This window comes from Oryza sativa, chromosome 1 (assembly GCF_034140825.1).
Source record: "Oryza sativa Japonica Group chromosome 1, ASM3414082v1".
Lineage (NCBI taxonomy): Eukaryota > Viridiplantae > Streptophyta > Magnoliopsida > Poales > Poaceae > Oryza > Oryza sativa.
The window spans coordinates 16,062,391-16,121,615 of NC_089035.1; the positions used below are offsets into that span (position 1 = coordinate 16,062,391).

The window sequence follows — 59,225 nt, forward strand, 5'->3', positions numbered from 1 at the left end:
AAAGCCACCGCCGCTGAGGTACCCGCTGATGCCGACCGTCAGGCTGACACTTTCGGGGAACCCGAGGCGGGAGGTCTTGTTGGCGATGGCGTAGTACACCTCGTCGAGCATCGTGCCGGAGCCGACCCATGCTGTCTGGCCACGGACGTCGACCACCCGCTGCCGCCGCCGCTCGACCCGCGCCGACGGCCCGAGAGAGAGGGGGCGAGAGAGAGACAAGTGATAGAGTATATATGAATTTATATAAATATTTCCCATTGCAACGCATGGGTACCTAACTAGTAAATTTAATATGTCCAATGACCTTTTATAATTATAAGGATTATATGATGTTTCTTGATGTGGTTCTGGACGTCTTTCAACACACATTTTCTGTTCATATATGTCTATATGAACAGTAGAATATATCTAAAAAATACCATTTTAAAATAAGGTCGCTATATTACACCAATTTAATTGACTAATCAATTTAAACAAGTAATCTAAGTAAGAACTATTGGGCAGCTTGTCAATGACATTTATTAGATTTTTCTCTTAATTAATAATGTAAACAAGTAATCTAAGGAAGAAATATTGGGCAGCTAGCTAGCTGCTTTATTTTGCAGCTAATCCCATGACATTATATGCTAAACTGGTGGCTAATTACCCAGGGTGGGGTGGCATTGGGGTGCCATGCCAACCCAACACCCTCGATGGCTTCACCACTGTTTACAGGCTACTTGAACACTCTGATTTTTTTTTCTCACAAATCAGATGCTCTTCCCTGCAAGATATGCATACGCACGGTGAGTGCCCTTAGCGCTATTATGCTCATACAAACTCCCATACCATATATTGTTTAGTAGTTATACCCCTACGTGATATACTCCTATCTCTCTATCAACTTTCTAAACAAGCTTTTGAATCATTTTTTTTCTTCTAAAGTATTTATCTAATATATATTCTGATTGTACCCATTATATTTATTGTAAATAAATCTTTACAACAAAATATCACATGATTATATTTTGATAAAAAAATATCAAACATTATAAAATACTTACTAAAACATCAAAAACATCGAGTGCAACTTTTGTAAATGCATTAGTGAAACATCAGAAAGTGCTATTGAAACATCATCGAAACACATAGAGGGTTGTTGAAAGTTGAAACATTTCTCTCTAACGTATGAAACATCAAATTTTAACATATGAAGCATGTAATTTTCTTTGATTAGAATATAATAATGTGAGGTCTTGTTATAAAAATTTAATTATAATAAATATAATAATGTAATTCGATTGCACATCAGATAAATATTTTAAGAGAAAAAATTATATAAACCATACTAGCAAGTAGCAACTTACATGCATGTATGCAGAAAGAGAGAGTGGTTGTGGCTCTGTGCATGCAAAGAAAGAGAGGGAGAGGGATGGATGCATGGCTTTTAATGCTAACAGAAAGATGCTTCGTGACCTCGCTCCAAGGGCAGCACCCGATTTATTCTCCGGGAATCAGGCGTCCGATAGAAAGCATTGTCCTCGAGAAAAAGGGAGAAATAGTTAAAAACATACGATTGAATTCAAGCTCAAAACAGAAGATTGTTTGATTGGATTGGAAAAATGTAGCAATTGGATGGGACAGATAGAGTCATAGGAAACTTTCCGTGAGGTGGGACCTTATGTTAAAAATCTTATAAAACTTGTATGGATTGCGGTATTCCTGAGGAATTTTATAGGATTCAATAGTTTTCAAGTTTCAAAGGATCATATAGAAAAAAGATGAATCTTAAAAAGAATCCTATGTTTTCCGTTCAAATTAAAGGGGCACGTATTGTTTTGCTGGGGTAGTATCGTTCTGCAAGAACAATGATGGTGAGGAAGGAGAAGGATGACTCCGTTTTCAAGTAGTAGAAAAATAAAAAAAAATAGAAATAAAAAAAATCTCTCTCACATCAGATTTGGTGGTTGTAGCAATTTGGACTCATCCTTTCCCCTTGCCAAATTTTCGTAATTGGTTACTATACTTGTTTTTTAATATAGGACATTGTCAACTTTTATTCAAATTTGACTAATAATATTTATTCAATCACTTAATTAATAAGTAACTAAACTGGAAAAGTATCACTAAATTTGCCATCAAAAGTATTATAAATGTGCATTATATATTTGTTTATTTGCATAAATATTTCAAAGAGAATTAATCAAATGAATTAAAAAATCAACTTGCATTATATGTTAAAAACGGAGGTAGTATCATTTAGAGAAAAAAAATGTATAGTATTTCAATTACAAGTACAACCCTGGAAAGTAAGGAGGGGTAAATTTACGAATACTTGTTTGAGTAGTCTTACCTCTAAAACAAAATATTTACATTTTCCAATTAAGTAAACTAGTAGAGCATTAATCTAAGTCTTTCAAACAATAGTACTATCCAAGAAGTTCACCCACAACTTTTTACAGTAACACATCGTCCTAAATGTCTTTCATTTACTGCACAGACACATCTTTCATTTACCCCTCGAATATTTCCAGCAATCGAGCCTCAAGGTGCTCAACATTGAACCTCGCAGACTTTTGCTTCTTGTCCGAGTAGCTCTCCAAGTACATTCGGTACAATGGGATAACCTTCTGGGTGATCTTCTCACGCAGCTTCTGTCGAATCACAGGATCCGTGACCTTCCATGTCTTCTGCACATTGTAGGTCATCTCAAAACGAGAATTGAACTTATCGAACAATTGCTGGGGCCATAAAATTTTAGGAATTCGAGTTATTATGAATGATGACATCACAGGTGTCCAAGAAGCTTCGACATAGCTTGCCAAGAACTGATCAAGTTGGACATGGCGTTGCAAGCACCAGCTTTCTCCTAGAATCAGCTTCAGATCAGTATAATTGTTAGCTTGCTCAAGCACGAAGTTTATATTGTTCAGAAGGAACACCAGTTGCTGCCCTTGGAGTGCCAAACTCCTAGAGTTCATGTCCAACATAAACTCCAAGGATGAGATCAGTTGAGTCACTACTTGACCAAATTTATCTGGATTATCGTTTAGCATCATATGGACTTTGTCCTTTTGTTCAACCAGCAACCGCATAAGACCCATAATATGCTGTGTAACATGATGGACACCCGTGTTAGAAATGACCAAATGTTGTGACCTGAGCAAACCATTTAGTTCAACCAACAGCACAAGAAAAACTGCTGACAATCCATTTGTAAGCCTTTCAATTTCCATTAAAATGGGACCCTTAGTTTGACCCAAGAACAAATCTAAGATTTCCATCTTGGCATACTCCAATGCCTGGAACATAATCAACAGATTGACCATTTTGGATGGAAAATGCTTAACTGATGCATGAGTATCCCTGCAGGAAGGATCATTTGGACCCACCTGAATGCAGATTGCATTAGCATAGTTAAGCAGCTTCATGACTGATTCCTTAGCGATTGCAGAGAAGTAGTCCACCTTTAGTGAACTGAATGTTCCATGGTCTTTCTGATTCAACTGCGTTCGCATCTCATCTAGAACACTAAAGACAGTCCGCATTGTCGATGTCCAGACCTTCAATAGCAATTCTGTGGATTCCTCCATGTGGTTACCCAAAATTTTATCAATGTCAAGAATTTCAATGTACCTGTTCCATATTAGTCAAGATCACAAACGAAATAAAGTTTACAAAACGTATAAATAATCAAGTTAAAGAAATAGGTAGTACAATTTAATTACTGTATTTGCCTAGGTACAATTATTTGGGGCTGCAAGAACTTGTGCAGGACAAACGATTGCTGCAATCAATCAGCTAGCAGAAACAAAAAGATCAAGCAACCGATCAACAGAAATACTGAATCAATAAATATACGAACCTGACCAGATGCTCACTGTGTTGATCGAAAGCTCCTCGGAGCATCTGTTCGTGTCCGACCCCAATCATGAAATCAGCAATCTTGTTGAGGATGGACACTGACTTGAGGTCAATGTGACTGGCCGTAACTGACGAAGCTTGGCCACTTCGCACTGTTCTCTCCTCACTGAGTGCCATGTAATATCCGTCAAAGCTCACACCGTTTGGGCCGCTGCTACCGCCGGAGCAGGAGCGAGAGGTACTCATCCATGAGGCTGACGAGGCAGAGCCAGAACCGTCGCCGCCTCCGCGGCAGCTGGACCTCGCGAGCTCCCAGATAGATGTAGGTGTGCAACCGAGATAACTTGCCAGAGCGTCAGGTTTCCAGATCTTGAGGTGGCACAACTCCACTGCAAGGGAGCCCATGGCCGTGACGAGGAGGGATTTTGCGCGGTTGTGCAGATCACCGTACGCCAAGACGGGGTGCTCCAACATCTGCAGCAGGTTCTTGGCGGCGGCGAAGTAGTCGTCGAGCCGTCGCCGGTGGTCCCGGAAGAACTCCGTTGTTTCGGGGTTCTTGCAGATTCCGAAGACGATTGATCTCTCGATGTCTTGGAGGAATAAGCGCAGCGTCTGCTCCTGCTCGCGCGTCGCCGCCGCCGCAGACACCTCTTCGCTAAATTTTCACGCGCAGTTGATTTCAGTGTTTCTAGAACGTAGTAATCTGCAGTTTTGCACGTTGGAGTTAGGATCACGGGAAAACCTGCTGTGCTGCGGCGGCAGATGGGAGGAGGAGGAACCATGGAAGCATGGCGAGAAGGCGCCGAGAAGAGCGGCTCCATGGACGCGGCGCTCCAGATCGCAGCGGGGGGCCGCCGCGCCGAGCCCGCCAAGATCATCAGGGAATACATGGTAGTCGAGTCGTCGGTGGTCTTGCTGCGCTGGAGAACCGCGTGACGAGGCTCGTTCGGCTCCCCGGCGCCGGCTGGTCGCCGCGGCGAGGCCTCGCCTGGTTTTCGCGTCCGTTGACATGTCAATCTCTCATGATCTCATCGAGCCCAGCCTTGGTGATTTTTATTTCTGTTACTTGCACAAGCTGAATGCTTCCACCATAGTTTAGCCGTTTAGCACCTACTCCGTCCATTTCATATTATATAAGTCACTTTTATAGTCGGCCATATGGGCCGTCCGACACAGCATGGTCTAGGCCCGCCTGGGCCGAGGTTAATTGGGCTAGCACGGCCCAACCGACATGCCGGGCCATGCTGTGCCAGCCCACGTGCTGCACACATGGCCCAGTCACGGCCCAATACGACTCCAGCCGTGCTAGGCCGGCCCGAAGGCACGACAGTATATCGTGCTTCTCCATACAATAAGTCTAATTTTCATCCCTAAACTCTATGGGCTATGTTCATATAGCTGGAAAATAAGTTTATTTTGTATTCCTCTTTTATTTGGGCCATGCCTTCTATGGTTATTTAAGTATATTTTTCGTCCCTATACTATTTTCTTCTATCGTGCCATACCGGGCCGGCCCACCATGCTGAGGGTGTAGCCTAGGCACGCCCCGACTGTCGGGCCGGGTCAGCACGGGCGCGACCCCAGTCAGGCCGTGTCATGCTTGGGCCGGGCCAAAATGGCGTGCCTTGGGATAGGCCACGGATCTCGGGCCATATGGCCATCTATAGTCACTTTGATTTTTTTTTCCCAGTTAATTTTTTTAAGTTTAACTAATTTTGTAGAAAAAAACTAGTAACATCCACAATATAAAATTAGGTTCAATAAATGTAACATGAATATGTTTTAATAGTATATATATGGACCTGCACACCAGGAAGGGAGAGATGTTTTTTTGGCGAAAATGGGGGATGAAATTTCTCAATGATTGTACCCTTTCTTGATGGGAGGTGATTTTAACATATACATATATAGCTCAGATAAATCTAATGGGATTGTAGATGAGAGAAGGATGGAAATGTTTAATAAGTTCATCAATGATCATAGTCTTCAAGAGTTTCATAGGGTTGGTGGCAAGTTTACCTGGACAAATAAACAAAATTGTCCAGTTATGGTGGTCCTTGACAGAGTCTTTGCTTCTAATTCATGGGATAAAAAAAAATCCACTCACCTTAGTTTGTTCTTTATTAAGGGTGGGGTCTGATCACCGTCCCATTTTGCTGGACACCAGAGAGGAAGACAGATGCAAAAGCAATTCTTTTAGATATGATATGGGCTGGTTCCAACAATAGGGTTTTAGGGATCAGCTGAAGGGGTGCTGGCCTATGAGACTTCAGAAAGGGGTTTTAGATTACTGGCATCTCCTGATGCCTTGCATGAGGAGATGGTTAAGAGGGTGGGGTGCCAACATGTTGAGTGATACAAAAAAGAGAAGAAAAAAGATTGAGCAGAGACTGATTGAAATTGATTCAAAGGCTGATGAAAGGGATCTATTTGAACAGGAATGGATAGAAAGGTATGATCTGGAAAAAAGAAGTAGAGAAGATTTATTTCTAGGAGGAGATTTAGTGGCAGTTAAGATGGGGGAGAGAAATGGATCTTACAGGGGATGCTAACACACTGTTCTTTCATGGGGTGGCTAATGGGAGAAAAAAAGGAAGAAACATTTTTTTTTCACTTCAGAATGGGGAAGATATAATTTCTGAGTTCTCTCAAATTCAGAAACATATATGACTATTATAAGAATCTGTTTGGAAGGGAAGGATGCAGGAATGTGCATTTGAGTGAACATGTATGGGAGACGGGACTGAAACTTTCGGAGGAGGAGAAAACAAACATGATAAGACCTTTCACAATGCAGGAGGTTGATGAAGTGATTAAGGGAACTAGGGGCGAACGCGCGCGTTGCGCGCAGCACTTGTTTGGCAGTGCTGGACAGAACTGAATGTGCAGCCACTATGTTGTATAGTATGTTGCTAGCGAAAGGATGATGGCCTACCTGCGACTGCGCAGACAATTAGGAGAGAGGTGCATGGGCTTTATGGGCCTGCGAGTATGGACATAGAGGCTGTATATGGGCTTTTTAGGTTTCTGTTTTGGGATGCCCTATTTCTGCCTTTTTTGTACGGCTGATATTCATTCGTTCCATTGTTCTCATCGGAAGTTCCGCTGCCTTTGCTCCGCTGTTTGGTGGTGACTGGTGCGTGCACCGATGCGTGTAGATCCGAAGGATTTTTGTTGCTGGAGCGTGATCTAGGGCAGTTGAAGGTGGAGGTTAGGCTGCGATTTTGGGGAACGTACAGGGAGGAGTGGAATCTGGGGTGTCGCATCACCGCGTCAAGGTTTGTAAGGTTTTTCACTGCCAGTGAATGGGATGATAGGATCGTTTGGTGTTTTCATGTAGTTTATTTGCAACATAATGTCTCGGTATGTAGTATGGCTGATGTGTGTGTTTTTTTTAATTTATTTCATCGACTGTAGAGAGCAACTTGGATTCACATAGCTCTAGCGCTATGGTACTGACTGTAGCAACACTAGTGCGATGCGAGTATTAGAAAAATGTAAATGCATTTAACCAATCCTATATCCTTTTGTTTAAGTCACAAGATGGTGCGAAGTTGTTTGGTACTAAGGAGGGGTCAGTTCCATACACAAAAGATTGCCTTCTTAGATGTAGCAATGTTGAGTGATAAGTTTGCACTCAATAGCAGAGGAAAGATTGAAGGCATATGGTTTTAAAATGTAATCCGGAACTGTGGCTGGGTTATAAATGGCTAGATAGATGTTGGTATTTTATAAGAAGTGTTTGTTGATATGATTGGCTATGTCTTGTATGGGCTATTGAATTTTATTTATCTATGATATCATTGCCGGTAGAATGGAGAATGCTTCAGTTGTTAATGCTGATGTGGAGTGGCGCGATGAGTACGGCATAGACACTGAAGATTGGATGTCCCTGAGCATGCGAGCCACCCAACGAAAATGGAGAGTCTGGTGTCATCGTTCTGCGATGCACAAACCTATAGGTTTGATGCAGAGAAAAAAAAGAATATTGCATTTGTGGGTTTGCACGCAGCATAGAATCAATCCCAAGATATAAATATCTTAAGCTGAAGTATGAAACTGCTGATGGGGTTCGAATCAAATTGTTCATGCTGGAGCTAGAAGCATGTTTATATGCTGAACCACAGATGGGCCTTGGCAACGAAGGTTAGACTACCATCAAACTGTGAAGCTAATGCATATCTAAATCAATTGTTAATAGATCTGTTTATGCTTTTAGAAGTAATCTGTTGAAATTATAGGTGAAGACCATGAGCTATACGAAGATCCGGATGTTGTAAGAGAAGCCTTTGAAAGGCAAGCTAGACTGCAACATATTGCAAGTATTATTGATTTGTTCATTTGCCAGCTGATTTACATCTGAAATTTCGAAATGTGAATCTATATATGTATTTTTTTTAAATGGCTTGGAAGATGGCGACGAAAGCAGCAGTTCAGGAGGTAGTTCTTTCGTTGTCAGCGTTGATTCTGATTGGAGTTTGAAGTATGGTGGCCGTTGATGACAAAAAAACATCAGGTTGATGAGAAAGATGTATGGTGGAAGGTGTGGAAGAAGAAATGTAGAAATAACTTTTATTAGTTATATTGTATGGTGTGTAATATTAATGTGAGATGGTGGTACGTAGCAAGTAAAGGCTGTATAATAGCTGGATGTGTTAGACTGCAATATATCAGTGTTTAACTATGCCTCTTTGGCTGGAAATGAATGTAGTACATTTAAGAACCATAAAGGAGATTTAATGTCAGAGTTTGTATCAGTATGTGGAAGAGGAGTTTATTTCATGTGTGGAAAAGTAAGGAAGGACATAATACATGTGGCAATTTCTGAGAGGAAGTGTAAGGAATTTCTTTTTGTTTTTTTATCTGAGATTGTGGACATACTGGCTCTGCTTACAGTGTTGGATATTGGCATGTTGCTTCTCCTATCTACGGCTGGAAAGATTTGATAGAATAGTAGTTCATTGCCTGCTATATATGGATCTTATATTTATGCTTTGCAAGAAAAAAAACCAGTTATCTTATGGAAGGCATGATAGGACGATAGCTGAGGAAATATATATAGAAGATTACGATAGATCGTAGCTAAGGTATATAGAGCAGACAGTTTGCTCTGATTCAGTGTATAAACTTTAAATAGAGCAGTTATCTATCCTTGGATAATAGCGGATTACGTAGCCTTGTTTTATATGTGAAGTATGAAATGCATGATACAGAAATTGGTGGTGCTGAGACAATGCCATAGCAATGAATATATGGTCTTCAGAGAGCACTGCTACTGGTTCGCATGCAATAAAACATATAATTACACATAGAGGAGACAGCTCATGCATACATGAAAGCTGACTAGGAAGGCAGTTCAGAACATGAAGAAAGTAGCATATGTTCTAGAGCTGCCTTGCTTGCTGGTAGATTGAAAGTGCAGCTATATGTACATCATAGAGAATATAGCAAGAGTAGCTAGCATATATAGCAACAGCTATGTATAGCTGCCATCATGCGTAAGAGCCCCTAGACAAAAGTCATGCCTGTAAATATGAGTGCAGACATTGATACTATGGTGCATCATTAAGCAAAAGCGGTGCTAGCTGGCTGCATGCTGCCACTTCATTGTTCACTGCCTGCATAAATAGTAGAGGAAAACATAGGTCAGCAATATGTATTCGCTTATGCATGTTGCTTTGCATATGTTTCAGATGGCTGTTGATATGGTCACCTTTTCTCAATTTTGCTGGGAGCGTTGTCTCTGAACAGCTTCTTAGCGGCTGGAGCTGATGTTGCAGGCCTGTCTCTGTTTAGCAGACAGCGGTTACATTTTTCGTAAGGAAAGAATGACATTCTAGGCAGGAAATGATATGAAAATGTACCTTTTCTTCTGGATGTCTTTAGCAAGTAATGATGGGTCTGTAGATGGAAAATCTCGTAGGAGCTGGTGTGCTGCCTTTGCCTTGCACCACAATTTATTTTGTTAGTCTGTGAAGGCTGAATGGTAAGCAGGGATATCGATTGATACCTTATGCTCGACATCTGGAGGGGACAGTTCAACAGAGGATGCTGGCTGTGGAGCTTTTGCTTTGCCCTCTGCCTCAGTTGTTGCCTTATACACAACATGAAAATGTGAGTTTATATATGATGGGAAAAAAAAAGGCATGCAGAGGAATTACAGACCTTATTGTCAGATGAAATCTGCGTGGTATGGACTGGTATTGGAGAGACTGACAAAACATAGCTTTTCTTCCCTGATGATGGCACATTAAGCTTGCTAGTTGGTGTCTGCTCTGATCGAGGCCTAACAATATGCCTCACTGGTGTCACTAGAGTATGTAGCGCTAACAGAGTTTCCTTTGCCCTGGCCTTTATCTTTGATTCAGTGCTTTTTTTGCTTTCTGCTGATGCTCCCTCTACAGAGCTGCTTGAGCTTGCTGGGATAATAGCCAACGTTTGCTCTGAAGGTGGTGGTGAGTTAGACAGCATCAGCTGTATTGGACCAGCCGATGAAACAACGCTGTTTACTTGCAAGGATTCTTGGTTCTTCATGAAAGCATCCTGTGTGAAGCTGATATTCCAGACAAAGCTCTGGTTGATGAGGGCTGTGATTTCGTCTGGAATAAATTCCTTGTTTGGTGGATTTTGGTCAATAAGAGTCTCAACAGGTTTACGTATGACACGCTGTGCTGTTCTTCAAAAGAGAATAAACGTGGCCTTGCCAGTGTCATCAGCAGCGGTAAGTAGGATCTTGTTTCTGCATGTTAAATGAAAGTATTTTAAAGAGTTTCCCGAAGCCATGGATATAGCCTCTCAAGTATATTCTTTACCTTGGCACTGGTATGCCTACATATGAGCAGCTTGTACATCTATATGTTGAACCATATGGTTTGGAGGTCCTGTAGCAGAGATCACATGAATTATAATACCAGGAACTGTCGCCTGCTATGTCTTTGATAGTCACATTGACTATAAAACGTTCTTGCTGCAACAAGGATGGCTTCATTGAAAAGATAGATAGGCAGGATAAGAATGTATTCAGTAGTAAATGGGCAGAAAAGAAACCTGATGTTTATGTGGATTGAGAGCAAGGATCTGTTCTATGGTTTTTTCCTATGGAATGTCTTGGTTGAACCCCGCTGCAGCATTTTCGACCCATTTGATAGGCTGGAAATTTGCTTCAAAGCTAGAAGGAAAAAGACAAATTCATAAGTGGTGTACTACTCCTATATTTGTAAGCAGAGGATTGCATAGGCACTGGAGAAAGAATGAGGGCTGACAGTACTACCTTTGTTTTAGCTCAAGCGCTTCAACCATGTCAAGACCAATATACCATTTGCATGGTGAACTTCCAGTTAAGGTTAGCCCTGTGTATAATCATATAAATGGTTATAGATTGTAAATTTATTAGACGGATAGAATAGCAGTTTTATATGTTTGTAGACATATACCTATGCCTGTATAGTTTCTAACAAGTGTCCCAACAAAGACAGCAACCTGAGGCCTTGTCTGCCCAGCCTTATGCACTTCTTCTGCATTGAAGGCAGCAGCTGTCTTTCCCCAGAGCGTGATATGGAGTGTTGAATTGCTGTTTTTATAAGTGGCCAAAAAGTTCTTCAGCTTAGATACTGTGAGCTTGGCAGGATGACTACCGTGCATGTTATGAGGCTAGGACAGCTTATATCAAAAGGAAAGTAAGCGTATAGCGTAACTGACCTTGCTTCACAGATTTGAATTGTTCGTTTCAAGCTATTAGTGTTGCTTGATCTAGGGCGCACAGTAGCTGTGTCACTAATCTTAGTTATCACACCCATGACATCTGGTTTGAAAGCAAATAAGTTTAATAAAGGGACACAAGGATGTGAAAGAAACATAGCAAGAATACATGATGTAAAGTGAGCATACCAATGTAGAAAGTATTTTTGTCGATAAGAGATGGGATATCTTGAAAAGGTGTCAATGAAAATGTTATGCCAGGGTAGTCACCAAGAACATCAATGCATTCTTCTAAAGTTGTCCATTTGGTAAATAAGATCATTAAAAGATTGGTGACTGGTCTGTATGTCCTGTTTGCATATTTGACAGAGAAGGAGTCAATGTAGTAAACCTTTCCTTCATGTAGGACAGACTTAAACCTATTCATCACAGATGGATAAATCTGAACATGTATGCTGCTGCCCTGCATATTTTTAACCCAAAATACTTTGTTAGTGTGCCACAAGATATATACAAGAGTGAAAGTAAACCAAAGAAGCAGTAAGTAGACAACAACCATTTCATCCAGCAGGACAAGGTTGGTGTGGTAGATCTTTGTCTCATCATTCATATCATGGAAAATCCATAGCCTGGATACGCGAGCTTTTATTTGCTTGTTGGTGTCCCCACAGAAAAGGCTTGAAATATGCACATACGCCATTGGAAATCTGGAAGATGAAACACTAAAGATACTGAGTGTATATAAACAGGGAACATCAGTGGAATGAGACAGGAAGTCAAGATGAAGTGTACTTAAGTGTAACGGGCAGGCTATGCAGCCATAACATAGTATATGGTATATATGTGAGCAAAAAAGCTATTCCAAAATGTATATACAAGAGGAACAATGTTTTGCTTGCGAGGAAAAGCAGGCTACATCTGAAGCGGCATAGCCTGCAGCAAGAAAGAATGTCCACTATCACATGAACAGCACAAGACAAGTGGAGCAAAGACACAAGAAATGCACAAACATAGCGAGAGTATGACCGCTTGATGCACCGCTGCAAGTATCTCAACATAAACAACATTTCTTGTTTGGTTTCCACATGATCCATCATCATTCTGGATCAATATCTTGAGCCTTGATCGACTTGTTGCCCTTGAAACAGCAACATAAAGCTGGCCATGTGTGAAAACAGGTTTTGTAAGGTATATGCCAACCTGGTCGAGGGTTTGTCCCTGGCTTTTGTTGATAGTCATTGCATAACAAACCCGAACTGGAAATTGCCTTCTTTGCAGTGTAAAAGGCCATTTCAGTTTTGATGTGCTTAATGTGATTCTCGGTATGTAAACAGTTTCACCGATGTTTGATCCAGTCAGTATGATACACTGCAAGATTCTCTGACCTAAGCTAGTAACTAACAGCCTTGTTCCATTGCAGAGGCCAGCTGACTGGTTCAGGTTTCGGAGGAGCATAACGACAACACCTTCTTTCAAGACAAGTTTGTGTGTAGGAAAGTTTGTTGCGTTAATAGAATTAAGGAATTCAAGTGGGTATAACATGTCAAAGTCCGGTATTTGCTCAGAGCATTTTGATATTGTATCGCAGCTTAAGTACGTTGTTGAATTTCCTGGAACTAAACCAACAACATAATCATTTAACTCATCAACTACTGCATTGGTAGGGCAAACAATTGCACATGAAGCAAGGTATGTTGGGTCTCTATATGATGTAAGAAAGTTGGGGTATACCTCGGTCACAATAGCTGCAATTTTATCGTCGTTGGTCATAATGAGAAGATCATCAGGAATTGTTATCCACGTGGGCTGAGCATCATCCTCCCTCGCAGTCATAGGCAATGTTCCGTTCCCAACAGACAAAACCCACTGACTAAATTCATGCATTTCATCCTTTTTGTTCTGTGAAAGGGTAGGATTGAGCAACCTCATATTTATATTCAAGTTTAATAGCGTGACATGTTTCCATAGAGTTGAATTTGTAATTGATGCGTTTACAACAGCGGCACGTGAACCTTTAGGGACAACAGGTAATATCTGTCGGAAGTCACCACCTAAAACAACAGGCATTCCCCCAAAAGGTATGATCGAATTCGCTGGAGAAGTTTCAGAGAGAATGTCACGGAGTGTGCGATCTAATGCTTCAAAACAGCGCCTATGTGTCATTGGAGCTTCATCCCATATAATAAGCGCAGTTTCAATGAGGAGGTTAGCTAACATAGTTCCTCGTTTTATATTACAGATGCTAGTTTCATCAATGTCAATTGGAATCTTGAATCAAGAGTGAGCTGTTCTACCTCTTGGAAGCAGCAGTGATGCTACTCCTGATGAGGCAACAGCAAGCACAACTCTGTTCTGTGATCTAAGTTTTGCAATGATAGCATTCCATAGAAATGTCTTGCCAGTTCCACCATGACCGCTTACAAAATAACAGCTAGGCTGGTTTGCAGTCACTGAGGAGACTATAGCGTGAAAGATCTTTCTTTGGTCATCATTTAGCTGCGCTATCAGAGAGTCAGCATGCATGGACATCATAAGTGGATCAGCTGCAAGCTCTTCATCGATTAATCTATTACTGTCGGGCATGTGTGCGGTAGATGTAGGTACTGGCAAGTCAAAATCTTTTATATTACCGCCACTGTTTGCAAAAACAGTTGTAAGTTCACGCAGGAGGAGATTGAGCAAGTGCTCATGTGGAATGATGCATTGTGGATTATCTAGTGCTTTCTTTAGCCTGTTATGGATGTCATCAGTCATGTAAAGCCAATACTTATCAAACAATGATCGTACGTTACCAACAGAGCAATAAAGAATGACAGTCACACATTGCCATTATACGTGCGTACATCAGCATAATTTTGCGCGCCTTTAACGATCATTAATAACATTCTCAGATAATATAGCTCTCCACAGGTTGGGTGCACATAATATATCCTACCTATCTTCGCAGCTGGTGTTCGTGCACGCCATGTTTTAGATGATGAGTCCCATGACCATTCCTTTGGAAAGTCACAGTATGTTAATGAACGTGCACTTAGATATTTTGCATTAGCCTCAAACCATGCAGTTAGCATTGATTGTTTCGCACCAGGGCTATTCAGCACCGCTCGCAAATCAGAACCTGGCTCATATCTAACATAGTTTTTCCCAGGCAAATGCACAGCTAGACGCTCAACTGGTGGCACTCTAGAGTGTATGTCAAACTCAAATACTCGATGAAACGCCTCACATGTCGAAAGAAATCTACCATCCATGTATTCTAGTATTTCATTAGGAGGAGCGAGGTCATGATTTGGTGACATATTTCATGTCTTCGCAGTTGTCTCAAAGTATATTTTGCACGGTCTTGTCCCTTTGTAATATACTTGAATAAATATTTAATTAAGTTTGACTTGTTACACCATTCAACATTTATGTGTGCCTCGTATGTTTTAAGCAACTTCAGGTTGTATGGAACAACTGATCTATTGTCCAAAGGAATTCCATTTTTAATTATAAACCGTCCATTGTTTCGTCGTCTGTATATTGTGAAGCCAGATTCATCAATAATGGTCTCATCTTGAAAGTCTTTTGGATAATGTTTTGAGCATTTGTCGTTTTTCATGCAAGCACATTTTTTGTTTGCATCGCCACAAGGACCATGCATCATAAACTCGCTTACCAATTCATATCCTAGTCGATCGGTTTCAATGTCAGGAATCTCAGCAGAGATGAAGCCATCTATCACAGATGCTGAGATGTCAGCAGTTGATGCTGCAAGCCAAACCAAGCAGTGTATATGTGGCAGCTCGCGCTTCTGGAACTCGACAGTGTACAGAACTAAAAAGGTTTAAAGAACAGGAACTATAAGGAAAATATTGGTGAAACACTAAACAGAAAATAAATTTTGGCTGCTACCTGCAAGAAATTTCCCAAAAGTCCTTCCCTCTCTAATATCAGTGATGAAATCATTGACTTTCATGTTAAACACGCGAACAATTACATCTGCTCTATCAGATGACTGCTGGCCGGGTTCAAATCGGATTGCTTCAGCGATTTCTTGCCACTTAGAATTACATGTGAATGTCACAAATAGGTAAGGCGAACCATAGACGCGACAGATTGCCATTGCGTCCTGATAATTCATGACCATATACCTCCTGCCTCCAGTAAAGCTAGCAGGAAGTATTTGGCGTTTCCCAACTGAATCTCCATCGGTAACACCTCTATCTATCACATCTACAATTTCTTCTACAGATTCAGCACGTAATTCCTTTTGATGATCGATTATAAACTGTAGTCTATTAGCTTCGATAGTAGAAAAAACATCAACAACAGCTTGGTCACTCAGTCGGCCATAGCATGTGAAAGGATTAGGTTCATTTAGCCTATAATGCATTAGATATCTATGAAACTCCAGCATCGTGAGATATTTTCTACCAGTCCCATCATAATTACTATATTCGATGCCTAGATGGAAACCAGATTCACCATAGGGAAATAGCAAAGGATATTGCAAAGATAGGTATGATGGATGCAAGGAAGAAACTTGACGCATTCCGTGGTCTCTATCGTGCACGAGCAGATCAAATTTGTATTCTTTCGCATCAAAGTCACCAACTATTATGGTAGTTATTTCAGTACTTGTTGGAAGGTTATACTGGACATCATCTCTAGCATTACAGCCTAATAAGCGAAGAGTTATTTTCTCATCACCATGCTGAGAAAGAAGGTCTCTAACGTATCTGAAATTTTGAACAAGTCTATTGTTGCTATCAAGCATGCGTGATAAGGCAGCAATGATTTCAGGGTCTGGCCTATCGTTGTCATCACGGTCACGGTCAAAAATATTGAGTCGATTTTGGGTTTCATTCTCAGGATCATAGATATAAAGCTGTGCAAACTTAGGGCGTGCACCATGCGATGGTAGAAGAGTACCAATTCTGTGGTGCACAACACCGTTAATTTTGAAAACATAAGGCGCATTTCCAGTATTGATCGATTTATCAATAGTCGCTCCCATTGAAGTGAAAGCAAACATTGAATTGTATGATCGAATCTGCCTCAGAAATCTTTTGGATCGTGCATCGCCATCAAATTTCAATAGGGTAGCGAGAGGTTCAGGTGGTGGCCTGAAAGCATGCAGCTGTATTTTGCCACCCTTACAACATAGGTTGTAAACTTTCTTCCTCTTTGACACAGCAGATAGAGTCTTAATTCTCTCCTGAAACCAGAAGACTGCACCACAGTAGGGGCACTCATGTGTTGGAGGGCCATAGTACGACCGTCCTGGGTATGATGCTGCACAATACATATCTGAGAATGTATTTCTTTTAACCGGCCAATATAAATTGTTTTATTTTTTTTATCAGAAAACACGGACCTTTCAATGATTGGATGTATTCCTTATCTGTCCTTGATGAACTACCGGAGGCTCTGCTGTTTAAAGCTGCAATTAACGAACATTGCAATCATATTTTAGTGCCGTAGCTTCTCATATATAGGGTAATGAACGCTGTTAGGTGTGCTTTCAGTACAGTATTACCATTCTGTGGTGCAAGGAGAGGAGGCATCTTTGAACGCAGCAAAGACCGGTGCTGTCTATGTAGCTTGGATAGCTCTGGAGTAAAGTCCATCAACGAACGTGGCTTTTTGGCTCGATGAATCTGGGGAGGTTGGGCTGGCAACGGTATGGCGCTTTCTATGCGCATCGCAGATGAGCGCAACAAAATGTTCGCGGCTCGTTTCTCTCGACTCGCGCGAACTCTCTGAACCCTGTCCATACGGTGGTCTGGTATTTGCCGAGACTGATGGAGCAATATACGCAGACTAATAGGAATAAATAAAGAGTTTCATGGCATCCCTAAAACACTGCAAAGAGATAATCTGGAAGTAAAGTGTGCAACAGAGGCAGAAGGAATAGCACAGGGAAGACAGAAAAGATGAGATGGAGAAGAAGAGAGCAGAAAACTACCTTAGCCCTATAAAGCCTAGAGAGAACAGGGAAAAGAAATTCGTTACAGGCAGCAATGTTTGAAATATGAGGAAAGAGAGCAGAAAGATAGCCATGTGCAAGCTAACGTGTGCGATTGCTACCAAAAGATGATGCGCTGACTGTCATTTTTGTTACATGCCCCAACAGAGACAACACATATGCATAAAGTCTAAGCACATTCTATCACAGATCATTAGCACAGATTGCCAGGCATACAAAACAAGCACTTACACACACAATCCATGCACGAGCTAAAAAGGAAGCACATAAATTCATATATTCATATACAGGAACAAAAATCCAATTATAGCAAGGAGATAGTTACCTTGCACGGAACAGTGGAAAAGAAGACTGCGATCCAGTGTAGGCCCAGAGACAACAACAGAATATGACAATTAGCCCTGCAGGATGTAAAGAAACACAATCAGGAGTCATATACAGACCAAACAATTGATAAAGCAGATACATGGTATTAATCTACACAATAAGCTGCAAAATAGTATCAGATCTAAGCCACATATGATCGGCCATCATCCACAATATCATAAACAGACAAGCCAAATCACAAGGACGGAGGAAAAACCTAATAACCTAAACAGACAATGGCCATGCCATGTAAGCATAAAGGTCATTTAATAGTTTAAGAAAGTACGCGCGAACTCTTTGTTTACAAAACAGGGCAGATGCGCTGGCAAAAACATAGGATGAGAAATATCAGTATGAATGAATAGCAAAACAAAGGCACCGACCATAATCGACATATAACACGAAGGAGTGATGAAAGCAGGAAAGCAACGTATCTGGTACCCGCAATAACAAATTAAATACTCGTTAATTCGCCGGAAAACTACCCTGCGCTATACAGAAGAGAACATAGAGGCACCAAATATGCTGCTCCCAGATCGCACTGCAGAGATTAATCAGGCATACTTCTTTTTTCGCCAGACAAAATCAAAACCTAACAATGCATATCATGTCTTTAAAATCTTGCATGGTTAATCCAGCTTGAAAACAATTAGTAATCTCAAACCAAAAATAAAAAACCAATAATTAACAGCAGATATCAAGTTTTTAAAATCTTGCATGGCTACCTCACCCTGAAAACAATTATCTATCTCAAACCAAAAAATAAACAAAGGGCACACATATCATGTGCGAACCATGCAACGGTAAGCCTAGTTTGAGTCTCAATAAAAGATCAGGCCACAAGAACGCACCATAGTGCAGCAATATCTACAAGGGGATGAAGCGAGCTAACAGCATCAAATATATAAAGACAGAAAGAGGGAACCCTGGAACAGCAACTGCAAATTAACTAAAGATGAGAACGAATGCAGCAGAATCAAAAGTGAGGCAGAGGGAAACGACATGACTACAGGCTGTAAAGGACAGAATATAAAGAAAGAAAGCATGGAAGAGAAGCCTGCGGAGTTAGTTATGCAGAAGTAACAAAAGCCATCGAGGTGTCCCTTATCGGTACAATAACTGATGATAGCGACAGCAGACATGCAACGTCCTAGACATCTGACAACCAAAGAACCGACACAGCAAGATACAAACAAGCACGAAGGAACGATATCAAAAAGAACCAAAAGACAATGTAGAAGAGTAACAATGAATAAGATGAAAAAAGAAATAGTGAGAGGGAGCACACGACAGATGAAAATACCTTGTATGAACGAACACCCAATCAGCAAAGAACGCAACAGAAACAAGCTGACCAAGAGTATCCACAGAGGACAAAGCTGTCGGCTAAGAAATAGAAGAAAGAACGGAAAGAGAGAGCCTGGCTGACCCTGCGCAAGAGAAGACGACCATTAGCATACATGCATGCTAAAGAAAATGCACGATGAATACAGTGAATAGGGCAGTCTATATGATGGAAAGCATACACAGGATGAAGAAGCTAACCTCCTCGATCGAAGGAGCAGCACCAACGTTCCTTGGCAAAACCAATCAAGAACCCTTGAAGGATCGATCCAGCTCATGCAGATCCCATAGGCTAAAAACCAAGAGAAAAACCAAAGAATGATCAGGAGGCATAAAAACAGGAGAAACATCGAATAAAGATGAGAACAAAATGAGAGCCTCCTCACACCCTACCCTGCCATACTGAACGATCAAAGATCACAGCAAACAGATGCGGACTACACGTGTAGATCGAACCAACGAAAGAAGCAATGAAAACGATAGAGCAGTGGAAACGACGATGAAAGCTTGAGAAGGAAGAGGAGAAAAGAAGATGGCTGCTAGCACCTGCAAACAAATATAGCAGAGAAGAAAGGACAAACTAAAACCACAGCACATCTAAGAGCAGCAAGCGCACCTACCAATACGAAAGGAGTATACATGGACCCCATGGCACCCAACCCCACCTGAAAGTCAGACATCCTAACACATCTTCCACGATGAAGGAAGTAGGCTGGATCATACACCATGAGAGAACCATCTAACACCACATCCAATTAGACCCCACAATTCAGTCACCAGGAGCATATAGACCACACGCACCAATACAGATCGATGGAGCCGAGAAAACCCCACCCAATCACAGCACACCGCCCCAACTATTTGAACCTGACAACCGCACTTGCAAGCTAACCTGACAGCCCCACTCCCGCCGATCGGTGCACAAGAGTAGGCATGCATAGTTGTGTTTCCCTACATAGACACAGCTCATATTGTGGATGAGACGAACGCCGACGGTAAGGGCCACATGTCAGCGATAGCAAATCGATATCTGACTGTTTGCATCCCCATGTTCCCAACCCATCTCCCTCGTTTTCCACGCGCACGCTTTTCAAACTACTAAACGATGCGTTTTTTGCAAAAAAGTTTCTATACGAAAGCTGCTTAAAAAATCAAATTAATCAATTTTTTTAAAAAAAGTTAGCTAATACTTAATTGATCACGCGCTAATGAACCGCTCTGTTTTCCGTGCGAGAGGAATTAGTTCCCATCACTGGAATCCAAACACAGCCAGAAGAGGCGCACCGAGCAGTGCCATGAACCATCAGCAAGCGCGGCCACACGATCAACATCAAACGGGCAGGGCAGCAAGAAGCACAAACAGTCAAAGTCATCAGGATCGTAGTCGCGGTTGACCTAGGTATTGAGCAGCATGAAAGCCGGCGGTGAACAGTGCGAGACAAGCATGCGAAAGGCAAATTCAGCCTGTAGAACACATTGAACATATCTGGGGAAGAAGAGCAAACATGAACGGGCGGCCGCGTTGCATATATACCTTTCCATCGGCATCCATCCGCCGCGGCCGCCACCACCGAGCCCAACCTGCACGCAGCACATCAGAGTTGGCCATCAGCTCTAAAGCAGAGATCAGAGACAGAGGAAAAAGGTGAAGAAAGAGAGACAGGCAACCTGTGGAGCTAACCACCATGGAAGAACAACAAGGGACGACACCATCCGCCATCCTCCCTGATAGCACCAGCCGTCGGCTCTAAGCGAGCAGATCCGCCGGCAAGCAAACGGCGCCCGACCCATCCAGCACGTACAGGCTACCTTCCAGCGGGCGTCGGCAGCGCCCCAACAACGACAGCGCCAAACCGCGACCGCGCCATCCAGCACCCACCGCATCCCCTTCGAGGGGGGCGCCGACGGCGGCGCAACAAGAAGAGCGCCGGCCGCGAATCCTGTCCGACAACACGGCGCACGCAGAATAGCCCCCACAAACGGCAAACAGTAGCGCCACAGGCAGCAGAGCAGGCAGCGGCCGGAGAAGCCCCAAATCCAGGAGACAAGCAGCATCCGACGAGAAAGATGGAAGGAGCGTAGCGGCCGCGTTTTTTCCCCTCTCACGCGGCGGCGCTCTCGCGAAGGGGAGAGGGAGCGCTGTGCAAAGACAAGTTTGGGGAATACACCCCCAGCCTGCACGATTTAGGGCGCGCCCCTTTTTCCTCGTCTCCTCCTCGCCCGCATCAGATTTCACATAAAATGAAGGGGCTAAACGAAACATTGCTGAGCCAAAAACAGCACACCAAGGATGAACAAGGAAAAACGCACAAAGAGGAGGGTTTTATTGCAAAAATTCCAGCGCCGACGCGGCCTCACGAGCAGTCGCCAAAACCCTCCTCATTGCAGCCACGCTGACGTGCCGCAACGCGGCCGTGGCCACGCCAGGCCAAATCGCTGAGCGAGGAGCAGACCGGGGTGACTTTTAATACTTTAGATGAAGGCAAACACTGCTCCAGGGCCAGATGGCTTCCCTGTGGGTTTCTATAAGAGATGTGGCCTGAATTTAGGGGGATAGTTAAGGAAATGTTGGATGAATTGCATAAAGGGAATCTGGATACTGACAGATTAAATTATGGGGTTATCACTCTTTTACCAAAATTAGCAGATGCAAACAACATTAAACAATACATGCCAATCTGTCTTCAGAATGTTATCCTTAAGATCTTGATAAAGGCTATAAATGAGAGGGTGGCTAAGGTGGCCGAGAAGATAATAAGCTGGACTCAGACTGCTTTTATTCCTGGTAAAAATATTTTGGAAGGTTATGTGATCTTACATGAAACTTTGCATGAGCTGAAGAAAAGAAAAAAAGAAAAAGGGATAATCTTCAAAATTGACGTTGAAAAGGCTTATGGCAGGGTTAATTGGAACTTTCTATATGAGGTTACGAGGAAGAAGAACTTCAGCAGTGAGTTCATTGGTTGGGTGAAGAAAATCTCGGGGGGGGGGGGGTAATGTCAGCATTAATATGAATGGGGATCAAGGCCCTTTTTTCAAGACTTTCAGGGGCTTGAGGCAAGGGGACCTCCTTTCCCCTTTGCTGTTTAATTTGGTGGGGGATGCTTTGGCAGCTATCCTGAAAAAGGCAAAAACAAGTAGGGTTTTAGAAGGTTTGATTCCTGAGCTAATTCCTAGAGGTCTGACTCACTTACAGTATGCAGATGATACCATCTTATTTACTACTCCCTCCATCTACTTTTGATAGTCATATTTCCAAATATGAAAATTTTATTTTTGATAAGCATATTTCAATCCAACAACCTATCATCATAATGACTTTCTCGGATTTAATGCATGACTCTCCATTCTTCCACACTAGATTGGCTACATGGCCATTGAAAATGTAAATATTAATGAATCGCATGTTTACGAGAAATGACTAGTAACATGTTTAAATGGATGATAAGTAGAATTACTTATCCTTGGTCTGTGTACTAAGATGAAATATGACTATCAAAAGTAGATGGAGGGAGTATTAAGGAAGGAGTTTCAAATGTCAGGGTGTTGAAGTTCTTGTTGTTCTGCTTTGAGGGTGTTGAAGTTCTTGTTGTTCTGCTTTGAAGAGATGTTAGGAATGAAGATAAATTATCAGAAAAGTGAGATCTATGTGATGGGTGTAGAGAAAGATGAGGAGTTAAGAATTACCAACATGTTTAACTGCAAAGTGGGAAACATGCCTTTCACTTATTTGGGTTTGCCTATGCATACAGAGAAAATAGGGATGAGGGAGTTCAGACAAATAACTCAAAATGTGGAAAAGAGATTGCAGTCTTGGAAGAGTGGTTAACTCATCTATGGTGGGAGAGAAATTAAAATCAATTCATGTCTGTCAAGTGCCCCAATGTATGTTATAGGGTTATATCAATTACCTAGGGAGTTTCATAAGAAAATAGATTCTTTGAGGGGGAGATTCTATTGACAAGGCCTTGGGGGAAAAAAGAAGTATCATATGATGAAATGGGAAGGTTTGATCAGACCAAAGGATTATGGTGGCTTGGGGTTTATGGATACTAAAACAATGAACTTGTTGTGGGGACACCCGATAAAGTCATGGTGCCCCACGAATACGTAACTGCACAGGATGTTCAGTTACGCATGAAATGATATAAAAGCATAAACTTCGATTATACAATACTTAGTTCACAACACAACATAAATACAAACCATTACATATATGGCCTATAAAGCCTTATTTCTACAAACAGATAAATTGCTAGACTCCACCCCAGGAACTGCCTGAGCGTAGGATGACCTAGAAACCATAGCTATCCCACTCTAACAGATCAGCAGGTTCTCCACAAGCATCTTCCTCATGATCTGAACCCATTTATGAGTACAAAAGGTACTCAGCAAGACATGCTTATGATAATAAATACAATAATTGCAATATAAAACATGCAGTATCGAGAGCTAGAAGGTTTAAACCCTAACCTTAACAGTTATTTCATAGAGCCTAACTTAATAAACATTTGATATAAACAACACTATTGAACATTTAATTTAAACAATAATAACGAGCATAACAATATAAATGTTACTTATAAATAACTTGAATAGAACGTCAAGTAATAAATAAGTTAACCATATTAATTAATAGCCATTTAGTTTAACTTGTGCCCATAATCTGGAATCACCCATAGACACATCTCCATTAACCGGGAGCACGGCATATTCGAATACTCAACGACTCTGCAGTGCCTGCCCAGCTTTACCCACATGATACCCACAGCTGGCTAGGCTGAAAAGTAACAAGGTGTAATATTGCTCCATATATCTCTCCCTTCTACCAGTAAGTTAAAGGATGCTCGGGATGTTGCTCGGAGTGATCCGGTCCGAGGTGTGTACCAACCTACCTCCGCATCCACTTATCATTGTTCGTTACTCGATGGGCAGCCCAGAACTTCATGGGCCCATAGGGCAGTTCTGAACTCTCGGGGCCCATCGAGCCCACATATATAAATCATATAAACATGAAACATGTCACTTTGCTTCACACACTTGAAAGCTAATGGCCAATACACCGAAAGGCATGCAGAAGTTTAATCAATTGGAGCAATATACGGCCAGGTTCGACAAATCGATTGTGTGGATGGGCGAAACTATGTCATTCTTCTTGACACAAGGGGGTTAATTATTATATCAATTTTAAATAAGAAATAACCATAAATATATCGATATACCCATTATGACCATAAACAGGTCCATGAAACCAAACACATGAACTCTATCATGTGTTCCACCCGCTCATATGCGGTGTCAACAATTCTTAGCATATAGCCATAAATAGTTCCATAAGCATGTTTTCATATGCAATGATAATAATATCCATATTAAATCGATAGCATGCTAAATAATTAACATTTTGTTTAAATGTTTATCAAATTTTATCCTAAGCTTGTTAGACTTTAAGGCTCATTAAGGTATTTATAACAACAACTGAAAATATAATGCAATAATAGCAATATAATTAATTTAAAAGAATTTGTGCAGTCTATCGTACTCCAAAGGACAAGTACGCTACTAAAATAACTCTATCTACCGGGATTAAATTGTTCAAGGGAGGGTGCATGTCTTGCAACCTTCGGGCTTGATGTAGTCGTACAAACCGTCTCCTTCTGGCGTGGAGATTTCACTCGTTTCGACTACCGGACCAACGTCAGCGTTTTCTATTTATGCAACAATCATCACCACAATAAATAATAGAAAAACAAAAATAAACAAAACAAATGGTATCACAAAGTGCAACAATGGGTGAAAAGGATTTAAAGAAATAATTTTAGGGATTTTTGGAATTTCAGTAAACGGCAAACCCTAGGGCTAAAATTAGGGTCGCGACAACGGGTGCTCGGATTGCAACGAAACTGAGACGGATGGATTCGGAATAATTCTAGGAGTTTGGAGTAGGTCTCGGATTTCGATTTCGAGGTCAAACGGATGGTAAATTTTTATGATTTATTAACTTGATAGAAAGAGAAAAAGGATTTTTCTCTCTCGCTCTGCACCGGAACGGCCGGCAACACCCTGGCCGATTGTGGAGATGGCCGATTTTGGGCAAGGAGGCACCGGTTTTGCGATCTACAGGATACAGCGACTCCGTTCCCGTGGATGGCGGCGGCGAGGCTGGCGACGGCGGCTAGGAGCTGGAGGCGGCGGCGGCCATGGCGGCGGTGATTCTGGCGAACTCCGGTAAGGGCGGCGGCCATGGTGAGCATCAGTGGAGCAAGGGGAGCGCGGTGGTGGCGGCGGCTCGGCCTGGGGCGGCCGGCAGCGGCGGCACGCCGTACGGCTGGCGACGGCCGAACAGAGCGGCGACGTCGGGAGGCGGCGCCGGCGATGTTCCGGCGATGGATTTGAAGGGGAAAGAGAGGGGAAAGGGAGTACTCGGCATGGAGAATCCATTTGTACCTTCAATTTCAGAAGATTTGCAACGTATGCGACGAATTTTGGAGCTCAATCAATGGCGCAAAATTAGGGTTTTGGGGATTTTTCCTCCGGTGACGACGATTGAGGCAGTGGGAGTTGGGGCGGATTTGAGGAGGTGAAAGAGGTCGAAATTTCGGTTCTTTTGCCTCCGGTCTTGAGCCTTCTAGTTGAGGGACGAAGGAGTTACGGAGGCGGGAAGCTGGAGGTGTCATCTGGGCATTCGTTCGTCGTTCGTCCTCGTGTGCGCGCGTGCGAGCGTGTGGCATACGCGGGCTGGCACGAGCTGGGCGTGAGCGTGCGCGAGCATGGTGCGGGATCGGCGCGTGACAACACGGGGTGACACAGGCCCTGGCTCGGCCTAGCCGAGTAGAGGAGACGAAAGAAAGAAAACAGAGAAAGGGAAAAAATATAGGGAAAAAGAAAATTAAGGTGGAAACAGAGAAAAGAAAAACATGAGGAAGATTAAAATAGATAGGATTTGAATTGATGCGGAATTTAGATAGTCCGACATTCGGGATAGAATTAAATTTGGATACAAAGGAGTTATTTGAAGTGTAAGATGCACTTTGCGACAAAATTAAACGAGAAAAGAAACATAAAAAAATAAGCATGGAAAATAATATTTTAAATAAATGTCTAACTCGACGGTCATATTTTTAGAGAATCAAAGCAAACTAAATTGGTTTTAAAAAGTTGTCAAATTTTAGGGCTGTTACAGTTCTACCCCCCTTAAAGGAATCTCGTCCTCGAGATTTACCAGTTAGCAAATAGGTGCGGATATTTCTTTTCCAGCTCAGACTTTCTTTCCTAGGTTGCCTCATCTTCTGAGTGATTTTTCCACTGTACTTTGCAAAATTCAATTCCTCTATTTCTTAACCTCCTTTCAGTGACCTCCAATATTTTCTCAGGTTCTTCTTCATATGTTATGTCCGTCTGTAAAGCAATGTCATCCAGAGGTACTTGTTCTGTTGGTTTTCTTAAGCATTTCTTGAGCTGTGAGACATGAAAAACAGGATGAATTCCGGTTAATTCTGCTGGTAGTTGCAACTGATATGATACTTCACCTCTTCTTTGCACAATTCTATAAGGTCCAATATATCGAGGTGCTAATTTTCCTTTCATTTGAAATCTTTGAACTCCTTTAAGTGGCATAACCTTTAAATAAACAAAATCTCCAACTTCAAAACTTAAGTCTCTTCTTTGATTATTGTTGTAATTCTTTTGTCGATTCTGTGTTGTTTTGAGTTTTTCTCGAATAATCCTAACATGTGCTTCAGCATCATGTGCAATTTGTGGACCAATCAACTGTCCTTCTCCTGTTTTAGTCCAATTAAGTGGTGTCCTACATTTTCTACCATATAAAGCTTCAAATGGTGCCATCCCAAGACTTCAAATGGTGCCATCCCAAGACTTGACTGATAACTATTATTGTAAGAAAATTGGGCGAATGGCAAACAAATTTCCCAAACTAGGCCATAAACCAAAACACATACTCTCAGCATGTCTTCAAGTATTTGATTAACTCTCAGTCTGTCCCCAGTTTGTGGATGATATGCTGAGCTGAATCCCAACTTTGTACCCATAGCTTCATGAAAACTCCTCCAAAATCTTGATGTAAATTGGGTTCCTCTATCAGAGACAATTCTTTTTGTACTCCATGCAATATAACAATCCTTGTGAGGTACAACTCAGCAAGCTTGTTTCCATCATATGTTTGCTTAACTGGCAAGAAATATGCTACCTTAGTTAATCTGTCAACTATAACCCATATAGCATCATAACCTCCTTTAGTCTTTGGTAGACCTATAATAAAATCCATTCCAATTTCATCCCATTTTCATTCAGGCAGGGGCAAAGGTTGCATTAATCCTACTGGTCTTTAATGATCTGCTTTTACCTTTTGACATACTTCACATAAATTGACATATTCTGCAATTTCTTTCTTCATATTAGACCACCAAAATATTTTCTTCAAATCCTGATACATTTTTGTACTCCCAGGGTGGATAGAAAATAAAGAATCATGTGCTTCTTCTAATATTTTATCCTTGATTTCCTTTTTATCTGAAACACATATACGCCCTTGGAATTTTAAAACTCCATTATTTTCTGTAAATCCTGGGGCTTTGTTCTAATTTTAGGAGAAATTTGGACACTACCAGGGAGGCAGATCTGAAGGATTTAAGAAATCTATTGAATAAACATGCCCTAGGGGAGGGCAAAGATATTTTAATATGGCCATACAATAACAAAAAGATCTTCTCAGCTAGATCTATGTATAGGGTGATTACTTTTGGGGTATAAGAGATGTTGAAAAGATGAAGATTTGGAGAAGTAAAATTCCTTTAAAAATCAAAGATTTTCTTTATATGGCAGACAGAGGCAGGCTTCCTTGTGCATCCCAGTTGATTAAGAGAAAATGGCAGGGAGGGGATGAATTCTGTAAACTGTGTGGCAAGATTGAATCTACTAACCATATCTTGTTTAAATGTCTTCTTGTTGTCTTTACTGGTGTGTGGTGAGAGATGTTTTGGGTCTAACCATTAGTCCTATGAATATAAGAGATTGTTTGGGGTTAATGAAAAGAAAAAATGTCCAGGGGGTGTGGGTGATGCTCTTTGCTAGTGTGTGCTGGGCACTTTGGCTAATTAGGAATGACTGGGTTTTCTCAAATATTTTGGCAAAGTCTCCTTTGCAAATCACTTATAAAGCTTTGTCTTTTATTCAGCAGTGGTGTATCATGCTAAAGGAAGGAGATCAAGCTACTATGAAAGGATGGTGTGAGCTGCTGATGGCCAAACTGCAACAATTGAAGCCATGTCGTCTTCCTGTGACAATTTGAGTCTACTTTTGGCTTCAGTTTTTTGCTGTCTTTTGTACCAGGGGTTAGTGCCTGGGGGAATGTGAGGTGTTATCAAGGTATGGAATGCTTCTGAGAGAACCAGTGTTATGTGCCGACTTTTTTTTTAAGTCTTTTGTTTCGTAGCTTTGTTTTCTGTGTTTGTATAAGACTCTGTATACTGTTTGGGCTTTCTTCCAAAGCCGGGTCAATGAAAATTTGATCTATTTCAAAAAAAAAATGTTCAATTGACTAAATTTTATAAAATCGTTTTACACGTCTAAATGTGGGGAAAAACTGGCTAAATTAATCACATGATTACTCTTTCATTAATCACCTTTATACACGTACATGCTAACAGGTTAGGACAAAAAAGAAAAAGAAAAAGAAATATTTTCGTGGATGTCATCATCGATCCCCATCGCCATTGACGCCGGTCGGCGACCTTCCCGTCTACCGTGCTGCCATCTTCTTCCACATCCCCTCTATCCCCATCCCCAGGCCCCAGCCATGCCGCTCCATCCCCTCCGTTGCTTCACTGCTCCATCCATCCCTCCACTGCTCTGCTGCTTGCTGTTTGTCACACCTAGAAATTCACTAGTAATTTTTAACTTATTTATGCATAAAATCCTCGTCCAGAAATCAGCCGAGGTACACAAACTGACAATTTAATATACAGATTCATCATAATAGTAACGTTACATACTTACAAAAGAAAAGAGAAAACAGCAACGGATAAACGATCTAGCGAAACTCCGGCTCCACTCCCACAGGCAGCTCAACTGGGGTATAAGCCAAACGTCTTCTCCTTTGGGACTTCTCTTCAACTGAGGTTTGATTGATTATTACAAGATGATTACATGGAATACTCCGCAAGCCACACAGTAAGTATGCAAGTACACAAGAATACCAAAGAATGGCATAATATAGGGCTCATTTGCAAAAGCAGCATTTAGCAAACATTTGAGAATTGTAAACCAGTAAAGTAATTAATCATCAATATTAATCAACACTGAACAGCACACCCATGCTGCACAGGCCCAACCAAACCTGAACAACCATACCCGGCTGTACAGATCTATCTCCAAACCAGGAATGTACCATTCCAAACCAGGAGCTAATCAAATTATTACCAGTTATAGCATCATTTATTATGGTGAGAAGTGTGAGACTAATCACGAAAGACATTGTTAGACCTGCCCATAACCGCGGGCACGGCTATTCGAATAGTTTTACTCTGGCCAGATGTGTACCACTGTACCCACAAGACATGATTCCACACATGTTACCATGCTCCGAAGTACCACCATGGCACTGCAAAGGGGGAAATCGTGACAGTACCCTTCGCACAACACAACTCAAAGCAATGCGTCGTTCCTGGATCATAATCACCCCCTTATAAAACAAGGCATGGACTCCCCAACGATCCCCGTGGGCTTATCTCCACCACTTCTCAGTCTGGTGCCCCGCAATGAACCATGCTATACAAAAAATAAAGCCGTTGCCCATGCTAGCTTGTGGTTGGCACGGTTAATGTTTCACAACCGAAACTCGTGAACCTGTCCTTAATTGTCATGAGCACGACCATCAAAACCATGTGCTCACAACCCACCATTATCAAGTTTTAATTAGTTGGCAAATTAATTAATTAATCAATCACGATTAACCATCGTGAGCTACCATTAAATATCCATCATTAAGTAATAGTGAATCATTAGTTATCCCAATCGTGTGCTAATGTTTCTAAGCATGGCTAAGCAATTATATCTAAAACAGTTGAACCAATATATAAATCCAACTAGTCAAATTATAACCCAAGGTAATCAAGAAATACGGTAATCATTCCCCGAAAAAAAAAGAAAGAGTAATCAATGCAAATTGGCCATAACAAAGGAATAAGTTCACACCACCCGGTGACATTCGAAAATAAATACACATTTAAAATAAATAGAGAATCAACATGTTCAAAGGATTTGTGTTTGGGATCTGTGTGACTTGCAACAATGGGTCTTCAATAAGTCTTCTTGAAAACTTCCGACGCACTCACGATCCTTCGAAACGACGGAAACGACAAGTTAACACGCAAAACAAGGAAAAAGACTAATAAAAAACAAATAAACAGTACATATAAAGTAAATAAACAAGTAGATCATAATTTAAGATGAATTATGAGACTTGAACGGCCTCATTCCGGTTTCATATGAATTAATTATGAATTTTACAATATTTAATTCCAATTAAATCTATTAAAGAAAACACTATTCCAAATTAATTAAACGATTTACAAATAATTTATAACTAAGATAAAAGATTGGAAACATCCTCTAGAAATAGATTAGATTATATTTGGTAGATGACATATATTAAACAGAAATAATATGCCACTGAAAAGAGAGAACGGATTTATATCGATTTTGGACGGCTGAGATTAATCTTGACCGAGTCGACCAAGATCGGATGACTTGGATTGATCTGGAAAGCGAGCCTCACGACATACAAACTCAACGAGTCAATTTTACGTGACACAGGATCACCCAAATGATCAACCGAAACCGGCAAACAGAACCGGCGGCTCTGAACTAAAGGACCACTCAACACGGATGAACGAACGAACATGGGGAACACCTTGTTCGAACGAACGAACGAACGACTCAACAACGGCTGCGACAAAACCGGTGGGCTAGACACGATTCACGGTAAAGCCCCGATACGGCAAATGATAGGCCGGTTGAAACCTAGGGTTGCACCTACGGCTAGACAACTCGACTACCGAGCAACGGGCTAAAGCGGTAGCTAGGTTAAAGCGGCACACAGCTGCGACACAGCGACAGTAAAGCGACTTTGCTCAGCTAGGCGGCGGCGGCTCGGCGGAGGCACGCGGCTAGGGTTAGGATAACGGCACAGCGACAACGACACACATGTGGCTTACACAAACATCTACCCTAGGAATCGGAGAGAAGGCCTCACCAGGAAACGGTGGCGACGGGAGAAGAAGAGGCCACGACAACGGTCCGACGACAACACACGGAGACGATGACGACGCTAGGGCCAAACAAGATTAGATTAGATGGGATTAAGACCCTAGTGATAAACTACACCGGTGAACGACGTGGGAGAGAGGAAAGCTCACTGAGGGGTGGCGTGACGATGGATGACGACGGCAGACGGCCGGCAGCGAGGTAGAGGCGGTGACGGGGTCGGGTCAGCGATGGCGGCGGCGTTTCAGCGTTCCTCGATGAAGAAAAACCAGTGGCCGGGCTTCACCTTGTTCCTGCGAACCCAATGGAGTCGACGGCGACCGAAGGCGACGACGGATGACGACGAACGTGCGGCTGGAGGCACAGCGACGACGGCGGCGCTCCGGTTCACGACGACGGGCTACCTCCGGTGGGATTTGGCACAAAATAACCAGCGGCTGGGATTTGCGGAGCCAAGAGAGGTGGCGGCGCAGAGCGGCGACGACCGAGGCGGCAGCGCACGGCGGCTGGAGCGGCTACCGGCGACGGAGAGAGAAGGCGCTCGCGGGGAGAAGGTTTCCGGCGACGGCGGAGAGAGGGAGAGGTGGCGGCCGAAAGAGGAGCTGGAGGGGGCTCTATATATAGCCATGGGAGCCCAGGATCGAGCCCACATCGACGGGAAAAACTTGGGAAAGTTTAGGATCCTCGCCGGGAAAAGGAAAGGTTGAACCGCGAAATCGGAAAGGATTTCCATAAAAACTTTTGGGGATTTCTTGGGGATTTTGTAGAGGAGATTGAGAGGATTCCATTCCCGCAACTAATTTGGAATGAGGAGTAACGGGGAGGCCGGATTTGGAAGGAGGAGGCGCCAGTGCATGCGCACGGGACAGAGGCGGCTGGAGGTTGAAGATGCACTGAAGCGAGGGAGCAAAAACAGACTTCGGCTGAGGGAGCAGCACGGGCTGTAGGCTGAGGAGGAAAGAAAAGGGAATGGGCCAAATTCGGCCCAATACTAGGAAGAGGAAAAGAACTTCTTTTTCTTTTAAATCTATCTATCTATCTATCTATTATTAAAACAGCTTTGAAATAAGACACCACGTTCACTGTGGGGGCTAGAAAATCCCACATTAATCGGAGAAAAAGAAAAAAAAAGAAAAGGAGAGTCCAAGTAAAAATACGATTTAAAAATATCGGAAATTCGGAATTAAAAATAAGCAATATTAAAAGAAGTTTCCATATAAGAACCCAATACGAGATTAATCATAATTCAAAATAAAAATAAAATAAAATCCAAAACTAGAAAAGGAAAGGAGAGTCCAAGTAGAAATACGATTTAAAAATAACTGAAATTCGGAATTAAAAATAGGCAATATTGAAAGAAGTTTCTATATAAAAACCCAATACGAGATTAATCAAAATTCAAAATAAAAATAAAATAAAATCCAAAATTAGAAAAGGAAAGGAGAGTCTAAGTAGAAATACAATTTAAAAATAGCTGAAATGCAGAATTAAAAATAAGGAATATTAAAAGAAGAGTACATATAAGAACCAAATATGAGATTAATTAAAATTCAGAATAAAAAAAATCCGAAATTAGAACAAGAAAATAAAAGAAGAGTTCAAGTAGGAATACAATTTAAAATTAGCTGAAATTCGGAATTAAAAATAAGCAATATTGAAAGAAGAATCCATATAATAATCCAATACGAGATTAATTAAAATTTTGAATAAAAAATAATATAATATCAAAATTTTGAAAAATTAAAAGAGAGTTTAAGTAGGAATATAATTTTGAAACAACTGAAATTGAAAATAAAAAATAAAAACATTAAAAAAACACAATAGGGTATTAACTTTTTTAAAATTATATTATTAAAACAGTTTTGAAAGAAGGCACCGCGTTCACTGTGGGGCTAGAAATTACCACATTAATCAGAGAAAAAGAAAAAAAAAAGAAAAAGAGAGTCCAAGTAAAAATATGATTTAAAAATATCGGAAATTCGGAATTAAAAATAAGCAATATTAAAAGAAGTTTCCATATAAGAACCCAATACGAGATTAATCATAATTCGAAATAAAAATAAAATAAAATCCAAAACTTGAAAAGGAAAGGAGAGTCCAAGTAGAAATACAATTTAAAAATAACTGAAATTCGGAATTAAAAATAAGCAATATTGAAAGAAATTTCTATATAAAAACCCAATACGAGATTAATCAAAATTCAAAATAAAAATAAAATAAAATCCAAAATTAGAAAAGGAAAGGAGAGTCTAAGTAGAAATACAATTTAAAAATAGCTGAAATGCGGAATTAAAAATAAGGAATATTAAAAGAAGAGTACATATAAGAACCAAATACGAGATTAATTAAAATTCAGAATAAAAAAATCCGAAATTAGAACAAGAAAATAAAAGAAGAGTGCAAGTAGGAATACAATTTAAAATTAGCTGAAATTCGGAATTAAAAATAAGCAATATTGAAATAAGAATCCATATAAGAACCCAATACGAGATTAATTAAAATTTTGAATAAAAAATAAAATAATATCCAAAATTTGAAAAAATAAAAGAGAGTTCAAGTAGGAATATAATTTTGAAACAACTGAAATTGAAAATAAAAAACAAAAACATTAAAAGAACACAATAGGGTATTAACTTTTTTAAAAAAATAAATTCTGAAATTAGAAAAAAGAAAAATAAGATTTCAATTAGGAATACAATTTATAAATAACTAAACTTTGTGATAAAAATAAAGACTATTGAAAGAAAATACCATATAAAACACATGATGAGATAAAATTAAGTAACAGGCCTATAAAGGAGTAAAGTGGTGGCGGTTGATACGATATATAAAAATTGTTAATAAAACACTAAATAGAATCCTAATGACGATTAAAAGGAGGGACGTCAGGCATGCCGTAAAGCAAATAAGTAAGACGGTTGCTGGGACTTCTAGAAAATTAAAAAAACCATTTATAATCATATTCGATTTTTAAAATCTCAGTGATAATAAAAAGGAGAAGCAGCGGGCGGGGTGTATAAGAGTATAGTTGCAGAGCCACCGACGGTTGATGGGACTTCTAGAAAATAAAAAATGAATTACAACGATAGTTATGCTCAATTTTTAGAATCACAATGACAATAAAAGGTAGGCATGAGACGAGCTGTAGAGGGACATAGTGGCATCGTTTGATGGGACTTCTAAAAATTATAAAAAATAAAACTACAAGTCCAATTTTTAAAGGTTTAGAACTTTTAAAAAGTAAAAGAAAAAAACAATGATAATCACGTTCAATTTTAAAATCTTAATGACAATAAAGAAGGGAGGCAGTGGGCGAGCCGTAGAGGAGTACAATGGCAAAGCTGCTGACAATTTGGCGGGACTTTTAGAAAGTAAAAATGAACCCAAATGATAATAATCTTTGATTTTTAAAATCTCAATGACAATAAAAAGAAGAGACAGTGAACAGACCGTAGAGGAGTATAATGGCAATGTTCAACGGGACATCTAGAAATTACAAAAACGAAACCCAGCATGACAATAAACTCTAAAAACTATAAAATCCAATTTTTAAAGGTTCCAAGAAGAATGAATAGAAATAGTGATAGATCGAGTAAGCAAATAAAGAAGAAGATGACATAAGGGGTAGCAACTGGTGTGACTTTTAAAAACTATATAACTAGAAACACGAGGATGATAAGATTTGGTCATTCAAAGTCTTAAGACAATGAGATAGCTATTTAATAAATTTTAAGTAAAATCATACTAAAAGAATATATGATTTTGTTTGGGTGCTAGCCTTGCAATTGCGCGGGCCAACCAGCTAGTTAATCACTGAAATGATCTTTGAATTGTTAAAAATACTTCCGATGCTCAAATAATTTCAAGAAAAATCCTGAAAATATTGGGCACTCAAAGTACTTAAAAAAATGAAACCAGCTCATTTAATGATTAATTTAATATTTAAATAATTGCTGAACTCTTCTTTGTATTATTACAATTAGGATTTAAGCTCTAAAAAATCTGAAAAAAATCCAGATAGTATAATTAATCATGGAGAATTTAATAAAAATTAAATCCAGCCATGCTTTATATTTAGGAAATTTTATTTCCCACATTTAACTTCACTTGTATTTTAATGAACATTTAATATAAATTCTATTAATAATTTATAAATCCGAAACGAAAATTCAGGCTGTGACACTGTCATTGGTGGCCAGATCCAGCTGCTGATGAAGGGAGAGAGGATCTTGGCAATGACTCGGACTACAACAAAGGTGGCGGCAGTGGTAAAGACCGTCGGGCCGTGTGATTTTCACATATGCAATTGCAGCCGCTGTCCTCTGGGTGCTCCTCCTGCCAGATCTATCCGGCAGCGAGCTCCACGCCGCTTGGTCGCTTGTTGCCGCGTCTACTTGGCCGAGCGCAAGGAGGAGAAGAGGACGAGCCTCACTGATACCTCTAGCCACCCGAGCCCGAGGAGGAGAAGAGGCGGAGGATAGCAGTAGCAACGAGGAGGACAAATGAGAGAGGGTTCTTGGGGTGGAGTGGTTACCCCCAAGGCCGTCGATGAGGGTGTGCAAAATGAGCGACCGAACACCCCAAAATTTAGGGGCCCTAATTTTTTTATTCTTTAATCTACGCCAATGCGTTCCAATATATTTGAAGGCCTCTTGTTCCATTTTTATAAAGTTTCACTTTTACTCATTTGTTCATTGGCTAGAACAGGCTTATTTTTTTTAGCTCCGATAAGTGTTCGATGGCAATCATGGCTAACTCAAAGAGCTATAGCTCATGACGATGATATGAACATGCGTTCTAAGCATTAAAGATTCCATTTTTCCATATAATAAAAATAAATTACTACATCATAACATAATATTTTTCTAACATTTATTTAAAATTTTCTTCTCACTGAGATAGAGCTCCACTGCTAATTTATTTTTGTGTCTTTCCTACTTATATTAGCGTTAAATTGTGTTTCACACCGGGGCCTCGAATTCGTAGGTACGGCCCTGGTTACCCCAACCAACGAGCTGTAGCCGCGGGTGCAGCACTGCTTGCGCGGATGCAAACGCGTTGCATCGAGCGGGCCAGGCTCGTGAGCAAAGCTCGATTCTCGCGTTTCTCTCATCCTGACTATGGTGATGCAATTTTCACAAGGCGGCGGTCTGCGGAGGCGATGGCTAGCGTCAGTGGCAGCGGCGACGGTGGTCGTGACTGTGGAGGCGGTGGCGACATCGGCGGCGGGGAAGGAGTCGGGTGCGAGGTGAGGATGGCAACGGCGAGGTGGCTGGGCGTTCGGCAGCAGCAGCTGTGGTGGTGGTGACCGTGACTGCGGTCACCAGAGGCATGACGGCCTCGGACGGCTACCCGAGGGCGTGGGAGACGGCTCCATCTGACCGTCGTGGCATCGTTTGGTGGAGGGGTCGGAGACAGGCTTGGCGCAGAGAAGCGCAGCCGATGGCAACGGAGGCCGGCTCGGCGCGAGAGACGTGGGCGGCGGAGATGGAGGCCGGCTTGGCGCGAGAGGCGCGGCCGATGGAGGAAGGCCGGATTGGCGCGAGAGGCGCGGCCGGCAGTGGAGGAGACAACCTAGATGTGAGAAGGAGTTGCCGGTGGGTGTGGCGCGGTCTTCGGCGCACGAAGGCTGACCGGCGGGGGACGCTGGTGCAGGGGTCCCACATGTCGGCAGAGCTTGTGTGGTGGTGGAGCCTCGGTGCGTCAGCCGTGGATTCGCAGGTGGTGAGCAGCGGGTGAAAACCCAGTCCGGCCTTGGCCGGACCGACAACGATGTTCCCCCTCCTGAGGGCGTTGTCGTGCTGTCTCACCCCTCAAGGGTGATTACCGGGCGAAAGCCCGGTCTTGTCTCCTTTGAGTCCCAACGGACGGCAGCGGCGGATTTCCGTCGCTTCTCTTCTTGAAGACGTCGTTTTGGCATCTCCTAAATCTCGTATGTGTCCCTTTGTTGGTCTAGTGGCGATTGGTCACGCTTAGTGACGGCCGGTCCGGTGCTAGCCTTCTCCTGGGCTTGTGTGTTGGAGATGTCGGTGTGTGGGTGGTGGTATATTTTTTTTCTTTTTCCTGGTTACGACCCTTCAGGGTTGTAATCTTATAATTTTTCCCTTCTCTATCAATAAAACTTCGCATCGTCTCGTGTGAGTCGTTAAAAAAAAATTGCACAAGGTGAAACAGGCTGAGAGGGTAGTACAGGCTACCAACTTAGGCAAGGGGATCCTTTATCCCCTATTCTTTTTAATATAGTAGCTGACATGCTTACTCTATTGATTAAGAGGGCTAAAGAGGCGGGACTCTTGAATGGGGTTATTCCTCATCTTGTTGATGATGGTGTGTCTATCTTGCAATACGCAGATGATACTATTATCTTTTTGGAGCATGACTTGCAACAGGCAAAGAATTTGAAACTGATTTTATCGGTATTTGAAAAGTTATCTGGCCTAAAAATAAATTTTCACAAGAGTGAATTATTTTGCGTTGGTCAGGCAAAGGAATGTTATGAACACTATTCTAATATTTTTGGTTGTTAGTTAGGTACCTTTCCTTTTAAATACCTTGGAATTCCGATGCATTTTAGGAAGCTTTCTAATAAAGATTGGAAACGTATTGAAGAGAGAATTGAGAAAAAGCTTAGTAGTTGGAAAGGCAAGCATTTATCTGTTGGTGGTAGACTGGTGTTGATTAATTATGTTCTTTCAAGTTTAGCCATGTTTATGATATCTTTTTTTGAGGTGCCGAAAGGGGTTCTTCGTAAAATTGATTATTATAGATCACGGTTTTTTTGGCAAGGGGATGACCATAAGAAAAAATACAGGCTCACTAGGTGGGATGTTGTTTGTCAACCCAAGGACCAGGGGGTCTTGCGATTCATAATTTGGAGATACAAAATAAATATCTTTTAAGTAAATGGTTGTTTAAGTTAATTAATGAGGATAGGGTTTGGCATGATTTATTGAAGAGGAAATATCTTTATAATAAATCTATAACCCAAGTTGACAGGAAACAAGGTGATTCCCATTTTTGGTCTGGTCTTATGAATGTCAAAAGTACTTTCTTAAATATGGGTTCTTGGATTGTCAATAATGGGGAACAAATCAGATTTTGGGAAGATAGATGGATTGGTAACTTGGCTTTTAAGGATAAATATCCATCTTTGTACGCAATTGTTCGGAGGAAAACATCTTCTATTGCCACTGTTATGGGATATGTTCCGCTTAATGTATCTTTCAGGAGAGCTTTAGTTGGTCAGAATCTTGTTTGTTGGCATCAGTTGTGTGCCTTTATAGTACATATTCAGTTGAATGATTTGTCTGATAGTTTTAGATGGAATTTCCATCAGAATGGCTTGTTCTCGGTGAGGTCTATGTACCTAGCTTTAATTAATAATGGCTATATCGAGAGAAACAAGTGTATTTGGAAGCTTAAGTTGACACTTAAGATTAAAATTTTCATGTGGTACCTGCTTAAAGGGGTTGTGTTAACTAAGGATAATTTGGCAAGGTGTAACTGGAATGGCAGCTTGAGGTGTTCTTTTTTTTGAAGAATGAGTCTATTCAACATCTCTTTATGGATTGTCATTTTGCGAAATTTCTATGGAGAGCAGTTCAGTTCTCTTTTGGTTTTAATCTTCTAGTTAGCATATCTCATATTTTTAATGGGTGGCTTTTGGGAGTTGATAAGAAAATGAGTAAACTGATACTTGTTGGAGCTTCTGCCATTTGTTGGGCAATATGGCTGAGTAGGAACGATATGGTTTTTGACAAATCACCATCATTTTCCTATATGCAGGTTATTTTCAGGGCAACTCATTGGCTCCGGTTTTAGGCACAACTACAAAGGTGTGATGAAGATGAAGAGTTTCTGAAGGTTGCATACCAAAAGTTGGAGACCACGGTTATGCAACTATTTGCCAATTATGGTTGGAGATTTACAAATAGACTTCAATAATTATGATCTCCTTACGTTAGGCTGGTTTCAATAATAGTGATCTTCGGTGTGTTCTATTCATTTAGATTTACACTATGTTCATGAAAACTACTATGTAATAATTGGCTGTAACTCTTTTGAGTAAAGGCTGGGATATTATATTCCATTATTAAAAAAAAAACAAGGTGGTGCCTGCACGGCGGGTGCGAGCCAGCCCTCGTGCAGGCAACGAAATAGCCTGCAAGTTTCCCTTCATTTGACCTGCTGAGCAAGCGGGTAGCGGGCAGCGGCCATCGGAGAATGCAGCGGCCGCCAGTTCGTCTGTGGGCCAAATTTGTTGGGATGGGCCGAGCCACGCCTGTTCATTGTCGTTTCCTGTTGCAGTCGCTCTGTCCGTCCGGACCGGAACGGACGAAGTAGCTGCGGCCGACGTTGCTTACCAAACAAATGGGAGCACGAAGAACGGTGCCGTGTTTCACCACCTCAGTGTTCGTGGTGGTGGTCCGCCAGACGACGTTGATCAGTGGCATAGGGGAGATCTGCACCAGACACCAGGGGAAGGTTAACTAAACACTCGTCTTCTTTAGCCCATTCCCTATCTAAGACACTAGACATAGTTTTCATAAACTCTATATCAAGAAACTAGTACTATACACTACTCTTTTAATACAAACAGCATTATTCCATACTTAAATTTAATGCTACTTATATCACATGATGTTTTAAATATTGTGTAGAAACTATGTCTCATGCAAGATATGGTTTCCTTCTATTTTCTCATTTATTCACTTGACACATCATTTTTCATTCTAACTGGCAGCTTATTTAATGCTATAGACACCATTCTAGTTATTGGGTTGAAAATGGCCTTAGATGAGCTAATTAATTAATTAATCCACCGTTCTAGAAGTTCAGGCAAAAATCAGCAGAAGAGACCGAAACAAAAAGTCCGCAAGACTTTGGGCTGCACCGGCTGCAGAGACCGAGTCGCGTGAGTGAGACCGATCGAATTCGGCCGGTCGGTTTATAGATTTTCAGGCCACGCGCGCAGGCGTGCAGGGGAAGCGGATCTTAACGCGCGGGACCCAAAAGGGCGGCAGAAAAGCATGTGCAGTCAGCGCGGGAGGCCCGCCACGGACCGGCGAGCTCAACCGTCATCGCGTTCGTCACGCTCGTGGCCACACACACGTTTGGCACTTGCACGCGCCCGGCAGGTCGGCACCTCTGAGGTCGTTGTCGCGTTTTCAGTTCATTTTTCGGGTACGGATATCTGCTGAAACATACCCTATTTTTCATAATTCTAATTCGACCTACTTTATAGATTTTGACACTAGTCCACAACATTAATATTATTTAAAATTTAAATATTTTATATAAAATATTTTATATTTTTATATAAAACAAGCTAATTATATATAATTATATATGATGATATTTGTTTCCGTGTTCTGAAAAAATGGTTTCCGTATTTGTGTCCAATTATATTTGTTCCTTATTCATATTTAAATAAATTGTATTTATTTCTGCATCTGAGTTGTTCGTATTCGTTTTCATATTCGGCAAAAAAAATTATAAAAACGAATATGATATAAACATTATCCGTCTACATCCGTTCTGTTTTCATTTTTAGGTGAGGAGCATTGTACGTACAGCTTGCGTCCGCGTCAGCGGCAGCTATAGTAGATTCAAAGTTTCACCTCTGTTTCGTCAGCGGCAGCTATAGTAGATTCAAAGTTTCGCCTCTGTTTCTCACTATCTTCAGCCCCCCACGCTCTGTCCATAAGTATGATTTATTTCTAGCGTTTAACAATTTATTTAGAAGTGTAAGCATTTTTGGAGTACTATTTTCCCAGCGAATATTGTTCACTTCTAGCAGCATGCTCGAGATAGAGTAGGTGACGACCGGAAGGCCACCGCTATCCGCAAGTGATCGTCGGCGACCTCTGTAGGATGAAGTCGGCGTCCTCACTGCTATTACTACTTCTCCTGCACCGACAATACGCGAGGTGGTTCTGCATCCTTTACATTTACTCCGGTTCAAGCTAGAACAATGCAATGGCTTCAAACAACAGTCAGTTAAACCCTAATTCCACATTAGGGTGATCTACAGGATTAGCATATGTTTTAGTAGATCGAAAATCTACATGGGTGCCTAATGGCAAGTTTTATAGTAGGGGTAGTTGCCAATAATTTTATCCATGTAGGATATGAGGTGATATATACAATACACCACATCTATACTACTTCTAGCATACTAATCCAAATGGTTTTATTTTATTCGTGTGTCCAATCCCTTCTTTCTTTCATCTTTTTTTCTTTGGGTTTGTTAGAGGTTGCCCCTTGCATAAGGGATGGGTCGTCTTCTCTTTCATCACTTATTTCTTACACCTCATCATCCAATTATATGTGGCAATTTTAGAGGCACCACATCAAGCATTATAATCACTGCTAGGGAAGTGGTCTTTAGTCCCGGTTTACAACCCCTCCTTTAGTCCCGGGTTACAAACCGGGACGCCCAATCCGGAACTAAAGATGGCAGCACCACGTGTTTTGCGCTACCATCTTTAGTCCCAGTTGGTGTTATCAACCGAGACTAAAGGTTTTTTTTTCTTTTTTTTCATTGGTTTTTACTGCTTGCATATTGATTTCCTCAAATTGAGTTGCTCCCTACATCCCCAAGTCACATATAACACCACATATCACAGATAACATCACAAATTCACAGATTTACATAATAACATATCAAATACATAAAAAAATTCACAGATTCACATCATAGATCAAATATGACAGGGTTATGGATACCACATACCTAATAGTAGTTGACTAAATCTCGGTAGGATCCACCACATACCATGTCCTATACGGAAACAACCTGTGGATATAGGAGGAGTTCCGGATAAGGAAAGACAACCAGAGTTCTACATGGAAACGACAAGGACTACTCGGATTGTATCCATATTGGTTTCCCTAGTTCTACTTGGACAGGGGGACACCTATGGGTATAAATACAAGCCCCCCTAAGAGGAGAGGGGGGACAATCAACACACGACCACCTCAATCAACACCCAATACAATCGACATAGAAGCCACAACATAGAAGCCTACATACGCCAAGACACGCCGTCGGATATCGACTTCAGGGATAAGCACGGCTAGTACCCTACGGTGTCTCCGGATACTGTCAGGAGAGACGAAAGCGCTATCTCTGATCTCGCCGGGCACGGATTCGAGGTGGAAGGCTACCCTGTTGTCGACTACGAGTCAGATCGTCAGACCGCCATGTCGACAACAGTTAGATAGGCTACCCCAAATATTGTATTGGTGTGATTATCATGAATAAGAGCAATACCGGCTTCGGCCAACAGGATGTAGGGTTATTACCTGACCGTTCAGGGGCCCGAACCTGTATAAAAATCCCTGTCTCCATCTCTTTTACCTCAGTCTCGCGTATACCCTAGCACCGACGATCCTCATACCATGCAAATACTAGAACCGTGACATCAAACGTCGACAGTGGCGCGCCAGGTAGGGGGATTTTGGTGCTTCAAGGTTTCGACGAGATGGGTTTGAGAGATGGATTCTCCATCAACAAGCTACTCGACGACTTCGGCTTTGGGGAGATCCAACCTGTCCAAGTACATCTTGCGACTAGATCGGAACCATCATCGTCATCGACAACTTGGTCTATCGAGATCATCCAAGCCTCAAGCTCCGCGGTGTACCAAAAGATGTCAGATCACATGATATCGAACGAGTACGCAGCAAGGTAATTGGTAGATTGGTTTTTTAAATTGATCTACTAATTTCGTGGATACATCCGGCATGTATCTACAAAAGTACGCAATATTTCATATGCAACTTATCGTACCTATTCAGATCATACAACATTGTCAGATCCATGATTTATTATGTTTTCCTAGAGCATGTCTTTTATACAATATCTATTGCGCGAATGTCCCCGATGTTAAATCGACTACGGTCTAACGCTGGGGGCTCGCTCTGTTCTCTTCTATATAAATCATGCTTGCTTACAGTTTACATAATGCATGATATTTACATCTGCTTGTTATATCCTGATAATACCAGAAGATCTATGTAGTTTTTTGAGTACATACTCGATATTATCTGCTATATATCTTGCCTTCTAGAAAATATTTTTCAGGAACAATTGAGCACTCGAGTAGGTCGTGGTCAAGTACACCGCATTATCGAGAACGATCTCGACAAATGCAGAGTCGTCATGCCCAACCTACCAAAGAAGACCGACGACCTATCTCATAGCGCCGGCCATCGCTGGACTACTCGAGAAAAGGTTGTTAACGGATAATACCTCGCGAACGTCGTCGGCTTGATCACCCGACATGATTGCGAACGAACATTCAGATATGCTACAAGTTGGGTGTGTGAGTCATGCTGGCCACATGAGACGCACATGTAATAAACCAACTTTAGCACCTCCGTTGGTGTTCGAGAGATAATTCTACACACTCGCTGGTTCTCGAACCAGCACGTAGCAATCTCTCGCACCGCAAACTTCCATTGGTGTCCGAGAGATAACTCTACTCGCTCGCTGGTTCTCCAACCAGCACGTAGCAATCTCTCGCACCGCCAACTTCCATCGGTGTTCGAGAGATAATTCTACACGCTCGCTGGTTCTCGAACCAGTACGTAGCAATCTCTCGCACCGCCAACTTTCATCGGTGTTCGAGAGATAATTCTACACGCTCGCTGGTTCTCGAACCAGCACGTAGCAATCTCTTGCACCGCAAACTTCCATTGGTGTCCGAGAGATAACTCTACTTGCTCGCTGGTTCTCGAACCAGCACGTAGCAATCTCTCGTACCGCCAACTTCCATCGGTGTTCGAGAGATAATTCTACACGCTCGCTGGTTCTCGAACCAGCACGTAGCAATCTCTCGCACCGCAAACTTCCATTGGTGTCCGAGAGATAACTCTACTCGCTCGCTGGTTCTCCAACCAGCACGTAGCAATCTCTCGCACCACCAACTTCCATCGGTGTTCAAGAGATAATTCTACACGCTCGCTGGTTCTCGAACAAGTACGTAGCAATCTCTCGCACCGCCAACTTCCATCGGTGTCCGAGAGATAACTCTACTCGCTCGCTGGTTCTCCAACCAGCACGTAGCAATCTCTCGCACCGCAACATCCATTGGTGTTCGAGAGATAATTCTACTCGCTCGCTGGTTCTCGAACTAGTAAAACGTAGCAATCTCTCGCACCTTAACTTCGGATGGTCAAGGTACGACTACAACAATAACGCAGCGGTCCTCGCACCACGACTTCAAATGATCGAGAGACACCTACTCACTGGTTCTCAACCAGTCAATCATAGCGAACTCTCGTACATTTGCTTCTAGTGGTTGAGTTACGACTACTACCTGGTCCCCGATCAGAGGTGTAGCGATTCTCCCACTACCTTTACTTCTAGTGGTCGAGTTTAGACTACACCTGGTTCTCAACCAGCGGTGTAGCGATTCTCCCACTATCTTCACTTTAAGTGGTCGAGTTACGACTACTACCTAGTTCTCGACCAGCGGTGTTGCGATTCTCCCACTATCTTCACTTTAAGTGGTCGAGTTACGACTACTACCTGGTTCTCGACCAGCGGTGTAGCGATTCTCCCACTATTTCCTCTTCTAGTGGTCGAGTTTAGACTACATCTGGTTCTCGACCAGCGGTGTAGCGATTCTCCCACTACCTTTACTTCTAGTGGTCGAGTTTAGACTACACCTGGTTCTCGACCAGCGGTGTAGCGATTCTCCCACTATTTCCACTTCAAGTGGTCGAGTTACGACTATTACCTGGTCCTCGACCAGCGGTGTAGCGATTCTCCCACTATTTCCACTTCAAGTGGTCGAGTTACGACTACTACCTGGTCCTCGACCAGCGGTGTAGCGATTCTCCCACTATCTCCACTTTAAGTGGTCGAGTTACGACTACTACCTGGTTCTCGACCAGTGGTGTAGCGATTCTCCCATTACCTCTACTCCAACAAAGTTGATATCAGGTGCACAGTATCGCCTAGTGTTTTACCCAGAGATCCCTTACCATAAAAGACACCTAGCGTTGAAACCTATCCTAACGTCCCACGCTGTCTTGACAAAGCCTCTGAGGAACTTAAGGGAACTTCGGCTGTGGACGCCCAAAGCGGATAAGGCTTTGTCGGATCCTTCAGAGACGAAAGACCATGTAAGATCTGGTCATGTAAGAGTTCTCGCCGTGCGTGTTAATCAAGCCGTGTAATCGGAAATTGGATTTTCCAACTTCACGGCTGGGGGTTAGGATCAGTGCTTGTTCAACTGAGGCAGGTCAAAGGTCCAAGAGCCTTATCTTCCGAGAACAATTCTCCGATGACAAGGCTGGGGGCTAGGGAGAGTGTATAACTCTACAAACTGACTGATCGGAGTCGGTAAAAGAGAAGACGCTCATATACAAAACACTGGTTTATAAATTTAATTCATCTTCAATTTTTCCAGACATATTATAACATGTCACCCTTCGAGCGTTCGCTCGGGGACTATTTCTATCTAATATTCTTTTATGAGTATTGATTTTAGGAAAATTCTATTTGACATTATCAAAGACTCCATGTCTCTATGGTTCTACACCAAGATCGACTAAGGCGGGTACGACAAATATTGACAAGGCTCCGTCGCAGACTCTGCGCCTTCTCGATCGCTCGAGAACGGTTGGTGGATATCGACAAGGAATACGGAATGAAGAAATGGTGTACCCGCCGAGATAAAATTTCTTGACTTCAATCCAAATTCTCGATTACAGCAAGACGAGAGACTTAGTCGTATGCTCTGTACTTTCTTGGTTGACATCAGAGATTGACTCAGACAAACCCTTTAGGTGCCCGCACGAGGCTAACAAAGGAAGTCTAACGTTATCTTTAAACTCACCGAGAACGGTCACATGAGTTCGATAACAGTTACTCCAATGTCTGCGCGCGGTTGAGAATATGAATTCGTTCATTTGCATCGAAGTCAGGGGCTACTGTCAGGGTTATGGGTACCACATATCTAATAGTAGTTGACTAAATCTCGGTAGGATCCACCACATACCATGTCCTATACGGAAACAACCTGTGGATATAGGAGGAGTTCCGGATAAGGAAAGACAACCAGAGTTCTACATGGAAACGACAAGGACTACTCGAATTGTATCCATATTGGTTTCCCAAGTTCTACTTGGACAAGAGGACACCTATGTGTATAAATACAAGCTCCCCTAGGAGGAGAGGGGGGACAATCAACACACGACCACTTCAATCAACACCCAACACAATCGACATAGAAGCCACAACATAGAAGCCTACATACGCCAAGACACGCCGTCGGATATCAACTTCAGGGATAAACACGGCTAGTACCCTACGGTGTCTCCGGATACTGTCAGGAGAGATGAAAGCGCTATCTCTGATCTCGCCGGGCACGGATTCGAGGTGGAAGGCTACCCTGTTGTCGACTACGAGTCAGATCGTCAGACCGCCATGTCGACAACAGTTAGATAGGCTACCCCAAGTATTGTACTGGTGTGATTATCATGAATAAGAGCAATACTGGCTTCGGCCAACAGGATGTAGGGTTATTACCTGACCGTTCAGGGGCCTAAACCTGTATAAAAATCCCCGTCTCCGTCTCTTTTACCTCAGTCTCGCGTATACCCTAGCACCGACGATCCCCACACCATGCAAATACCAGAACCGCAACATCAAACGTCGACAAAATACATCATAAATTCTCAAGAAGAAATACATCACAGATCACAGTCTCACAGATCAAATATATCACAAAATCTCAAAAAAAGAAGAATGAACTTCTTCCTCCATCTGCCGCACGGCTGCCCGTCACGCCGCCGCACGGCTGTGCCGACGCCGTCGATCTACCGTCGCTCCACCGCCACCTGGGCTCCCATCCCGTGGCCTCTCCTCCCGGTGGATCTGGCTGAGGGGGAGGGTGCCTCCGCCACCACTTCCGTCGCTCGGCCGCCGCCGCTGCTTCTCCCGCCCGGCTGCCGCTTCCGCTTCTCAAGAGAGCTAGAGAGACACAGAGAGAGGCGAGAGTGGATAAGGATGTGTGAGACGTGTGATCTTTACTTGTTGGGGGCCGTGAGACGTGTGATCTTTTACTCGTTGAGGGCCTGACACGGCCAGACAGCTATTAAACTGGAACTAAAAATGATCTTTAGTTCTCACCAACCTAAATTAAAATCAGAAAGTGCCATTGGGCTTTTAAACTGGGCTAAAGCTGATCTTTAGTTATGACCCCTATTTGAACCAGGGCTAATGTGATTTTCGCATGGTCCGACAAAAATCCCTTCTCCAGCGTAGAGCACTTGCACTTACCCGCCAACATCCTGGATAATCCACGATGACTAGGACACCATCGATCGAAGGATTACAAGTAGCGATGCTTCGCGTGGTGCTGACGTCATCGGATCCGATATTACATCACGGCGTGCGACACAAACTCCATTGGCAGCAACGGCTGCAAGCGACCCCGGCTCTAATCCAGCGCGCCGCACCACCACACGCATCACCCGCCCGCCACCCACTCGCGACCCGCCACGTGTGCAGGACCTGGACATCCCCGACCCGCCCCGCCTCACCGGTCATTCGCAGCCCACCAACCTCCAAAGCCGGTCTACTGGGCCCACGCGTCGGCGACATGTGGCAGGGAGGGTGGTGTTTTTCACGCGCGGTCCCCTTCCATGTTGGGGTATTTTAAACCGGCTCCCGCCTCTCCCAGCTATCGCCTCCCCCCGTCTCCTGCTCCTTCCTCTTCCTCGGCAGCTTCGCCTCCTCCCCAATTCCACCGCCCCGCGCGTGCGGCGAGACCTCGGCGCCCTCTGCCCCTAATTCCCGGGCCCCGTAGGCACGGCGTGTACGGCCTCTTGCCCTAGCCTTCTCCCCCCTTTTCGGCATCCTCGCTCGCGCCGCCGGCGAGCAGGTTTTGAGGGGCGCGGCGGTCGTCCTCCGTCTCGGGTTGAGTCGAATTGAAGGTACAGGTTAGCCTCTCCTTTCCCTCCCTCCTCATCCGGGTCGCTTCATGAGCCGGCACAGATTATAGCGAGTTCGGAGTTCCTTAGTAGTACGTCTTAGGATTTTATGCTGGAATCGTCGGTACTTCGTTTGCAGTTACTACCAACTTTGCTATGGACCAATCGTCCGCTTAAGAATCTAACGCCATGGTAGAGATCATAAAGGCGATAGGGATACGCTGCACACGCATATTTGTCCGTTTCCTTCCCTTCAGGTTATTAAATTATTTTTTAAATCGTGTAGGGAATGACTGGCTGTAGAAGAGTCCAAGCCTCCGGCTATCAGCTTTACTGCCCTGCTTGGAGTTGCCTGGATAGCTGGATTGCAAGCTTGTGTCCACGTTAAAGTCTTGTTCTTTTCGAGGTGAATGCGAAATTTATATTTGTTTTTTTCCCTCCTCCTTTCAGTTCCTATTTGAACAGATTTAGTTGTAATCATCTGTACAAAGTGTATGTCAGATATCCTTTTTTGGGGGAAATTAGCTCATCACCACCCATCAGCGATTGTGCATTGCCAAAAAAAAAAAGAAAAAAAAGAAGAGGTTTTTAAAAACGACCAGAATACCCTTAGGTATTTGTTCATTGTTTCATTTTCACTAAGGCCAAGTTTGATTTTGACTCTTGCCCCTCCCATCGAGAACATGGCTTCTTTAATTGAGATGGACGAAGGCTTTATTCTGTTCATTTTGAGTTGTGTCATTTCCAAACTGAACTGTTTTTCTAGTATTGTTTTGTAGTGATGCTCATTTTGAATACTATTTTCGTGGTCATATTGGTGTTGCTGAGCTACTCAGCCATTTCCTTTTTTGTATTATTAAATTAATAATAAAAAACTGATTTACCTCTACAAGCATGCATGTCCCGTTTTTATTCTGTAATGAAAGATGCAGCGGAAGAGTATCATTAATATCCTAGAAATATAATATAATAAACGATTACAACCTTTTATAACTATAATTTTCTTGGAGTTACTTTTGAAGTTAAGCACAGTAGCTGTCTTTCTGTCATGCAGACTGCTGTACTAGTATATCAATTGATCATTCTTTGGAGGTGTTAGGTATTCAGTGAATATTTAGCATAGGAAAGTTGTTTGATTATTGTCAGAAGTGACAAACTTCATCATGCTCATAATTTCAGTATCCAAACATGGGCTGGAAAAGGAAGACACATCATGGAGGATCATGTCATCAACAACAATCCTGTCCTTCACATGGTAATGAATTGTCTGCGATAGATGAGGAGGTTTCCCATCTTACGAGGCTTAAATCCGAGCCATGTGAGAGGACTCGTGCATCCCTTCATGCTGGAAAAAAGAGGCATATCTCAACATTCAAGTTGTTGTCAGGGAGAGAATCCAACTGCTTAGGGATTGGTAGGTTCTCTTCAGCTGATTGCTCTTATGCTCTTCGTAAACACCTACCAGTAAAAGGCCCATGGTGTGTTGATGACATGGACAGTGAAGCCTACATATCTCAATTCTCCGCAGATGGTTCCCTTCTCATTGGTGGGTTCCGGGTATGTCGTTGTGCTATTATAGGGAAAATTATAACCATTACCACATGAGTTTAGCTTTTGTTTAGATACCTTGGCTGCACAAAATGTTGTGATATGGGTGACTGACAATCCTTTATGCCAACAATTAATCAGGGTAGCCATATCAGAATCTACAATGCTGAGAAAAAGTGGACGATACATAAGGACATAACCTGCAAAAAGCTACGTTGGACAGTTTCAGATATTGCTCTTTCACCTGATCAACGATACCTAGTAAGACTCTTATGCATTGTTCTCATTCTTTCTTTTCTTTTGTGTGCTGTTTACTCATTGACATCTAGTGAACTCACTCTTTTCAGGATAACATATATGATTCCATTTTTTGTAAATAAAAATTCGCATCAATGTGCTTGAATAATATTTATTACAGTCTGACTATTTTTAGTTCCATAGTGTGTTTCTTTTTTCCCCTTCATACATGGATTTGAGCCCTTTGTTTGGGTAATGCAAGTTTGAACCTATTGTGCATGAAGAAAATATGAGTGTTCTCTGAGTTAGAATAACATATTTGATTCCTAGATATACTAAAATTTGCAGATTACCACCTTCAAAATCCATGCAATCTGCATATTTTTATAAGCATTTTGGCTCCATTGCTGTCCATGTTATGTACCCTATAAGCAAGGTGGACTCTGAGTAACTCAACATTTGATTCCCCTTTTTTCTAAAAAAAATGTGGTAAATAGAAATATAGACCATGAAAAATTGACCAGGGAACTGACAGCCTCTTTAGGGATATATCATGATAGATTTATAAATTCCAAAACAAATCATGGACCATATGGATTGTCAGTTCCCCTGGGTACTAAGACTGTACTATATGGACCATAGCTTTAATTATTACAGTCCACTATGATTATACAACAAACTGTTATTGCACTTCATATATCTCATCAAATAATTGTTGCTTATGTTTGTATCTTCTGGACCTTTTCTAGTAGCCTGTCCCTACAGAACTTATGATACATGTGTTCTTTGAGAACTGAGTAAGATTAGATAGACTAATTTCTACATGTAATTTTTCAACTTTGCACTTCTTTATTTTCTTTCACTAGCTTAGAAGTATTTACAAGAGTTCTTCCTATAATTCCTAACAAGCTACCTTTAGATGTCTCCCTAAGTTCTATTCATGAAGTTACACTTGAGACTAGTTCAGGTCTTTTTGTATATTTGTTTTATATCATTAACTAAGTGTTACTCGTTCTTTTTGCAGGCTTATTCCAGTCTGTCACCTATCGTTCATATGGTAGATATCCAGAATGGCATGAGAGAATCACATGCCAATATTACGGTATATCCTCTGATGATAACAAAAATAGGAAATTTGGAGTCTATTTGTATTGTGTTGCAGCATGTGCTGACTCCAGAGGCACTTGAAAAAACATACCATGGTTTTACTTATATTTAAAAATTCTAGAGGCGTTTTTATTTGATAAGAAACATTTATACATAATTAAAAACTATAACCTTTGGAGTTGGGGCGCATTATGGTTAGTGTGCAAACATGAAAAATAAATCAACACTATTATACAGACCTGCCAGCCCATTCAGGTTGTCACAAAAATTACTCTATTCTACCCCTTCAAAATAAAACCACCTCCTAAATGGATATTTTAAATAAAATAACCCCTGAGACTGTTTCGGAGGTAGTTTTGCCATTGTGACAGCTGGCGTGCCTATGAGATGATGAGGGCAATTTTCTTCGTGCTATGTCTTCTTCCTCAGTTACTGACTTTCACTGTGGCCCAAGGTTCGAAAAAGCGGTATCCAGTTTTGTGTGGTGACCCCACCTTGTAGTGTTTATGCGGCATAATTGGATGCTTATACGGTATAATCGGACACTTATGTGGCTTAAGTGTACAAGGTTGGGGCACCTGTTCCTTGTATGCAGCCTTTTAGACCTTTTTTCAGAACACTGCTATGCCTAGAGTGCAACAACGCCCTTAGTTGCCACCAACCAAAGCCAAGCCCAAGTGAGTGACCATTTTCTTGAGTCAGTTCAATGTCAACAGTCATGGTGGCAAAACCACCCTGAAAACCACCATAGGAGGAAGAACGCCTGGTTTCATACTTAGGAGATTAAGTAGGCTGACCATAATATTCGAGGGCGTTAAGTAGACTTTTTCCTTGTCAAAATAGTATGTACTAGTTGTTAGCATATTTATTGATGGTTGTGACTTCTATTTCTACTGTTTTCTTTTTGGAAATAATTGTCCTTATGTACGTTTTTACATATTCTGTTTTTATTTATAATGCAGCAAGTTCACGAAGGCTTGGAGTTTTCGAATGATGATGATGGGTTCTCCTTTGCCATATTTTCTGTTAAGTTTTCAAAAGATGGCCGAGAACTTGTTGTTGGAAACAACAATGAATCAATATGTATTTACGATATTGGATCAAACAAAGTAACAGAACGCATTCACGCTCATTCGGTATGAAACAGATGCATGACTGAGCTACATGCTTTTATTGTCAATGTATGACTGTTTTCTGTCCCACCAATTGATATCTGCACATTATCTTTTCTTCCGTGCATCATTACCATTTTGAACAAGTGGTATTTACAATGTAATTAGAATAACACCATTTGTTTCTTTCTTAGATAACTTGATAAGATTAGGTTCTTAGTGTAGCTTGATGCGTCACACTAACACAGTATATACATATGGGAGGAATTTAAGACAAAAGGGATTGTAGGTCAAGGTCACTGACAAAGGTTTCTGCCATTTTATTCTGAAGAATGATGATATATTTAGGAAGCTTTGATCCAACAAAACTGGAAATTTGCACAAAAGAATCAAAATTTGCATGTTTATCAAATCATCTGGTGTACTAAAAATTCTCATTCTGGGTATAATAGACAAGTTAATGAACATGCTTCAGCAGGCAAAAATATCATCAGCTAGGAGCAGATGTCTTGCTAAAATTTATTTTTGTCACATGTCATAAATGTGGAGTTATTGAAGCAGTAGAGTTAGGCACTGCATCAATTCCTGCCAGTTTCCTGAAAGTAGTAGTGGACTCAGCCCAGTATGTTCGAAACATATACTGACATAAACAACTAGAAATATGAAATCAAACATTTCAGGGATGTTGAGTGAACTTGAAAACTTGCCCTTGTCCAGAAACCACCTTGATAGTGAGATCTCAAACAGTAGATGGGACTATCTGTAACAAGACAATGTAACGTATGTGCTACATTTTATATTGTTGGATTAACTTAGGTTTGGAACCTTTCTTGATAATATATTTTTCATTTCTCTTTTGTGGTAGCCATTGTATTAGAAAAAAAAAGTTATGTTTCTTACTAAATCTTATTTTCTCAACTTTTGGTCTTTAAAGGCTGATGTCAATGCAGTCACCTTTGCTGATGAAGGTAGTGATGTTTTATACTCTGGAAGTGATGATAGCCTCTGTAAGGTGAGACTAATATTTCCCAATTTCATTTACTCTTTCTTTAAAGATGATTCTATTTGCATTTGCTGGTTTAAGTCAGACAGCAACATTGCAGGTTTATCTGGCTGATCGTGCCAGAAGTCCAGCAGTGCTTGAATATTTGGTGTAAATACACTGTCTACACTAAGTCACTAAGTCACTAACCAATATGAAACATGAGCAATGAGTTCAGCCTCTAGAGGACCGATTTGTGTAGCCGCTAGAGGAACTATTGTTCAGTAGTGCAAACTCTAACACCAGTCTGTTTGGTATTAATGCATGATCAGTCTTTTTGCTTGCCTAGGAGATGTGAAATCTGTGAAGGGCTTCCTATCATATCGAAGTTCTGATAAGTCACCCATGGAGGCTTTCTTTGACTGACACTGTTATCCAATCTTCAGGTCTGGGATAGGCGCTGCAACAAGAGAGGAAAACAAGTTGGTGTTTTGACAGGTCATTTAGATGGGATTACATTTATTGATAGCCGTGGAGATGGGCATTATTTTATTTCAAATTGCAAGGATCAAACTATTAAACTATGGGACATCAGGAAAATGTCGTCCACTGTGAAAGAGTAAATACAGCTCTTGCTTTTGCATGATTATTCCTCTAAACCAAACCACTTTTTATGCTTGAATCTTAAACGCAACATATTGTAAGCAAGTAGGAAATGCTAAAATCAAAATCTGCCTTTGACTAGATCTGCTTGGCCTGATTTGTCCAAGATCTTGTCTACATGCCTGACCCAAAGTCCAAAATATAAAATAGGCTAAAGTTATTCGACAGAAATACTATTTTTACTTGTAGTTTGTTTTTGCAGCTGCACACCAAAAGCATATGAATGGGATTACAGATGGATGACATATCCCTCAGAAGCCCGATATTTCAAGCATCCATATGACCAGTCCCTGTCAACATTTAGAGGGCATTCAGTGTTACGTACACTAATTCGTTGCTATTTTTCCCCAATACACAGGTTAGTTTAGATATGCTAAATAATTTCTCTGATATATGTTACTGATGTGTCATTGGTCTCGAGATTTTACTCCAAATACTGGAATTTTGTGTTGTTCCATAACCATGGGATTTGATCTTTAGTAAATAAATAAATTCGTAGGCAGGATTAGTTCTGGCTTGTTGTTTTTTCTCCTCTCTGCAATATCACATCCCCTTAAATCTGGCTTGAGTGCAAATTCCCATAGCCTATCCTTGATACCATGGTACTTCCTTATTTTACCCTGTCAAGTACCTCCTCAGTTACACTATTGAAATTGACTTGAGCTGAAAATGGATGCAAAGGCAAAGCTAACATGGCCATTTAGATGGATGATCGTCACATGATGTACACCAGCTCTGTGCCTCTTGCACAAAACAGTCTAACCAATGCACCTGGAAGGCTAGGATCTACCAAGTTTTTTTTTTTTTGACCAGGAAAACTGCCAGGGCTTTGCCCAGCAGTGTAATTTAAATAAAGAAAATATTTACAAGGTTACAAAGATTACATGCGGTTCACACAGAGATACTATAAGGTTTGTACCCAATTAAAAATAGTTTGCTTTAAAGGATCATTCATTCTACACATATGCAGAAGAACTTCTTTGATGAAAAGAGATCTCCATGCCTGGAAAGAGGGTTGAATGTTCTGAAATATGAAGCCATTTCTTTGTTTCCAGATGTGCCAAGCTGCCAAAAAGAAAATTTCCAGGAAACCCTTCTGAGAAAATTTGATTCTTGCTAGGGAGATCATTTGGAAAAACTCCAAATTGTTATTCCACTCAATTCCCAGGTATTGCCAACAGCTGATGCTGAAAGGACATAAAAAGAAGAGGTGTAGCCTTGTCTCTCTGCAGTTCGCATTGCACAAAACACACGTGAGATCATCATCTTCTTTGGCACAATGTCTTCTATCCAGCATATCTCTTTTATTAAGTCTATCACAAAACATTAGCCAGGCAAAGACTTTGATCTTCATGACACATTTTGTTTTCCATAGCCAAATCATGGGTCTGGGGGGTTGCAATGCAGAATAATTTAGCTTATAGAATTTCTTAGCTGTGTACTTATCTGAGCCCCAGATAAAATTCCAAGCATCCCCCATCCCTGATTGTAAATTCAAACTGTCCAGAACCCCCTGAAGTTGCAAGAATTCCGAGTAAGCCTCATCCGAGAGGGGTAGAGCAAAAGAATCTTCTAGGGGTCTTGAACACATGGCCTTGACTGAATCAGACTTATACATAGTCACAAAAAAGAGATTGGGGTAGCTGGTGCATTTAAAATCATCATTCCATAGATCATTCCAGAAAAGGGCAGTTCTTCCTGTCCTGATTTCACATTTTGCTATCCCCTGAATATGTCTACAAGAGTTGTGATGTCCCTCCACCAAAAAGAACCCTTATTCATCGTCAGGTGTGGAACTTTAGAGACATAGTATGATTGTGAGATTAATTTCACCCATGGTAAATCAGCACCATTATAGAACTTGATCATATGCTTTAGAAGAAGGGCTGTGTTTTGAACTCTCAGATTGATCACTCCTAAGCCTCCTTTCTCCTTAGGCATGCACACCCTATCCCAGGAAGCTAGAGATTTCCTTGTCGAAGAAGGGTTATTACCTCTCCACAGGCAATTCTTACGAGCTGTGTCAATGGCCTTGATGACTGTAACTGGTAGCTGCAATGAGGACATGTAATAGGTTGCAATGAGGATCTACCAAGTTGACCTTTCAACCTTTGACCTGACTGGTACCACATCCAATTCAGTTCTCTTAGATTTATGGTGCAATCCATGGGAGTAAAAGGCTTTTTCTGGGGGCCTATGCGTCTAACTCTTGTGTTTTTATTATTAGTTAATACTGTTTCTGATTCTTCTCTTTTTGCAGCACGGGTCAGAGGTATATATATACAGGATCCAGTGACCAATGTGTATATATTTATGATGTGGTATGGACCTTAGATGTTTCCCTTAAACTGTGATATTGTACTGTGATTCTACTATTTGCATACTATGGCAGTTTTTCTGCACACAGGGTGTGTATCCCATCTGTGAAAACTGAAAAGTCAAAAGCTCATGCTGCATCTATGCAAAAAGAAAAATCATAGATGTACACATGAATTTTTTTTTCAATATTAAATATGTCCATGCTTTCAAGAAACCAAAAGGCATTCCCTGTGTAACCTTTGTGAAATCTATTTTGTAATAGGGGTCCAAATGCCAGGGAATTTTGCATAATTTTGGGCTTGTTATTATCATTGTGGTATTTTTGGCTATCTCCTCTATGTCCTCCAATTTCTCTAATACACAAGGATTATATTATGATAATCAAGTTTTTTATTCATAGGGGATTACAATCTACTGTAGGTAACTTTGGCTAGACAATTTCATGGGTTATAATCATTTCTGTGTAGAGAGATCATAATTGGAAGTTTTAGTAAAAACTGTGAGAAATTAAGCCATTAAGATTAAATTATGTTTTTGGATCAAGAAAGACATTTTACAAACCTGAAACCGCACCATTGATTCTGTAGATCATATTATAGATGTTATAAACTGTATTTTTTTATGCATTGGTGTAAACCTTGTTTCACCCTGAGAAACAATGGTAGCAACGTCTCCATGAAGCACGGCCTTCCCGTTTATTCGGTGTTGTGTATTCGTATTCTCCAGCTTAAAGTTGGCCCCTATGTAACTCCTTGTGACTGAAGTGAATCAACTCTCTCTTTCTTGCAGGCTACTGGAAAAATTGTTGAAAAACTCAGATGGCATGGATCAATAATCAGAGATTGTTCCTGGCACCCATACTTTCCAACGCTTGTTAGCTCTTCTTGGGATGGCTATCTAGTCCGGTGGGAAGCAACAGAGGACGACAAGGACCCCTCCATGCTCAAGACCGGAAAGCAAAGAATGCATCCAGAGGGATACACATTTTCGTTTGTGTTTTAGAAATTCAGCAGACGGCAGGGTCCTCAATGCTTGGAAGATGTATTCACGTCGATGCTACTGTGTCGGATTAGTCATTTTCTCTGCTTTCTGGTTCAAGTAGCAACGTATTCAGCCGTATAGAAATTCACCGAATCAAAGTACAACATTACAAGTTACAAAGGTAGAGTAGTTCAATCAGTCATTTACAAATGTATGTCTTTGCTTCTCTTTTTCTCCCATTTGGGATTTCGACGGCCTTGACTAGATAGATATTGGTGACGGGCACCTTGCTCGCTAGTCAGGCTTGGAGAATGCTCCAAAATTTGGGTACAAATATGTACAGTTCAAAAGATGAATAAAGTGAGGAATCTTCAATGCATTGTGTTTTTGTTCACTCGACCCCGAATTCCAAAATAGCTTTTGGCCTCCTAGTCCCTACGGTAAAACATACATGATTTTAACTTTATTTATTTATTTTCAACAGTCTTTGAGCTACGATTGTGATCATGATTTAATACTAGAACAGGTTAATAATTTAATATGTTTATGAGATTATGAAAGTACTCTACATACACATTCAATTTTTATATTTTCAAACTATGTATAGTCACTAATAGTCAAAGTGTCAAAAGTTTGATTGGATTTTGTCCCAAATTCATGGTCAAAGGAAGTATATATGTATCTCTTGTAACATATAAGTTAAGCGTCATGCCAAATGGTATATCTTAAAAACTACAAAGTATTTGTTAGTATATGGCTAGAATTGTAAAAAAAACATGGGTGTGATTGGACGCACCACGAGGCATAAGGAGAAAGGAGGTCATACAAGTTGAGGATTCTCTATAATATATTTGTATATACAGTAACCGTACTAACATATGAGCCAATGCTATATATAGTGTCATTATCCTGTTGTACATGATGTGGGGACAAATATGGTGAGCCAAAAAGAATAAGGTTATTTGTAGGCCTTGGTGATCATGAGAGTCAAGTGATCATTTTGATGGGTGTCCTAGGTAGCACACATGTTCCATGGCTGATAAAAATATATGCCTATGGGGATGAGGCCGGGTAATACACCCATTTTAAGGAAAAAAAACTCCATTATATCGTATGCATGTCATGTATTTATACTATGACTTAAACTCAATTGGCATAGCGTCTATCAAGTGATCTATATATACAATGTGGATAATGTGAAGTAATTTGGTACTATCTCCGTCCTAAAATATTGCAACCTAGGATGGGATGTTGCAACATTTTGGGACAGAGGTAGTAGATCAGTTAGTGATCAGGTAGAGGTAGAGGTAGAGATATGATTGTGGTCATGTGTAGCGATAGTGACGACAAGGGCTGTACAATGAGATGATGATGAACTTGAGGTGGCAAAGCAAACAAAATAGAGAGGGAGGTGATGAGGTAGGGAAATTATGTAGTGCAAACCACATATGTAGTGAAAACTTGGAAACTACCGTTGGATCGAGAAATGGACGTCCGATATTCGTCCACGTCACCATGAGTTAAAGTTTAACTCCCAGTAAAATTTTAACTCATGAGTGAATCTGCGAGTTAAATTTTAACCCATGGTGACGTGGATGAATCTCGGATGTCCATTTCTCGATTCAACGGTAGTTTCCAAGTTTCCACTACATATGTAGTTTGCACTACATATTTTCCCGATGAGGTAAGAGACCCCATTTTGCCTTGTACGTCTCGTGTCCTTGTACTAGGGTTTTAAATCTCGGCTATAGTTGCCACTATATATCTTCAGCTATTGTTGTTTGAGAAGGATATAAGCTATTTGCTCTCATGTATAATTTAG

At 41.4% G+C, this 59,225-nt stretch overlaps 3 protein-coding genes and 1 long non-coding RNA gene across 16 annotated transcripts; 1 reads left to right on the forward strand and 3 right to left on the reverse strand.

Annotated features, from left to right (window-relative positions):
* Window positions 1-2,237: 2,237 nt before the first annotated feature.
* Window positions 2,238-4,948, reverse strand: LOC9271135 (exocyst complex component EXO70A1). Its single transcript, XM_015775392.3, has 3 exons — window positions 4,586-4,948; window positions 3,845-4,498; window positions 2,238-3,615 (listed from the first exon to the last, which is right to left on the reverse strand). The coding sequence occupies exons 1-3, from the start codon at window positions 4,852-4,854 to the stop codon at window positions 2,493-2,495; spliced, it is 2,046 nt and encodes a 681-aa protein (XP_015630878.1). The 5' UTR covers window positions 4,855-4,948; the 3' UTR covers window positions 2,238-2,492.
* Window positions 4,949-12,453: 7,505 nt separating this feature from the next.
* Window positions 12,454-20,942, reverse strand: LOC112937618 (uncharacterized). The gene is made up of 8 exons (XM_026022442.2): window positions 20,891-20,942; window positions 20,757-20,803; window positions 20,476-20,617; window positions 17,838-17,913; window positions 15,436-16,460; window positions 15,200-15,357; window positions 12,568-13,440; window positions 12,454-12,474 (listed from the first exon to the last, which is right to left on the reverse strand). Exons 1-8 carry the CDS (start codon window positions 20,940-20,942, stop codon window positions 12,454-12,456), a joined length of 2,394 nt encoding a protein of 797 aa, XP_025878227.2.
* Window positions 20,943-28,828: 7,886 nt separating this feature from the next.
* Window positions 28,829-32,429, reverse strand: LOC107280736 (uncharacterized). The gene is made up of 4 exons (XR_001545323.3): window positions 31,657-32,429; window positions 31,494-31,568; window positions 29,237-30,577; window positions 28,829-29,112 (listed from the first exon to the last, which is right to left on the reverse strand). It is a non-coding gene; the product is annotated as an uncharacterized lncRNA (long non-coding RNA).
* Window positions 32,430-48,209: 15,780 nt separating this feature from the next.
* On the forward strand, window positions 48,210-57,782 carry LOC9266898 (LEC14B protein). 13 transcript variants are annotated; one of them, XR_003242438.2, is made up of 13 exons: window positions 48,210-48,463; window positions 48,741-48,860; window positions 49,634-50,011; window positions 50,144-50,263; window positions 51,264-51,341; window positions 52,309-52,482; window positions 53,393-53,470; window positions 53,887-54,059; window positions 54,306-54,461; window positions 55,159-55,356; window positions 56,041-56,226; window positions 56,364-56,424; window positions 57,212-57,782. XR_003242438.2 is itself a non-coding variant. In XM_015756853.3 (12 exons), the coding sequence occupies exons 3-12, from the start codon at window positions 49,643-49,645 to the stop codon at window positions 57,422-57,424; spliced, it is 1,326 nt and encodes a 441-aa protein (XP_015612339.1). In that variant the 5' UTR covers window positions 48,210-48,463; window positions 48,741-48,860; window positions 49,634-49,642; the 3' UTR covers window positions 57,425-57,782. The 13 variants fall into 13 exon arrangements, 7 of the variants coding, with proteins under 7 accessions (XP_015612339.1, XP_015612311.1, XP_015612313.1 ...); XR_010741616.1 differs by having other exon boundaries at window positions 55,074-55,356; window positions 57,212-57,300; XR_003242439.2 differs by having other exon boundaries at window positions 55,074-56,226.
* Window positions 57,783-59,225: the final 1,443 nt, after the last annotated feature.

Bases quoted from the DNA above. Each gene is read 5' to 3' on its own strand.
- LOC9271135 (XM_015775392.3), bottom strand. From the start codon at position 4,854: ATGTCAACGGACGCGAAAACCAGGCGAGGCCTCGCCGCGGCGACCAGC. The intron at 4,499-4,585 runs GTTTTCCCGTGA...GTGAAAATTTAG, and splicing joins CTGCCGCCGCAGCACAGCAG to CGAAGAGGTGTCTGCGGCGG. The intron at 3,616-3,844 runs GTTCGTATATTT...AATATGGAACAG, and splicing joins CACAGTGAGCATCTGGTCAG to GTACATTGAAATTCTTGACA.
- LOC9266898 (XM_015756825.2), top strand. From the start codon at position 49,643: ATGGGCTGGAAAAGGAAGACACATCATGGAGGATCATGTCATCAACAA. The intron at 51,342-52,308 runs GTATATCCTCTG...TTTATAATGCAG, and splicing joins AATCACATGCCAATATTACG to CAAGTTCACGAAGGCTTGGA. The intron at 54,060-54,305 runs GTAAATACAGCT...TTGTTTTTGCAG, and splicing joins ATGTCGTCCACTGTGAAAGA to CTGCACACCAAAAGCATATG.
- LOC112937618 (XM_026022442.2), bottom strand. From the start codon at position 20,942: ATGGCGGATGGTGTCGTCCCTTGTTGTTCTTCCATGGTGGTTAGCTCC. The intron at 16,461-17,837 runs GTAACTATCTCC...TGTGCACCACAG, and splicing joins TTTCCACTGTTCCGTGCAAG to AATTGGTACTCTTCTACCAT. The intron at 15,358-15,435 runs GTAGCAGCCAAA...AAACCTTTTTAG, and splicing joins TTTTGGGAAATTTCTTGCAG to TTCTGTACACTGTCGAGTTC.